Here is a 69,039-nt window from a genome sequence, read left to right on the forward strand (position 1 = left end):
GGTAAACTCCTTGTGGGCAGGAACTGTGCCTACCAACTTCTGCAGTAAGTTCTTAAGGGGGAATCGAACCTCTGGAGAAGAGAAATGAATCAGGGAGGGCTTCCCAGAAAGGGTGTCATTTCAGAAGGCCTTCGACAGGGGAGAGAGAGGGGATCTGGTGGATTTGAACGGGGAGGAGGTCCGGACCAGGGGAAGTGTGTGAGCAGAAGGCTGGAGGTGAGAGAGATGGGAAGGGGACATAGTGAGCAGGTTACCTTGAGAGGAACGAGAGTGCAAGATGGGGTGTGGTGGGAAAAGAGAGAAGAGGGAGCTCCTCTTCTAGAATGTTAGCTCCTTGAGGGAATGTCTACCAGCTCTGTACAAGTGATGGATGCAATACTCTCCACACAGTAAGTACTCAATAAATGCCACTGAATGAGGCATCGAGCTGATGGAGCACTTTAGACCCCCTGTTTGATGCAGAGAGGAACAGGTAAACCTTGGAGGCTTTTAAGGAGAGGGGCAGCCTGCACAATACTGTTTTAGCAAGGGGTTTCAGCAACAAAGTGAGGTTTGGGATGGACCGGTAAATCAGGCCCGTGGCCAACCAGGAGACCATTTGGATGGAGAGAGGAAGGGGAGAATTCTGGAAATGTTAAGGAAAATCCTGCAGGACTTAGCAGCAGACCGAATGTTGGGATGATTGAAAGAGATGAAAGAGTCAAGTATCCTGGAAAATGGAGTGGAGGACAATGCCAAGGTCGCCAATGCCAAGGGGAGGATGGGGGGGGTGTTGTCGACGTGACGGGAAAATCGATTCCCCAGTGTTGGGAGTTCAGGGTGGGGAGAGGGTTCGGGAGGGAAGAAGAGTAGTTCAGGGTTAGGCATGAGGAGTTCGAGGCGGGACATCCATGTCTGGGGAAAAGGAAACATGGAATGGCAGAGGATCAGAGAGGGCGGCCGGAGAGACAACAGCCCCCCAGTTCTCTGATCACAACTCCCCGGCAGCTCTGGGGGAGCCCCATCGATCCCTGCTTCCCCGCTTCGGCGGGCGCCGCGGAGCCATTGCCCATTGGTTAGGGTGGCGGATCAGGGCCACACTCTGCCAGGGAGCAGAGAGAGGGGACGGTAGGAGGCTGGCTCGGCCGGGTCTCAGTTGCTCCCTCCTCTGCTCCTCCCCGCCCCCCGGCCCCTGGGTGCCTCTGCTGTAGGAAGGGTAGGGGGGACGGTTGGGGGCTGGCTCAGTCCCATCCCAGCTGCCCCCTCCCCTCCTGGGGGTTGGCCACTGCTTCCCCAGGGTGCCTCTGTCTGCGCGGGGTGGTGATGGTGGGGGTGGTGATGACAGGGGAAGGGCAGAAGGGTCTCTCGGCCATTCCCCAGGAGCACAAATCAGCTTCCCATCTCGGGGCTCCAGGAGGGGGGGACTGGGGCAGCTTCCCCCCCAACCCTCTCATTCCTCATTTACAACCCAGAGGCGCAAGGATTGGCTTTGCTCCAGGGCTTGCCTCTCAGCTCAGACTCCTGCCCACTGGTCTCAGCTGACCCCTCCAATCCCAGGATCCCCAGTTCCTCCCTGCCTTTCTCCCAGCTCCAAGCTGAAACAGACACAGAAGCCGAGCGTTCTCTCTCTTCTCTGTTATCAATCAATCAATGGTTTTTAGTGAACTCTCACAGTGGGCAGAGCACTGTACCACTAAGAGAGTTGGTAGACATGTTCCATTTCTACTGCTGTCACCATCGACAGCAGAAGCATTTACCGAGATCATTCGTTCCTTCATTCAATCGTATTTACTGAGCACTTACTGTGTGCAGAGGCACTCTACTAAGTGCTTGGGAGAGTACAGTATAATTATAAACGGACACATTCCCTGCCCACAACGAGCCTAGAGTCTAGAGGGGGGTAGACAGACATCAATAGAAAGAAATTATAGCTACATACGTAAGTGCTGTGGGGTTGGGAAGGGAGAAGAATAAAGGGAGCAAGTCAGGATGATACAGAAGGGAGTGGGAGAAGAGGAAAGGGGGCCCTAGTCTGGGAAAGCCTCTTGGAGATAAGGCTTTGAAGGGGAGGGAGAATAATTGTCCGTCAGAGTTGAGGAGGAAGGGCATTCCAGGTTCTCGGGTAGATACGGGACAATCGGTACCCAGTGAGCAGTCAATAGATGCTCTTGATTGATTTACTGATTGTGTAGACACAGTCTCTTGACCCATTTGGGGCTCACAGTCCAAGTCTATCATGGGCAGGGCAGGGCACTGTTCTAGGCGTCTCCTGGATCTAGGGCACTGCATGCTCGGTTTTTCCAGACTGCTCTGGTTTGGGGGCTAGAATATGATCAGGCGATCATCCTCCAGGGATGCAAGCCAGCCTGCTTGGACTTGGCAAAGAAATGGCTTTTACGCATGAGTAGGGTGGGGAATGGGAAGGGTTTTCCTTAAGGCGAGATTTACGGAAAAAGCCAGCCTGAAATTCTGGGAGAAGCGGGTGGACTGTGTGCCTAATAATGATGATGGTATTTGTTAAGTGCTCACTATGTACCAAGCACTGTTCTAAGCTCTGGGGTAGATACAAGGTAATCAGGTTGTCCCACGTGGGGGTCTCAATCGCCGTTTTACAGATAAGGTAACTGAGGCATCGAGAAGTGACCAGCCCAAGGTCACATTGAGGACAAGTGGCGGATCTGGGATTAGAACCCATGACCTTCTGTCTACCGGGCCCATGCTCTATCCTCTACGCCATGCTGCTTCTGGGGGGAGAGCTGGACACTGGGCTTGTTGTGGGTCAAGCACTATGCTGGATACCTACTTGGCACTCTGCACTCAGAGGGATCCCCTGGACACGCCACATATGGAAACTCCCCCGATACAGGCCAGACAGAGGAGGGACAGAGGAAGGACGGAAAGACAGAGGGACAGAGGAGAGATAGAGGAGGACAGAGGAAGGAGAGAAGAAGGACAGAGGAAAGACAGAGGAGGGACAGAAGGAGACAGAGGCGGGACAGAGGAAGGACAGACAGAGAAGGGAAAGAGGAAGGACAGAGAAAGGACAGAGGAGGGACAGATAAGGGACAGAGGAAGGACAGATGGACCAAGGAAAGATAGAGAGACAGAGGAGAGACAGAGGAGGGACAGAGGAAGGACAGAGGAGAGTCAGAGAAGGGAAATAGGAAGGACAGAAGGGAGACAGACAGGAGAAAGAGGAAGGACAGAGGAGGGACAAAGGGGGCAGAGGAGAGACAGAGGAAGGACAGAAGGACAGAGGAAAGACAGAGGAGAGACAGAGAAGGGAAATAGGAAGGACAGAGGAAGGACAGAGGAGGGGCAGAGGAGAGAGGAGGGACAGAGGAGGGACAGTGGAGGGAGAGAGGAAGGACAGAGGAAGAAGGGGGGCAGAAGAGGGGCAGAGGAAGGATAGAGGAGGGACAGAGGATGGAAAGAGACAGAGGAGAGAAAGAGGAGGGACAATGGAGGGAGAGTGGAAGGACAGAGGAAGGAAAGAAGAGGGACAGAGGAGGGACAGAGGAAGGACAGAGGGAGACAGAGGAGGTACAGAGGAAAGACAGAGGAGTTGCCGAAGAGGGAAGCCTCGCTGTTTGGATGGGAGAAGTTTCTGGGGAAGATTGATAGGGTTGAGGGGATCCCGGAGGAAATGAGCCAGGGTTGGGGCCACCTGTGCCAAGCTGTTCAGACAGCCGGGACCGCCCAGCTCCAGCTCAACCTCACCCCAACCCGGCGCCAACTCCAGCCCCCATCCCACCCCAACCCAGGCCCAAGTCCAGGGGCCACTGAGACCTTCTTGAAGGTCACACAAGTGTCACACACATGACATCTGGGAGGTAGTGGAACAAAGTGAGGTCACAGCCACCATTTTGCTCATGTTCGCTGATTCCATGGGCTCCTAGGGCACTTCTCTGGAATCTCTGAGTCCCAACACCCCCCAACCCGATCAGACCCTCTGAGCTCCCCTCCCAGACCAGTGTGACATCACTGGAGGCGTCCACACTACAGGACTCAGCAGCATAAGGAAGCGTGGCCCCCCCAAAAAACAAAACCGGACATCAATGTGCCCACTTCCATACGGGAACCGGACAGGGGACGGATCATCTGAAAACCAGGCTGTCCATCCGGGTCCCAGTTCTGCCCCAGCTCCGCCCCAGTCCCAGTCTACTCTGGCCCAGAGGCATCAGCCCCGTGACCTCCACGGCCCAAGTGAACTCAGGCAGCAGGCCTAATCAAAAGCCAGGCTGCGGGCCCTAAGTTTGGAGTCCTGTCCAAGGGGAGAGACGGCGGCTCTAGGGAAGGCTCAGATTTTTAATCACCTCTGGGCGGTGGGGGCGGGCAGAGGGCGGGGGTCGCTGCTGGACCTACACCAGCTGGGCCACCTTCTGCAGGCTGACGATGTGAGCCTTCGCCACCTGACGGATAAACTCCTCCTCGTCGTGCTGCAGCTTGTAGAATGCTGCAAGGTTTGGGGGGCGGGGGGCTAGTCACGCCCCCTTGAAGGACAAGCCAAACATTCATCACCCTGAGTCCAGCCCCTCAGGTCTTCTCTGCCCACCTCACAGTCTCCTTCCAGCCCCTCCGGCTGCCTCAGCCCCCTGCCTTGACCCCCGACCTGTGCCGGCCTCCCTGTGTCCCTCCATGGGGGAGGGGGTCTGGCCACAGCCCGGATGATCCTGGGATTCAGGGCTTCTGGGGGTGGGGACACTGCTGGTGTGGAGATTCGGGGAGTGAATCAGGCCAGGGCACTGAGGGAGATTCAGGAAAAGAGACAGACCCACCCACCCCCGGAATGTTGGGGGGAAACGGGGCGGGGGGGAGAGACAGACCTACTCTGGTCAGGGATGTCGGGGAGAGACTGAGGCAAGGGGAGAAATAGGCCCGCTCAGAGGAGGGGTGTTGCAGTGGGGGAGACGGATATAATTGGTGGGGGAGATGGGTAGATATAATAATTATTATAATAATAATTATGGTATTTGTTAAACGCTTACTATGTGCAGAGCACTGTTCTAAGCGCTGGGGTAGATACAGGGTAATCAGTTTGTCCCACGTGGGGCTTACATTTTTTAATCCCCATTCTTACAGTTGAGGTAACTGAGGCGCAGAGAAGTTAAGTGACTTGCCCAAGGTCACACAGCTGACCAGCAGTGGAGCTGGTATTAGAACCCACAACCTCTGACTCCCAAGCCCGTACTCTTTCCACTAAGCCACGCCGCTTCTCTGTACGGTATATGTTAGGCGCTTACTTTGTGCCCAGCACCGCTGTAAGTGCTGGGGTAGATACAAGTTAATCAGGTCGGACCAAGTCTGTGTCCCAAATGGGACTCGCACTCATCCCCATTTTGCAGATGGGGGAACTGAGGCACAGAGAAGTGAAGTGACTTGCTCAAGGTCAAACAGCAGATAGGTGGGGGAGCTGGGACTAGAACCCAGGTCCTTCTGACTCCCGAGCCCATGTTCTATTCACCAAGCCGTGCTGCTTCTCCGGGCGGGGGAAGAGACAGACCAGCCCAGGGCCAGGGATGATGGCTGGGTGGGGGCCTGGGGCAGACTGACCGCTCTCGCCTCCTTGGGCGAACCCCCTCATACCTCCCACGCTTGGCTACACGCCCCCTCGCACCCCTACCTGGCCCAACACCACCCCACCCCACCCATGACCCAGGGGCCACCTTACCATGTAAGAGGACCTGGGCCCCTTTTTGGTCCAGAATCTTAGATATGGCCATGGGCAGCAAGTGGACGGTGTGTCCTGGGGAGAGGCAGGGAGTGGTCACTTGGACTGACCAAGATGATGGGAGTGAGGGGAGAGGGAAGGGAATTCATGCCATGGGGAATTCATGGGGGAGTTGGGGAGGGGTTACGGGGTAGGGGAGGGCTCATTTGGCTGCAAGGCCCAGGGTTTCCCCATCTTGGTGGGCCGGGCCCGGGTCCGGACCGGGTCGTGTGTCTGGCGACCGAGGCCCCGGGCGCGCGGGAGCAAAGAGAAAGAGGACAGAGCTCGGTGGGCGGCAGCGGACGCGGGCCGGGGTACCGATGAAGAGGGCGGCGGCCATGCGCAGCGTCCACTGGTTGCTCCAGACATAGCCGAGGGCCTGGGACAGGAAGAGGTCAGTGTTGGCGATCATGTTCTCCATCTGGTGAGGGGGGAGAGGGGAGAACTCAGGAGCCCCGACTGGCTCTGCCCCGCCCTGGGCAGCCAGCTGAAACTCCTGCCCTGCTCAGACCACCCGGGGGCTTGGACCGGCTTCTGGGGACGGAGGGGCTGGGCCTCCGGGGTCCTCGCCACCGACTCAGGAGGAGTGGGAGGGCCAGTGGTGGGAGTCTGTAAGATCGTTGGATGTGTCTGTTCATTGCTATCGATCTCTCCCGAACACTTAGGACAGCGCTCTGCATCCAGTGAGCGCTCTGCTCACTAAATACGATGGAATGAATGAACGTGTCTGGAGCCAGTCCTGCGCCGAGGCAGAGGAATGGCTCCGATGACCGCCCCGCGCCCCCGAGCTGCCCTCCTCTCAGGGCCGATCTTCACCCATTTGGCAGATGGGGAAACCGAGGCCCTAGGCCAAGGCTAAGGTAGTTTCCCCAGGGATGCAATGGAGGAGGAACTGGTGCGAGGCATTGCTTTCTCCTCAGCCCCCAGTCTCAACTCCCAGTCCCAGTCCACAGCCTTCAGCTCCCTGCCCCAGCCCTTCGCCCAGCTCCAGCCTCCTGCCTCTGGCCCCAACCCCGAAGCCCATCCTTCAGCTCCAGCCCAGTCCCTGCCCCAGTCCCTGCCCCACCTCAGTCCCAGCCTCCAGCTCCCAGCCCTGCCCCTGCCCCAGATTCCAGCCCGAGGTTCAGTCCCTGCCCCAGCCCCGGCCCCCAGCCCCCGACGGGCGCCTCACAAAGCACTTCCAGACGCTGTGCAGACCCCGGAGCCCGTCCTCCCAGGCTAGCCGCCGGAACAACTTCCCCAGCTCATCCCACTGCAGGAAGCTGGCGCAGCGGAAGAACGTCAGTTTGGCCTTCTGTGGAGCAACGGTGAAGCTGACGGGCTGGAGACCTTTGGACCCGGTCACCCGGAGGGGCTCCGCTCTCGCCTCACCCAGGCACCCGCCGGGGTCCAGTTTCAGGGGCAGGACCCGGGCGACTCGGGCCTCCGTCGGACCACGTCCTCCCGCGCTGCCGGGGCACACCGGGAAGGCCGGGGACCCTAGGGATGGGCACGGGAGGACTGGACACAACGAGAGGAGGGGCCCCAGGACTGCAGACAGCAGGAGGACCAGGGGGCCCAGGCAGATGGAGGGGCTCACCTTCACCACGGACTTGTCCTCATCCAGGAAGTGGAAGAACAAGGGAATGAGGGTTCGGCAGACCTGATCTTTCAGCACTTCGGGCTCTTTGTCCTCCAGGCTGCCCACCAGGTTGCCGAAGGCTGAGATGGCAGCTCCCCGGACTGCCTGCCTCTCCTGGAAGCAGAGAGCAGAGGTCAGGCCAGAGATATCTGCCTCAGAAGGAGGTGGGGGTGAGGTTTCTGGGTCCCACCTTCCTTCCTTCCTTGACCTTCCTTCCTGACTCTGGCCTGTGGACACATATTCCCCAGCCAGTTCACCCACTCACACCCTCCACTGCCCCCAACGCACTCGCACACACACGCGCAGGCGCCCTCACTCCCCAAACTCCACCCAATAGTGTGCCGACGTGGCCTGCCCACCGGCCCACGTCCCCGCCTCCCCACCCACCCAGCCCCACGTCCCCGGCCCGCAAGCCCCCAGGGGCCCTCACATCATCAAAGAAGGCCTGGAGGTTGAGGGCAATGTCCAGGCTGAGGGCGCCGGGCCCCTGCTTGCCCAGCTTGTACAGCACCTCCGACAGGGCGCATATGGCGCTCACCAACGCCTTCTCGTTAGCATCAAATAGGGCGTCCAGGAATGCGGGAACCTGCGCCCGCAGGAGGTCTCCCTGAGGGAGTCAGGGTCAGCCATGCCTGGGGTGGGGGGTGCGGGGAGGGCAGGGACCCCACATCCCCCTTCCCCCACCCAGGGCCGGCCCTCACCTTCTCAGGGTTGAGGAAGACGATGCTGAAGCCATGCAGACTGGCCACCCTCACCACCAAGTTGGGATCCCGGATGCCCCTGGTCAGGTGTCCGAGGATGACGTGGCGGGCCAGATGGTTGGCCATGGCAGGGCTCCTCAGAAACTGGAAGCGGTTTGGATCGCTGGCCGGCCTCGTCCCACCACCCCACCTCAGCTGCCAGCCGGGCCCTCAGAGACCAGCCTCGCAGGCCACCTCAGGGTCCAACCCCAAAGCCACCTCTGGGATGAGTCTCGCAGAACACCTCATGGTTTAGCCCCCGGGGCCACCTCAGGGCCCGGCCTCAGGGACGGAATCTAGGGACCACCTCAAAGACGAGTCTCCTGTAAGCTTTCTTTTAGATTGCAAGCTACTTGAGTGTGTATCCTTGCTCCCTTGTATTCTTCCCACAAGGCGAGTACAGTGCTCTGCACAGAGTGAGTGCTTAATACTGTTGATGAACGGGACGATGACTCTATGTCTGGGTTGTGTGCATCTAATGTCTGTGTCTCAGCCGTCATTCGGTCCCCTTCACTACACTGTCCCCGCCTTCCTCCCCGTGTCCCTCTTCAGTATATATATATGCGGGAGGCGGGGGAGAGGGACAGAGTGTGTACGTGAGTGTCTGCTTGCGCACACTGTCTCACCAGACTGCAACCTGGGGCTGTGACTTCTTTTTAGGTCCCATCCCCAACCCCCGGGACCGCGGTCAGGGTGAGGGCCGGGGTCCTCTCCGCTGGGTGGTCCCCTGGCCCGGTGCGCACCTCAGTGAAGAAGATCATGGCCACCATTCTCTGCCTGTCCTCCTCCTTCTGGATCATGGTCAGTGCCTGGAGCAGGATGCCGGGAATGCGGGGGGAGTGGAACTCCACCATAGCCCTGAGCGGAGACCCGCCCCCAGGCATCCTGAGCCTCGGGAGCCTCAGGCCCGGGAGCTTGAGCGGGGAGCCGCCCCCAGGCACCCCAAGACCGGCACCCCAGGCCCAGCACCCTGAACCCTGAGCCACGGGAGCCTAAACCCTGGACTCCTGAACCCCCAGGCACCTTGAGTCCGACACCATGAACCCGGCACCCTGAACCCCGGGAGCGGGAGTCCCCGGAGCCTGAGCTGAGGCCTGCCCCCAGTCACCCTGAGCCCCAGGAGCCCGTTCCACTGGAGAAGTTGGCAGGCGGACCAGGCCCTCTCTCTGAGTGCGGCATCTGTGCCAAGCCGCTAGCGAGACCAACCCAGAGCAGCCCATGTGACTGCAGCCTCCTGGGGCCTCAGACTAACGGCTCTCTCCTGCTGCCCCTGGGCCGCGGGGTCCCCAAGGACAGAGGGGACTCTTGTCCTGCAGGCTGGCCTCTGCCCCGCTTCTGTCCTGCACTGTCTGAGCCCTGCCGTTTTATCAGTGGCACCCCCAGCTCTCTGCCTCTCCGTGCCAGGCATAGCCCATCCCACCGGCCCTCATCCCACCCCCGGCCCCCACTCCCCGGGCCAGCTCTGGGCTAAGGCCCTGGCTGTACCTGGCCAGCAGGCAGACTCCGTTGCAGTAGGTCAGCGGTCCAGCAAGCTGGTCCCAGGCCTCCTGCAGCTCCAGGAAGGCAAACTCCTGCCAGAAGCCGTTCTTGGAGAACAGGCTCTTGACAGCTTCCACGGACGTGCTGCGGCCGAGCCGAGCCAGGGCCGGGGCGGAGAGAGGGCGGGAACGCCGTCGGCCCCCACACGCACGGCTCCCGGCCTCCCCGCTCCGGGGCCCCCAGCTTCTTGCCCCCAAGATCCCCATCCCCTGCTCCCCCAACTCCCTACTCCCCCGACTCCTGTTCCTCCCGACTCCCAGTCCTCCCCACCTCCCAGTTCTCCTTGTTCCCAGTCCTCCCCAGCTCCCAGGCTTCCCAGCTCCCAGTCCTCCCTGCCTCCCATTCCCCCCAGCTCCCAGGCCGCCTGACTCCCAGTCCCCCCAGGTCCCCAGTGCCTGACTCCCAGACCCCCAGTTCCCCCAGCTCCCTACCACCCCACCTCCCAGGTCCCCCAGCTCACGGGCCCCCCGAGTCCCTGCCCCACCGGCTCCCAGGTCCCCCAGCTCCCGGCCCTCCCGGCATCCGTACCTCCGGCTCGTGGCCCTCCCAGCCCCCAGATCCTGGCTCCCAGCACTATGGCTCCCGGCTCCTGATTCTCGGCCCCAGGGGCACCTGCATGGGGTCGCCACCAGGGCCCTCTGACCGGAGTGGCCCTTCCAGTACACCTCGTCCTCATCCAGCAAGTCCAGGTCAAAGATGTAATGGATTTGGGTGACCAGTGCAAAGAAGAGGCGGGGGTAGGCGGCGTGCAGGGCCTCCTGGTACTCAGGCACAAACAGCATCTCATACAGTGTGTTCATGGCCTGGGGAGAGGGCGGGGTGGAGGCCGGGCGTGGGCCACCGAGGTCTGGGAGAGGGTGGGATGGGTGCTGGGAGGGTGCTAGCGGGGGCTGGGAGAGAGGGTGGGTTGGAGCAGGGTGAAGGCAGTTGGGAGCTCAGGGAGAGGTGACATGGAAGCTAGGCAGAGACTGGAGGAGGTGGGGGAGAGGAGGCTGGTGGAGGCAGGGGGGGACTGGGTGAGAGGGTGCGATGGAAGCTGGGTGGGGGCTAACAGAGGTTGGGGGAAGAGGGAGGGATGGAGGCCAGGCGAGGGCCAGCAGGAGCTGGGGAGAGGGCAGGATGGTGGATGGGCGGGGGTCAGTTGGGACTGGGAGAGGACAGGATGGTGGCCGAGCGGCGACCAGCCAGGGCTGAGGAGGGGGACGGATGGAGAACCGGTGCCCTGGGCTCTCAAGTTCTCAGAGGGGAAGCCTCCCAGCCACATTCCCGGGGCTGATGCCGTGCCCGCCGGGGGTTCCCCAGGACTCACAGCCAGAGACTCAGGGTACGTCTCTTCCTCGATCTGGCAGATCTGCTCCAGAGAGGGCCGCTCCTCCAGCTTCTCGAGCAGCAGCAGCAGGACCCGCGGGGAGATGTGGGGCTCCGAGCCCACGGCCCGCCACAGTTCTACCACGTGCCTGATGGGGGTGCGGGAAGCCACTCAACCAGGGCTTCCTCTGCTCCCAAGGAGACGGTGATGGGAAGGGGATGCCCTTGCAGACTCCTATGGAGGTGCTGGGGGAGAGAGGGCTTGGAGCACAGACTGGAAGGACCTGGAGCAATGAAGGGTGCTGGGAAGAGTCTGGAGCACTGAAAGGATTGGGGCAGAGTCTGGAGCACTGAGGGGAGAGGGCCTGGAGCACTGAGGGTAGAGGGGCAGGGGTCTTTGTAGTCCCTGTCAATAAATGGGTGTTAGGTGAAACCCATAGCCCCCACGTGGACAGGGATGTGTCCGATATGTTCTGTCCCGGATCAACCCTAGCGCTTATCCCAGTGCTCGGCACGTAGTAAGCACTTGCCCAATACCACAGTGCGGATTCATTCATTCATTCAATCGTATTTATTGAGCCCTTACCGTGTGCAGAGCACTGTACTAAGCGGTTGGAATGTACACTCTGGCAGCAGGTAAAGACAATCCCTCCCCATGAGTTATCGCCAATCTGGGGAGGGGGCCGGGGGCAGGGGCCTGGGGCGGGGGTCAGGACCGTACCTGTCCATGGACACAGAATACTCCAGGAAAGCACCCACCAACTCCCGGGTGTGTTCGCGGACCAGCACGGAGATGGCTCGCAGGGCCTCTTGCTTCACTGCCAACGTGCGGATGAAACACAGCTGCAGGTAAACTCTCTTCCCGATGTTGGACACCTGGGGCAGGGGAGGCTCGGAAGTGGGCCCGGGGGTCGGGGATGGGGGTGCGCGGGGCTTTATGAGATTGTGTGCCCACGCGTGTTTGCTTGTACGTGCGTCCTCCGCTTTTCCACCGTGGGGGCCCCCCAGTCGGGGGGACAGGTAGGGCTTCGTGGGGAGAGGTCAGGTTGGAGACCCTACGGAGGCAGGTGGGGCTGTCGTGGCCCACCATCCGAATTCTGGCTGACAGGACTCCTAAGGTCTCTGACTTCTCCACGCTGGGCCACGCAAAACGCTCAGCACAGAGCGAAGGCTCAGTACACGGTCTCCGCTGATTGACGGATTGACGGATTGGGCTGGGAGGGCCCTGCAGACCCAGCGCAAAGCCAGATGGACCCCTGTTCTGGACGGGTCCCAACCCTCAGCCCCCGGGCCATCTCCCTTCTGGGCCGCGCGGTCTCTCTCTTCTCACCTGGAGCCCCCTCCTCTTTCAGGAAGCCTTCCGGGCTCCTGAGGATGAGCGAGCTCCCCTCTGGCTTGGCCCAGCCCCTCCCGCCCCCAGCCCCTACGGAAAGTTCCCTGATGGTCCTGGCAAGATGGGGTGGAAGCCCCCCTCCCGCAGATTCCCCCGTCCTCCCTCTCCCGCCGCCCCGCTCCCAGCCTCCTGCCTCCTCCAGCTGGTTGCCGAAGATCTCGAAGGTGACGTAGAGCATCTGGGCCGCGGTCTGGGCCCGGAAGTGGATGGGGCCACACAGCCCGTCCAACAGGGTGCCCAGCAGGTCCCTCAGCTGCCATGGTTCAAACTGCTCCCCGAAGGCCTGCAGCGGGGCAACGTGTCGAGCTGTGGCACGGGTCACCTGGGGTCTCCCCAGGCTCTCCCCGGGGCCCCCTACCCCTCTGGGGCCTAGACACTCCACCCAAGGAGCTGGCGAGGGATACAGTCAGAGGCTTGGACCCACGGTCAGATGCCATCCAGCCTCTTGGCAGAGAGGGAGCTGGCTAGGCAGCATCAGGGTGTGGTGACCCAGAATTGGTGACGTGGGGTCCCTAGGAAGGCTGGCACCGGCAGTTCCGACCCAGGCCTTCCGGCGGTGTGGTCTGGGGAGAATCAGATTCTATTCCTGGCATGGGGTCCTGGGGACTGAGGCAAGCGGCGTGGATTAGTGGATAGAGCGTGGGCCTGGGAGGCAGAAGGACCTGGGTTCTAATCTGCCACTTGTCTGCTGTGTGACCTTGGGCTTAACCTCTCTGGGCCTCAGTTACCTCACCAGTAAAATGGGGATTACGAGTGTGAGCCCCTTGTGGGACAGGGACTGTGTCCAACCAGATTAATTTTTATCCACTCCAGCACTTAAAACAGTGCTTGGCATATAGTAAGCGCTTCACAGTACCATAATTATTAGCCTCATGGGCCCAAATGACCACCATGGATCCTTGGAGGATCAAGAGCCCAGGGGCCCACAGAAACGTTTCCTCCTGGGAAGAAAGTGGACAAAAGTCAGGTTCGGGACTTGGAGTTCTCTTGGCTACGGGCTGGGACAGTGTGGTCCTGCAATCGTGCTCAATAAATACGACTGATCGAAGGATTGATTGATTTCCAGCTGCTTCCTCCTAGCCCTTTCCCAATCTCCTGCACAGCTCAAAGTCAACTCCTCAAGGAAGCTTGCACAGTCACTTCCTCCCACTATCCACCCTGCTCAAACCACATTCCTCCCCTTCGACTGCCACTTCGACATGGATGATTCCCAAATCTCTCGTTCCAGCCCTGACCTCTCTCCTTCTCTGCAGTCTCACGTTTCCTCCTGCTTTTAGAACATCTCCGCTTGGATGACCCACCAACACCGCAATCTTAACACATCCAAGTCAGAACTCCTCATCTTCACACCCAAATCCTTTCCCTTCCCTCTTCCTTCCCATCACTGTAGATGACACCACCATCCACCCTGTCTCGAAAGCCCATAACTGTGGAATTATCCTCAACTTTTTTTAAATGTATTTGTTGAACACTTACTAAGTGCCGGGCACTGTACTAGGTGCTGGGCTAGATACAAGTAGACAGGTTGGACACGGTCCATGTCCCACTTAGGGATCACAACCTTAATCTCCATTTTACCATAGGAGGTCATTAAGGCTCATAGAAACAAAGTGATTTGCCCAAGGTTACCCAGCACACAACTGGAGGAGGGAGGATTAGAACCCAGGTCCTTTTGGGTTCTATCTCAAGACTGATCTTCTCCTTTAAACTTCATATTCGATCTTCATATTCTCATGAATCTGCCCTTTCCTCTCCATCCAAACTGCCATATACTTGCCATAGCCCGCCTTGACTACTGCATCAGCCTCCTCGTTGACCTCTCTGCGTCCAGCCTTTCCCATCCCCAATCCTTACTTCACCCTGCTGCCTGAATCATTTTTCTAAAACGAAAAATCAGTTCCTGCTTCCCCAGTCCTTAAAAACTTCCAACGTTGGGGAAACCCCTGACGCGGGTGGTCCTCCTTTCTAAGGGAACCAGTTCCCCAGGATAAGACAGAGGATAACCCTGAGACGATCCTGAGAGAGACCTGCTGTCACCAGTTGGAAATTGAGTAGGCGTTGGGTAGGGACGGAGGCGAGCTGGCGAAGAGGATGACATGGCTAGGGTCTCATTTGAATGGTCCTGCCAAGTGGATGCAACACGTCAGCACATACTAAGACTGGGCCGAGGATAGTGCGGGTGGAGGATGGAGTGTGCCATATCTCTCCATCCTCTGGACGGCTCCCACGGGATAAACACGGAGGAGATAAAATGTGAGCCTGAGGGTGGAGCAGGGGCTCTTACTGCCAGAGTTGGGCCTCCGGGGTCCTCGGTCTCTTGGTTTGAGGGTCTTTCGGCAGAGGGGGTGTGCCCTGCCGAGGGACCGGGGCCTGCGGGGGCCCAAACAATGAATTCAGCTCTAGTCACACAAAGGCACCCGTTTGCCATCAGATAACGCAGAGCAGCTTCGAGCCAGCACTTAAACATCGCTGGTGTCTCCTGAACAAGTGGAGGGGTCGGTGCGGGGATCTGCCTAACAGAAACTTCCGACCACTGGACCGAAGGCACTCAATCAGTTCTCTCTTTCCTACTTCACCTTGCTGATCTGCTACAACTCAGCCAGCTCACTCCGCTCCACTTACGACGACCTGCTCGCCCGCTGTGCCTCAAGCTTGTCCATCACCGCTGACCTCCGCCCAAGTCCTCCCTCCTGCCTGGAAGTCCCTCCCACTTCATATCTGACAGAAGACTACTCTCCTCAAAGCCTTTCTAAAATCACATCTCCTCCAAGGAGCCTTCCCTGATCAGGCCTTCACTTCCCTCATTCTCCTTCCCTTCGGCATCGCCTGTGCACTTCGGTCTCTATCGCTAGGGCACCCTCGCAGCACTTATGGACCTACTTTATGTGTGTCTCTGTTGTATTGGACTCTCCCGAGCGCTTAGTCTTTAGTCCTTAGTCCTTTGAGCACCCAGTAAGTGCTCAGAAATGCCATGCACTGAATGATCGATGTAGTTACTGTGCCTACGTGAAGATATGTGACTGTGGGCAAGTCACTTAACTTCTCTGTGCCTCAGTTACCTCATCTGTAAAATGGGGATTAAGACTGTGAGCCTCACGTGGGACAACCCGATTATCCCGTATCTTCCCCAGCGTTTAGAACAGTGCTCGGCACATAGTAAGCGCTTAACAAATGCCAACATTATTGTATTAAACCTAGTAGAAGCAGCAGAGGACTGGGAGTCAGGAGACCTGGGTTCTAACCCTAGCTCTACCACCTGCCTTCTGTGTGGCCTTGGGCAAGTCACCTAACATCTCTGTGCTGCAGTTTCCTCATCTTCAAAATGGGGATTCAATACCCACCTGTTCTCCCTCTCCTTTAGACCGTGAGCCCCCTGTGGGGTGGAGACTGTGTCTCATTTCCTTAAATTGGATCTCCCCCCGGTGCTTAGTGCTTGGCACATAGTGACCAAACAAATACCAACATTATTAACAAATACCCTGATGCCTAGGATCAAAGTTGGTAGTCCACGCGACTGTTCCAACTCTCCGACTGAGCTGGGGGTTTCCCATGGGTGGGAAGATAGAGGTCCTGCCCCCCACTCCCGGCCCCTCATGGCCTGGGAGCTCTCAGTGAGGTGTACCTGTCCACTGACAGTACCCTAGGGGATTCCTGGAAGCCAGGGACCGGGGCTGGGTGGGCATCTGGCAGCTAGCTGAGCAGTCACCTTCACGATCTGGAAGCTGCTGAGGGAGGAGAAGGACTCCAATCCCAATTCCTGGTCCGGCGAGCAGACCGTCATGGGACAGCGCTTCTTCATTTTCAGATGGGCTTCCGCCTCATCCCTCAGCCCTGTGGGCACACCCAAGCATCTGTTTGCCCCGAAACGGGCCGGAGGGGAGAGAGAGGGCGGGGAGGGCCCTGCAACCCAATCTGTATAGGCAGTCCCTACGCCCCCACCCTCACTCCTGACCCCAGCTAGGGGCTCTTGAGTCTGTGTTCCTTAAGGGGCTATAGCTTAGGTGTTCCAACCGGCGGAAAATTTCCACAACTCCAGGGGCGGGCTCGGCCCATCGATGGCCCGGAGGAGTATGGACTGGATGCCAGAGGAGGTAGGGGGAGAGAGGGAGGGAAGTGGAAAGGAAGGAGAGAAGGAGGGAGGGCGGGCGGGGCTACAAGCACCAGGGAAACCTTCCTGGAGGAGCGGGATTTTTGCTGAGTCCTGCAGGCCAGGAGGGAGGAGGAAGAGCCCCATGGAGGGACCGGGCAGCCCCGGGTATGAAGGGCAAAGGGAGGAAAAGCAGCCTGCCCTCTTGGCCTCCTGCTGCGGCCCCCTTGGCCTCCAGCAGCCCCTGGCCTGCCCAGGCCTTACCCTTCTGGCGCAGCATGACATTGTAGAGGTAGAACACCGCCTCCATGGCCTGGGTCCTCGTGGCCTCTTCAGGGTCCCCACACAGCATGCCCAGCATGCCCACTAGATGCCCCATTCTGCTGAACTGGATGGCCGGCTGTGGAGAGAGAAGGGGGAGACCCCAGCCCCAGCCCAGGGGGACTTCTCAGGGGAGGCAGGGACCCAGTTCCCATCCGTGGGCGTGGGTGAAGAAGGCGGGAGAGGAGGAGGGTGGGGGATGAAGGGTTAGCCATGGAAGGCTTCCTGGAGGAGATGCAATTTTAGGCGGGCTTTGAAGGTGGCTAGAGCGATGGTCTGTCGGACGTGAAGGGGGAGAGAGTCCCAGGCCGAAAGGAGGAGGTGGGTGAGGGGTCGGCGGTGAGATAGATGAGGTCAAGGGATGGGAATAGGTTGGTGTTAGAGGAGCAGAATGTGACCAATCGTAATACTTCTACTGCGACTAGTGCTGTGGCTAATAATGCCACTAATAATTACGATGCTTGTTAAGTGCTTACTATGTGCCAAGTACTGTTCTAAGCGCTGGGGCAGATACAAGTTAATCAGGTTGGACACAGACCCTGTCCCACATGGGGCTCACATGCTTAAAATCTCCATTTTATAGATGAGATAACAGAGGCCCAGAGAAATGAAGTGACTTGCCCAAGGTCACGCAGCAGACGCGTGGCAGAGCCGGGATTAGAACCCAGGTCCTTCTGATTGCCAGACCCGTGCTCTATCCACTAAGCTAATGCTACTATTAGAGCGAAGCCCGATTCTCCCATTCCTCCTCCCCCTTCCACTCCCGCCCCTTCAGGGTGAGGATCTGGGTCTGGTGGGGCAGGGGGATAGGCGACAGAGAGATGCACGGACCTGGGGGCATGGAGGAGAGCGAGGGGACGGACATGAGTAGGGCCGGTGGACTCACTGCGAGGCTGAACCGCTCCACGACAAACTTGAGGAGGATGGTGCTGGTCCTCACCGCTCGCTGACGCTCATGCGATTTTCTTGAATTCATCCAGTGGCTGATTTGCTGCGGGGAGGGGCAGGGGGCGGGGCAGGTGAGCCCGGCCAAGAGACAGAGAGAAATGCCTACAGAGGGAGACGCGAAACAGAGACAGAGAAAGAGAGGTACAGAGAGGGGGATGCAGAGGGATGTGAAGCCGAGACGGGAGAGAAATAGAGATGGAGTGATGCAGAGACAGAAAAAGAGGGGTACAGAGAGGGAGATGCAGAGAGATGTGAAGCGGAGACAGAGAGAGAAACAGAGAAGTGGAGAGATGCAAGACAGAGACAGAGGCAGAGATAGAGACATAGAGAGGGAGATGGAGATCGATGAGAGAGACAGAGAATGGGGGCACAGAAAACTCAACCTAACCCTCTCTCACCAGGCCTGGGTATAGCTTTAAGGGACCACATGTCCCTGACCCCTCCCCTCCGGGCTCCTCCAGAGGCAGCAGGGGAATGTGGGGGTGACCCATGCGAGAGGAGGGTCTCTGTACCCTGAATTTAGGGAAAGCTGAGCCCCCAGGAGCCCCCAAGTCCGTCCACCGCCCCCCCACCGACCCTTCCGGGCCTGATCTTTCTTACCTCCAGGATGTACTGCGCCTCATTCGGGCTGGGATTCTCCCACAGGAGACCCTGCAACATCTGATCCAAGGCCGACATAGTGTCCCTGTACAGGTCCTAGACCAGCGGAATCAACACCCATCAATCGACTGTAGTTATCGATCAGCGACCGAGTGCTGGAACTAATCACTTGGGAGAGGACTGGTAAAATAGAGTTGGTAAACACGATCCCTGGCCTCAAGGAGCTTAGGGTCTAGCTGGGGAGAAAGACGTTAAAAGAGGAAGCGGGAGACGACAAGAATATTGACCGAGAGTGGGGTGAGTCTCTACGTGCTTATTGGGTTAGGGTTTAGGTGCACAGGCGGAGCAGAAGGGATGAAGAAGCAGCATGGCATAGTGGATAGAGCGTGGGCCCGGGGGTCAGAAGTTTGGGCAGGTCACTTTGCTCCTCTATGCCTCAGTTACCTCATCTGTAAAATGGGGATTGAGACTGTGACCCCCCACATGGGACAGGGACTGCGTCCAACCCAATTTGCTCGTATCCACCCGGCGCTTAGTACAGTGACTAAGTAAGTGCTTAACAAATACCATAATTATTATTGTGATTATTAGAATAGGGCAGGGAGATGAGAGGTTATTCAGGGAAGCCTTCCTGGAAGATTATGATTTAAGCAGGATTTGAGAATGGGGAGAGCAGTGGTCTGTCAGATATGGGGTGGGAAGTTAAAGGCAGAGGGAGGGTGTGATCCAGAGGTGGATGAGGAGATCAAGGTACAGTGAATAGGATGGAATTTAGAGGTGTGAAGTGTGCAGGGTGCGTTGGTGTGAGCAGAATAGAGGTGGTAGTTGAAACACAGAAGTGGGAGCAAATAAGTTCTCCAAGGGAGTGGGTGTAGATGGAGAATAGAAGGGGACACCCTTGAGGGACACCCACAGTTAGGGGGTGGGAAACAGAGGAGGAGCCTGTGAAAGAGAATGAAAAGGAGTGACAGAAGGGGAACGACGAGAGGACAGCGTCAGTGAAGCCAAAGGTAGATAAAGTTTGCGGGAGAAGGGGGAGGTCCACAACGTCAAAGGCAGCCGCGAGGTCGAGAAAGCTTAGAATGGAGTAGAGGCTGATGGATTTGGCAAAGAGGCCTGGGGGAGGGCAGTCTCAGCGGAAGGGAAGGGGCAGAGAACAGGGGACCAGCTGGACCCCAGCCGAGGGCCGGAGATGAGGCCACCCAGCCAGCCCGGTCCCCCCTCTAACCCACCCCCCGTGGCAGGCTGAAGGTCTCTGGGTGGTCCCATCCAGATAGGCTGGGGGTGTTTGGTTGCACGTCCAAGGAGTCAGCTCCTCGGGCATCAGCTGTCAATCAAGCTGTCCCTAGGCCATTCAGACAGCCGCACTGTGGCTCCACACCCACCTGCCACTAGCCCCACAGAAGAGGGCCCAGGGATGAACACAGGAGCTCCACTACCCTGCCTGCCAGACTGGGAACTCAATGGAAACCCTCTGCTATTAAAGGCGATCGTAAGATCGAGGCCCGTACTGCTTGCGGGTGGTCAGTCGGTCTTCAGTCGGGGTCAGGGCCAGAGAGATCCGTCGGAGACAGTGGGGGCCGGGGTCGGAGGGGGTGTGGGGCAGTCAGTCAGACCAGATCGGGACGGGCAGAGAGGGCAAGGCCGCGGGGAGTGCCCACCTTGATGCTGGGAGGGTTGACCATGAGGCAGCTGTGCCTCTCCAGGGTCTCTAGCAGGGGCAGAGTGAAGAGGCTCTGGAAGCAGGTGTACAGCAGGTCGGACCTCTCCTTGGGCTGCAGTGGGGGCTTCAGTTTGCTGCCACGGAGACAAGCCGCTGGAGAGGGGGCTCCTGAGCAGGAAACTCCCCTCCCAGGGGGCAGGTACCGCCCCACCCCGGGTACAGGGGAATGGGGGAGCTGGGGAGCGGGGTCGGAGCTTGCCGGCGAGGATACCTGAGTCCCGCCACGGCCACCAGAGCTTTCTGACGGTCCAGGGTACAGAGGGTGTCCCGCGGCTCCTTCTCAATCAGCTTCTGCGGGACCCAAGCCAGAGTCATCCGGCCAGCCGGTGAACAAGTGAGCCGGCCTGCCAAAAAGCCACTGAGAGAGTGGGCCGGCCTGGGGTGGCTGGAGGCAGGGGAATGGACTAGATGACCCCTCTAAGTCTCCTCCCGTGTGAGTCCCGGTCACGGGAGAGAGTCACTCCGAGCCTTCTCCTCTTCTCCCGCCGTGGAGGGCTGAGGTGATTGAGTGCAGGGAGGAAGGAGGACAGGGTTGTTCCAGCCACCTCATCTAGGAGTCCTGAGTAAGGAGACGGAGTGGGAGGCCGCGAGGGAAGCCGAGAGGCAATGCGGGGGAGTAGAAAAGGCATTTCAGGAGGCCTGAAGAACAGCATGGAGGAGAAAGAGGGAGGAGTTGGAATGGAGGGGATTTCTGGAAGACTCTTCTGCATCATCCTTGTGCTTGGATCTGTACCCATTAATTACTTGATATTCACCCCACCCTCAGCCTCACAGCACTTTTGTCCATATCGCTAGGTTATTTCACTGCTTTTCTCCCCAGCTAGACTGTAAGCTTCCTGTGAACAGGGAACGTGACTACCAGTTCTGTTACGGCGTACTTTCCCAAGCGCTTAGTAAAGGGCTCTGTTCACAATTAAAGGCTCGATAAGTGATTAAGGGAGAAGCAGCAGGGCCTAGTGGATAGAGCACAGGACTGGGAGTCAGAGGACCCGGAGAAGCAGCGTGACTCAGTGGAAAGAGCACGGCCTTGGGAGTCAGAGGTCATGGGTTTGAATCCCGGCTCTGCCACTTGTCAGCTGGGTGACTGTGGGCAAGTCACTTAACTTCTCTGGGCCTCAGTTCCCTCATCTGTAAAATGGGGATTGAGACTGTGAGCCTCACAGGACAACCTGATTAGCCTGTATCTACCCCAGTGCTTAGAACAGTGCTCTGCACATAGTAAGCGCTTATACCAACATTATTATTTTTATTATTATTGTTATTAATAATCCTGGCTCTGTTGTTTGCCTGCTGTGTGACCTTGAGCAAGTCATTTCACTTCTCTGCGCCTCAGTTACCTCAACTAAGAGAGTCCCTCGGGGTTCGGTTCTGGATCCCCTTCTGTTGTCCATCTACGCCCACCCACTTGGAGAATGAATTCACTCCCATGGCTTCAACTACCACCTCTATAGGGATGATTCCCAAATTTACATCTCCAGTTCTAATCTCTCTCCCTCTCTGCAGTCCCACGGGGACAGAAAACAAATCGAGGGGGAGGAGGAGGAGAGCCACAAGGCTGCCTCCTCCATCTCTCGTCCCCCCCAGTGACCTTGCCACAATAACCTCATCGGCAAAATTGAAACTATCCGTTAAGTTTGCCCCCCAAAATCTCCCCTTCACCTTTCCGGTCCCTCTCCTAATCTCCCTAATCAATCTCTCGGCCTTCCCACCCATCTCTCAAGAGATCTCCCGACTCCTTTCAAAATCATTTCCCTCCACCTGCACCTCCAGCCCCATCCTTTTACCCCTTATTAAAACACTCACCCCTCCCTGACCGCCATCTTTAACTTCTCCCTCTCCAGTGACTTCTCCCCCTCCGCTTGCAAACAGAGCCCTCCGCCTCCTCCAGCCCATCTCTCCATCTCCCTTCTATCGTTCCCGTCCAAACCCCTAGAGCGAGCCTCCTGTATCTTCACTTGCTCTCCTTTGACGCCCTTTCCAGCTGGCTCCCCTCTCCTCCACCCCATGGAAACTACCCTCTCTTAGGCTGTGAGCTTGATGAGGGACAATTTGTATCTTCTCCCGGAGCTTTGAAAGGTGCTCGACATGCAATAAGCCCGTAACAAACAGCATAATTATTATGAATTATTATTAAGGTTCCCAACGACCTCCTTCCTGCCAGATCCAGTGGTCTCTAGTCCATTCTAATCCTCGACCTCTCTGGTGCCTTCGACACTGTGGGCCACCCCTTTCTCTTGGAAACATTTTCTAATCTCGGCTTCACTGACACCGTCCCCTCCTGATTCTCGAACACAACACTTCACTCTCCTGACACCAACCTTCTCACTGTATCTCGGTCTCATCTCTTTGGACTTTAACCCCCTTGCTCATTCCTTCCTCCCTGCCTGGAACTCCCTCCCCTTTCGTAGCCGACAGACCGCCACACTCTCCCCCTTCAGAGCCCTCTTAAAACGATAGCTCCTCCAGGAAGCCTTCTGTGACTAACTTTTCATTTCCCTTATTAATAGTAATAATACTAATGATAGGAAGTGCTATCTGTGAAATGCTTCCTCTGTGTCAAACACTGAACTAAGAGCTAGGATAAATACATGATAATCAGGTCAGATAATTAGGTCCCTGTCCCTATTCCCCCTCCTTTGTCTGTCATTTGGGCCTGTACTGGGGCTCACAGTCTAAGAAGCGCCATGGCGTAGTGCATAGTCACAGACCTGGGAGTCAGAGGTCCTGGGTTCTAATCCTGACCCTGTCAACTGTCTGCTGTGTGACTTAGGGTGAGTCACTTAACGTCTCTGGGCCTCAGTTCCCTCATCTGCAAAATGGGGATGAAGACTATGAGCCCCACGTGGGACAACCTGATTACGCCGTATCTACCCCGGTGCTCAGAACGGTGCTTGGCGTAAAGTAAGCGCTTAACAAACACCGACATTATTATTATTATAAGGGACTGTGTCTGACACAATTAGCTTGTATCTACCCCAGTGCCTAGAACAGTGCCTGGACCATAGTAAGCGCTTAAATAACACAATTATTATTACTAAGTAGGAGGGAGAGCATGTGTTTAAGCCCCATTTTACTATTGAGGACACTGAGGCACCGAGAAGTGAAGTGACTCGTCCAAGGTCACAGCATTTGAAAAGAGGTTGCGGCAGGATTGGAACCCAGGTCTCGTGACACCCAGTCCGGTGTTCTTTGCCCCGGGCCGCACTGCTCCTCTCCCGAGGAGGTCGGAGGCGGTGGCGGATGCGACCTGATGACCTTCTCCAAGGAAGGCAGAGGAGGGAGGGTTAGAGGTCGGGGGCTGTCAGCTTGCCTGACACACATAAGAGCGATCTTGGCCCACTCTAAGGAAGGTCTGGGAGTTGGGAGACCTGGGTCCTCCTACTGTGGGACCTTGGGCAAGGCAGTTTACTCTTCTATGCCTCAGTTTTCTCATCTCTACAATGGGGATATGATATAATAATAATAATTTTGGTATTTGTTAAGCGCTTACTATGTGAAGAGCACTGTTCTAAGCGCTGGGGGAGATACAGGGTCATCAGGTTGTCCCACGTGAGGCTCACAGTCTTCAACCCATTTGACGGATGGGGGAACTGAGGCCCAGAGAAGTGAAGTGAGTTGCCCACAGTCACACAGCTGCCAAGTGGCAGAGTTGGAATTCGAACCCATGACCTCTGATAAGAATGATGAGGATAATGGCATTTGCCAAGCACCGTCTTCGTTCATTCATTCGATTGTATTTATTGAGCGCTTACTGGGTGCAGAGCACTGTACTATGTGCTTGAGAGAGTACAATATTACGATAAGCAGTCACATTCTCTGCCCACAACAAGTTTACAATCTAGAGGGGGAGACTGTACTAAGCGTTGGGGAGGATATGAGCTCTCACGTGAAACTGAGATCGGGTCTGATCTGAATGTATTGTATCCACCCAGGCACTTAGCACAGTGCTTGGCACATAGTAAGAGTTTATCAAATACCACCCTTGTTATCATTAGGGGCAGCATGGTGTAGTGGACAGAGCATGGGCCTGGGAGTCCTGGGTTCTAATCCCGGCTCTGCCACTTGTCTGCTGGGTGACCTTGGGTGAGTCACACCTTGGGCCCTGGGCCTCAGTTACCTCATCTGGAGAGGAGCAGCGTGGCTCCGTGGAAAGAGCCCGGGTTTGGGGGTCAGAGGTCATGGGTTCGAATCCCGGCTCTGCCACTTGTCAGCTGTGTGACTGCGGGCCAGTCACTTCACCTCTCTTGGCCTCAGCTACCTCCTCTGGAAAATGGGGATGAAGACTGTGAGCCTCAGGTGGGACAATCTGATGACCCTGTATCTCCCCCAGGGCTTAGAACAGTGCTCTGCACAGAGTAAGCATTTAACAAATACCAACGTTATGATTATTAAAATGGGGATTGCGACTGGGAGCCTCACGTGGGACAGGGACTGAGTCTCAACTAATTTGCTTGTATCCACCCCAGCACTTCATACAGCGCCTGGCACATAGTAAGTGCTTCACAAATACCATAATTACGATTATTGTTATTAGGAGGGGTGAATACTTCATTAGCCCAGACCGAGAGTGGGTTTTGACGAGGTGAGCTTAGGGGAATGGAGGCCAAGGATTTCGATTAACCAGGGCAGCTGGGCAGGGGCAGGGGCATCCCAGTGGCACCCCGCCACATGTCCTGCCTGCTTGTCCACCTCTTATGAACCCAGGGCCAGGAAGAGCCCGGTCCTGTAGAGAAAGGGTGGTGACCGAATGCCCACTGGACCTGATCCCAGATGCCGTGTTGCCCACGGAGGAGCTGGAAGAGAAACACTGCTGCTTCTGGGCCTAGGAGGAATCGGTGAATATTCCCGGAGCAAAGGCGCCAGAACCCCAGGTTGGGGAGAGAGAGCGAAGGGCTCCCCACAGAAGGAGGGGCCGGCTCTCATTTTAGGGCTGGCTTTCGGCAGGGACGAGCAGACGGGGGCTGGAAGAGGCCCGCGAGGCCTTGGGCTTGTGGGAGCTGTGCAGTCGGACCCCAGAGTGAGGTTATGGAATCGATCTTTCGTGCACATGCTCTTCTCCCGAGTCAGATCTGGGGGACTTCCAGAAACCTCTGAATGCAACCGTGTCTTTGAGCTCTATGCAGACAAACCTTGTCAGTGATCGTTTCTTTAGACACTTACCATGTGTCAAGCACTAAGTGCCGGGGTAAAAATAATCATGGTATTAGTACAGTGCCTGGCACACAGTAAGCGCTTAACAAAGTGCCGGGGTGCACAAAAGATGATCGGGTCAGGCACGGTCACAGCCTGCATGGGACTCACAGTCTATGTAGGAGGGAGACCAGGTATTGATTCCCCTTTTTACAGATGAGAAACTGAGGCCCAGAGAGGTGAAGTGACCAGTCCGAGGTCACTCAGCAGGCAATCAAAAGAGCCAGGATTGAACTCAAATCCTCTGACTGCCAGGCTCTTTCCCCCAGGCTGTGTTGCTTCAACTAGACATCAGGTTTCTGGAGGTCAGGATGCTTTTTATGGATTCATTTTTATGCATTTTAATGTACAGAGGGGCGGGGAGAGAGGGTGAAGGGGGTGAGGTCTGAAAAGGCCTCTTCCGTCGCTGGGGAGACTGAGGCGCAGAGTGGAGAAGTGAGCTCGGAGGGAGATTCCTCATTCATAATTGGGAAATGGCGGCTCTTCGGGGCAGCCTTGGCATGAAAAGAAAGGATTTAATAACTGTGGTGTCCATTAAGCGCTCACCATGTGCCAGGCCCTGTACTACGCATTGGGGTGGATGCAAGTAAATCGGGTTGGACACAGTCCCTGCCCGCCTTGGGGCTCATGGCCTCAATCCCCATTTTCCAGATGAGATAACTGAGGCACAGAGAAGTCAAGTGACTTGCCTAAGGTCACACAGCGGACTCCCAAGCCTATGTTCTATCAACTGCACCATGCTGCTTCTGCCTCCTAAGAGATCTCAAATAAATGGCAAACATGGACACAGTCAAGGGAGTCAGGGGAAGCACTGGAAAAGCACTGAAAGGTCAGTGATAGAACAAACACGAAGGCAGGAAAGAGGAGCGAGATCTCGCCAAAGAAGAACTTGCCTGCTGTGTGATCTTGGGCAAGTCACTTAACTTCTCTGTGTCTCCGTTTCCTCAGCTGCCAAGTGGGGATTCGCTATCTGTTCTCCCTTCTACTTAGACTGTGAACCTGGGTGGGACGGGGACTGTATCAGACCTGATTAACTGGTTGTATATATATATATATAATAATTTGGCATTTGTTAAGCGCTTACTATGTGCCAAGCACTGTTCTAAGCGCTGGGTAGATACGAGGTAATCGGGTTGTCCCCCGTGTGGCTCACGGTCTTCATCCCCATTTTACAGAGGAGGGAACGGAGGCCCAGAGAAGTGAAGTGACTTGCCCGAAGTCACACAGCTGGCAAGCGGCAGAGCCAGGATTAGAACCCACGACATCTGACTCCCAAGCCCGGGCTCTTTCCACTGAGCCAAGCTCGTTCTCACCCCAGCTGCTAAACAGTGTTTGACTCATAGTAAGCGCCTAATACTGTAAAAAGAAAATGGTGCAGGGTCTGAGGCTTAAGAGATCCTCTTACGCAGATGCCTCCCATTAAGAGACAGTGGAAGGCTGTGGGATGGTGAAGGGTGGACCCGGACCAAAGAACCGAAGGACCTACTCTACAGCGAGAAGCAGCGTGGCATAGTGGTTAGAGCATGGCCTGCAATTCAGAAGGTCATGGGTTCTACTCCCGGCTCCACCACCTGTCCGCAATGTGACCCTGGGCAAGTCACTTCACTTCTCTGGGCCTCGGTTCCCTCATCTGCAAAATGGGGATTGAGAACGTGAGCCCCACATGGGACAGGGACTGTGCCTAGCACAGAATAGGTGCTTAATAGATACCATAATTATCATTATTATTATTGTACTGTATAGTCCTCTCCCAAGAGCTTGGCTCGCAATAAGCGTTCAAAAAATACCACTCATTGGTTGATGGGCTGACCAGAGTTGGGGGTCATTACCTAAAAGGACTCCGCGTATGGCGGCGGCAAGCTGAGGTGAGGGAGCGGTCACCGAACACCTCACTGCCTCGGGGAGCTGGACCCAGGAAGCTTACGGAGGCAAGCCCGAGCCTGCAGCCGAGGGAGGGAAGAAGGCACTGGGAAATTGGATTTGGGGAGTGGAGAAATGGTGCAATTGGGCTTGTGAAGTCATTATGTGTGAATTAATCATTTTTAACGGAGGGATTTTGCAGTCTTCTCCATCTGGATGATCCCACCCACTGCAAAAGTGGCTTGTGCCCCGCTGCCCGGACCCCAGGTATGTGCCGGCTCACCATGAGACAGAGAATCAGCTGCGACTTCTGGAAGAACATGTAGCTGTTGGCGTCCTTGTTGCTTGCTATGGCCCCCACGAGCATCAGGATGGAGGTCAGGAAGCTCTTCTTGAAGGGACCATCCTGAGGCCGCCCGGGGGAAGGGAGCAGAATAATAATAATAATAATAATGTTGGTATTTGTTAAGCGCTTACTATGTGCAGAGCACTCTTCTAAGCGCTGGGGCAGATACAGGGTCATCAGGTTGTCCCACGTGAGGCTCACGGTCTTCATCTCCATTTTCCAGATGAGGGAACTGAGGCCCAGAGAAGTGAAGTGATTTGCCCAAAGTCACCCAGCTGAGAAGCGGCAGAACGGGGGAACCCATAACCTCTGACTCCCAAGCCCGGGCTCTTTCCACCGTGCCCGTCCGTGGGAGTGCCGAGGGCAACGGGGGGCTCTCTCTCTCTCACAGCCCCGCTGCGACATTCCCACCCAGGTTGGGCCAGGCCTGAGAGATGAGCCCCCACTTTAATGGCCTGCCAGCCCTCGCGTCTCTCTCCTGGAGGATTCTGGGGGTGAGCGGCCGGGGCGGTGGTTGGGGGCCTCCCTCCGGATCTTGGGAACCGACCCCGGTGCAGGACGGCCTCTTGAACGCTGACCGGAATCCACCCGCAGGGAGGGAGGTGGGGGCAGAACCCAACAACCGCCGCGGGCCCCTGACCTGGGGCCTGCCTAACATCCCCGTGCCTTCCCCGGCCCCCACGGTAGAAAGGAAACCGGTGCCTCGGAAGAGGCTGGACCGGGAATCCATTCCGAACCGGTCGGACCGGGATGGGAAAGGGGGTGAGTGGTGGGACGGGGGTGGGGGACAGGGTCGGGAGGGTGGAGGGGGGCGCGGGGTCCTCGTACCCAGTGGCTGCACTGGAAGTAGCCCACCATGCGGGAGGCGAAGCCGTCGGCCAGGGCCAGGATGATGTCCTTGCTGCGGCACGCCATGTGCCCATAGCAGAGCAGGACGGTGCTGCTGGCCCACTTCCAGTGGATGTCCTCCAGGCACTGCAGGAGGGGTGACCAGCACTCTCCCCTGGGGGAAGAGACCCCCACCCCCATCCCATCCCGTCCCCAGGTGCTCCGGACACCCCATCCTCCCGGAGGGATTTCGCGACCGTTCCCGCTCCCCTCTACGTCCCGGTGGCCGGAGGCTGGAGGCTACGGAGGATCCCGGGGGGCCTCAGGCGATCCTGGAGGGGCTGGGGTGTGATGAATAATCAGGATCGGCTGACCCAGGGGATGGGGCTGCCCCACCTGGCTCATCTTGGCGACGGGAGTCTTCTCTCCGGTGACCATGGTCTTGCCAAAGTCCTCCAGCACGGCGCAGGTGATGGTGAGGTGGCGGGTGGCCGTTAGCCCGATGGTCAGGGCTATGCCCTAGGTAGGGAGGACCAGGCCCCAAGCTCTGCTCCGCCCTCTCTCCCCGGAAGGGGGGGGGGCACGAAACCAAGGCCGGGAGTCAGCAGGGGACAAGGGACACATCCCAGCTTGGCCACCGTCTACCTCCCCGGCACCGGCCCTGTCTCTCCCACTGACACCACCGGGCTCCCCGAAATGGGTGGGTGGGGTCTCCGCGGCAGCGGGGCAGAGCGGGAGAACACGGGTCTGGAAGGCAGACCCTTCGAGTTGGAGTCCAAGCTCTGCCTCCGGCCCGCTGAGGGACCGAAGACGAGTCACTTAAGCTCTCTGTGCCTCTGTTTACGCATCAGCAAAAGGGGATGATAATATCTGCCACTCTCTCGGAACAGTTGGGTGGGCGACTATGAGATAAGTAACCTGAGAGAGCTACACAAAGACCAAGGTCCCACTATCACCCAATCTGGAGAAGAAGCATGGCCTAGTGGCTACAGCACGGGCCCGGAAGTCAGAAGGACCTGGGTTCTAATCTCTGCTGCTGCGCGACCTTGGTCAAATCACTTAAATTTCTCTGGACCTTAGTTACCTCATCTATAAAATGAGGAATAAGAGTGTGAATCCCACGTGGGACAGGGTTTATGTCCAACCTGATTAACTTGTGTCTACCCCAGTGCTTAGAAAAATGCCTGGCACACACTAAGCACTTTACAAGTACCGTAATTATTATCATTATTCTGGAGGCAGTGCGGGACACTCGCTCTTGGGTTGGGACAGGCCTGGCCCTCGGACCATCCCTCAGAACCGGGGCATCTGAGCTGGGGCTAGGCTGGCCAGGGTGGTCCCTCTGGCCAGAGGGGCCTCGGGCCGACTGGGGTCCCGGGAGCTGCCCGGCCCCGGGCGGCAGGGCAACGGGACGAGGGGAGCCACTCACCTCCCTCTGGAACAGACACTGGTGGGAAGTGCCCAGCAGGGCACTGAGTCGTTCCCTCACCACGTGCCCGTTGTTGGAGGCTCTGAGCATGACCCCGTAGTACGCGTAGAGGGAGGCCTGCACGGACAGAGGACGAGCCATGGGGTGGGAGGCACAGGCGCAGTGGTGTGCCCAGCCAGTGGGCCCGGAGGAAGCACAGGGGGGATACAGGCTCCCGCTCCAGTGGGGCATCCAACGGCCTATCCGAGGCCACGGCATGGCGGTTGCTCTGGGGGGGCGGGGGTCAAAGTCTCCAGACCACAGCCTTCCCAGACATTCTCCCTGCAGGAAATCCTTCGTTGGGTCCAACCTAAATCTCCGCCTGCAGCTCCCACCCCGTTTTCAGTGAACGCAGAGACCAAAAGGCTAGAGGCCTGCAGGTCGCAGTGAAATTGCCCCTTGTCCTTCCCTTCCGCCCACCGGACTCTCTCAGGTCCTTCGGCCTCCAGGACTCCTCCGGAGGGGTTAATCAGGGAAGACCTCTTGGAGAAGGAGGAAGAGGAGGGGAAGGAGAAGGGAGATGAGGAGGATGGGGAAGAGGAGGGGGAGGAGCATGAAAAGAAAGAGGGATTTGGGAAGAGGGAGGAGGAGAAGGAGAAAGCAGCATGGCCCAGTGAGATAAAATACTGGCCCACGAGCCAGAGGTCCTGGGTTCTAATCCCAGTTCTGCCACTTAATAATAATAATAATAATAATGGCATTTGTTAAGCGCTTACTATGAGCCAAGCACTGTTCTAAGTGCTGGGGTAGATACACGTGAGGCTCACGGTCTTCATCCCCATTTTCCAGATGACTGAGGCACCGAGAAATGAATTGACATGCCCAAAGTCACACAGCTGACAAGTAGCAGACCTGGGATTCGAACCCATGACCTCTGACTCCCAAGCCCGGGCTCTTTTCACTCAGCTGCACTGCTTCCCTGCTTACCTGCTGTGTGACCTTGGGCAAGTTACTTAGGTTCTCCGTGCTTCAGTTTCCTCAACTGCAAAATGGGGATTCATTCATTCATTCAATTAATCGTATTTAATGAGCGCTTACTCTGTGCAGAGCACTGTACTAAGCGCTTGGAAATTACAATTCGGCAACTGAGACAATCCCTACCCAACAACGGGTTCACAGTCTAGAAGCAGGGAGGCAGACAACAGAACAAAGCAAAACAAATAGATGGGCATCAATAGCGTCAATATAAATAAATAGAATTATAGATCTATACACATCATTAATAAAATTAAAAAAAAAATATGCACATATATACACAAGTGCTGCGGGGCAGGGAGAGGGGTAGAGCAGAGGGAGGAAGTCGGGGAGATGGGGAGGGGAGGAGGAGCAGAGGAAAAGAGGAGCTCAGTCTGGGAAGGCCTCTTGGAGGAGGTGAGCTCTCAGTAGGGCTTTGAAGGGAAGAAGTGTACTAGTTTGGGGGCTGAGAGGAAGGAGGGTATTCCAGTCCAGAAGTAGGACATGGGCCTGGGGTCGACGGCGAGACAGGCGAGAAGGAGGCCCAGGGAGGAGGTTAGTGGCAGAGGAGCAGAGTGTGTGGGCTGGGCTGGAGAAGGAGAGAAGGGACGTGAGGTTGAAGGGGTCAAGGGGATGGGGAACTCTGACGCCAATAGTGAGGAGTTTTTGCCTGATATGAAAGTTGATAGGCAACTACTGGAGATTTTTGAGGAGGGGGTGACGTGCTCAGAACGTTTCTGTAGAAAGATAAGCCGGGCAGCAGAGTGAAATATAGACTGAAGTGGGGAGAGACAGGAGGTTGGGAGGTCAGAAAGAAGGCTGATGCGGCAGTGCAGTCAGGATGAGTGATTGTACCAACAAGGTAGCAATTTGGATGGAGAGGAAAGGGCGGATCTTGGTGATGTTGTGAAGGTGAGACCGGCAGGTTTTGGTGACGGATGGGATGTGTGGGGTGAATGAGAGAGCAGAGTCAAGGATGACACCAAGGTTGCGGGCCTGTGAGACGGGAAGGATGGTCTTGCCGTCCACGGTGACGGGAAAGTCAGGCAGAGGACAGGGTTTGGGAGGGAAGATAAAGAGCTCAGTCTTAGACATGTTGAGTTTTAGGTGGTGGGCGGACATCCAGGTGGAGACGTCCTGAAGGCAGAAGGAGATACGAGCCTGGAGGGAGGGAGAGAACAGGGGAGGAGATGTAGATTTGGGTGTCATCAGCACAGAGATGATAGTTGAAGCCGTGGGAGCGAATGAGTTCACCAAGGGAGTGAGTGTAGATGGAGAATAGAAGGGGACCAAGAACTGACCCCTGAGGAGCCCCTACAGTTAGGGGATGGGAGTGGGAGGAGGAGCCCACGAAGGAGACTGAGAATGAATGGCTAGAGAGATAAGAGGAGAACCAGGATGGTCGACAGTGTCAAAGGCAGCTGAGAGGTCGAGGAGGATTAGGATGGAGTAGGAGCCGTTGGATTTGTCAAGAAGGAGGTCACTGGCGACCTTTGAGAGAGCAGTCTCGGTAGAGTGGAGGGGACGGAAGCCAGATTGGAGGGGGTCCAGGAGAGCGTTGGAGGAGAAGAATTTGAGGCAGCGAGTGTAGACGACTCGCTCTGTTCTCCCTCCTACTTAGACCGTGATTCCCTAAGTGGGAGAGGGACTGTATTTGGCCTGATTAACTTGTATCTTTTCCAATGCTTTCAACAGTGCCTGACACTTAGCAAGCACTTTAACAATTATCGTAAAACAGTGTGGAAGCAGGGGAGGAAGAGAAGGAGGAGTGGGGAGGAGGAAAAGGGGAAGTGGAGGGGAGAGGAGGAAGGGGTGGAGAGGAGGAGAAGGAGAAGAGGAAGAGGACGAAGAAGAGGAAGAGGAGGAGGAAGAGGAGGAGGAGGAAAAGGAGGAGGAGAAGGTGGTGGTGGCTTTCCTGCTGCAATTTCCCAGAAGGGGAAAGGGCAAGCAGGGTCTGGAAGGCTCAGACGGCACCCACTAGAGACAGGCAAGACCATGGCTCGGGGACAGAAACGGGGTACGTAGGGATGCATGCAGACTCACCTTCTCCAGGGACTGCCCGAGGATGCTCCAGTCACACTTAGTGATGGCTCGGTCCAGCTCGGCCATCCAGGCCTTCTCCGTCAGCAAGTGGACAGACATCTCTCCCACCTGGGAACCGGCCCCGCCCCCCGCCCCAGATGTCGGTCCATCTAGCGGAAAGACCCCGAGCCCAGGAGTCGGAGGGCCTGGGTTCTAATTCCGGCCCCACGACCTGCCTGCAGTGGGACCTGAGCCAAGTTACTTCATTTCTCTGGGCCTCAGTTTCCTCAACTTTAAAATGGAGACCTATATCCGTACCTCTTAGACCGTGAGCCCCCTGAGGGAAAGGGACTGGGTCTGATTTGATCGCATTGTGCCTATCATAGTGCTTGGCACATAGTAAGCGCTTAGTCAGTCAATCGATGTATTTTCTTGAGCATTCACTGGATACACCACACTGCACTATGCACTTGGAAGAGGACAGTCCAACAGAGTTGGTAGACACATTTCCAGCCTCAAGGAGCTTACAGTCTACAGGGGAAGGCAGACATTAAAATAAATGTCAGCCAGGGGAAATCATAGAGCGCAAGGAGATGGACATAAGTGAGGGGAGTATCCACAGTCTTTCTCATCTGTATCTTTCCAATATGCCTGGAGTCGAGGAGGGGCAGGGGACATACTCCCCATTTAGCAGGAGGAGACATTTGAGTCCCAGACAGGTGAAGCGGCTTACCCAAGTCTTCACAGCATGTCCGAGTCACGGCGGGGGTCAGACCCCGCTGGTCCTTCCTGCCCTGTCCTAAGAGGGGGTGGCTCCCCAAGGACAGGGGGAGACAGAGATAGTCTCCTAGCCCCAGCGGATTCCGAGAGAGAGAGAAGGGAACCCTAGAATCCCCTCTGCCCTTTCTCTTGCCGGGAGCTCCCTCTTGCTTCATATCCAACAGGCTCTCGTTTTCCCCAACTTCAAAACCCTCTTAAAATCACCGCTCCTTCAGGAAGCCTTCTCTGACTAAGCTCTCATCTCCCCACCCTAAGAAGAAGGAAGACAAGAAGAAGGAGAAGAAGAAGGAGAAGAAGAAGAAGGTAGAGGAGGAGGGGGAGGAAGAGGAGGAGGAAGAGGAAAAGGTGGAGGAGGAGAAGGAGGAAGAGGAAAATGAGGAGGAGGAAGAGGAAGAAGAGGAGAAGAAGGGGGAGGAGGAGGAAGAGGAAAAGGTGGAGGAGGAGAAGGAGGAAGGGGAAAATGAGGAGGAGGAAGAGGAGGAGGAGGAGAAGAAGGGGGAGGAGGAGGCCGAAGAGGAGGAGAACCTAATCAACTTGTATCTATCTATCTCAGCACTTAGAACAATGTTTGACACAAAGAAAGTGCTTAACAAATACCATTTTAAAAAAAATGGAAATCAATCCATCCAGCGTATTTGGGGAGTGCTCTCTGAGTGACCTCGTGGATAGAGCCCAGGACTGGGAGTCAGGAGACCTGGGTTCCAACCCCCATTCTGCCAGTTGCCTGCTGTCTGGCCTTAGGCATGCCGCTTAACATCTCTGGGCCTCTGTTTCCTCATCTGTAAAGTGGAAGTTAAATACCTCCCCCTTAGGCTGTGAACCCTGGGGTGGGACAGAGATTGTGTCTGCTCCTATTGTAGCTCTCCCAGTGCTTAGCACAGTGCTCAGCACACAGTAAGTGCTTAACAAATATCAAAATCAACCAATCAACCAGTGGTATTTATTGAGGGCTTACTATGTGCAGAGCACTGTTCTAAGCACTTGGGAAAATACAACACAGAGTTGTGCAAGTATTCGAGCAAGTATTACTATTATAATTTATTGCTGGCACAGAGTTTAACTCTTTGGCTATCCCCGGATGGGAGGATGGACAATCAAGCTGAGGAAATTCCAAAGACCTTATTTTCTCCTGAATTCCTCATCTGCAGACTGCCTCTGCCCAAGGCCCATCACGAAGAAATTATCTCTTCCCTCTCTCTCCTCCTTCCTTGCTCTGCAGGAGAGGTGGAAACTCGTGAGAAAGAGCTAGTCTAAAAGCCGGGGACCCAGAAAGAGAGGGAGAAGAAGCCGGGCCTGAATAACCCACATCCTTGTCAGTCAGCTCTCCCTAAGTTTGGTCCCAAACCACAGGGTCCATGGAATTTTTCTGGGTCGCCAGCAACAGGAAGGATCCCAGCCCTTTTTAGACGGAGGGACAGAGGTCATGTCTAATTCCCAGCAGTGCATTCTCTACCGGCCCTCAGTAACGGGGGTCTAAACAAAGTAAGCACCTGATGAATAATACTAATAATAATTATAGTATTTCTCAAGCACTTGCTCTGTCCCAGGCACCGTACTAAGCGCTGGGGTGGATAGAAGCAAATCGAGTTGGACACAGTCCCTGTCCCACATAGAGCTCGCAGTCTCAATCCCCCTTTGACGGATGAGGGAACTGAGGTCCAGAGAAGTGAAGTGACTTGCCCAAGGTCACATAGGAGACGAGTGGCGGGGCGGGGATTAGAACCCACGACCGTCTGACTCCCAGGTCCGGGCTCTATTCGCTACAGCAAATGCTATTCGTACTTCCACTGTAAGCTTGTCTTGGGCAGGGAATGTGTCTGTTATATCGTTATGTACCCACTGCTTAGTACAGGAAGTGCTCAATAAATAGGATAGACCGATTGACTGACTGGCTCACGGTCTAGAGGGCTGGTTATTCATTCATTTAATCGTATTCATTGAGTGCTTACTGTGTGCAGAGCACTGTACTAAGCGCTTGGAAAGTACAATTCAGGTATAGAGACAATCCCTGCCCAAACCGGGCTTACAGTCTAGAAGGGGGAGCATAGACATCAAAACAAGTAAACAGGCATCAATACAAATCAATAGAATTAGAGATATGTACACATCAAAATAAGAAAACAGGCATCCATGTAAATATAGAGAATTATAGATATATACGAACGTGCTCTGGGGCGGGGAGAGAGGGGGAAGAGAAAAGGGAGCGAGTCGAGGTGATGCGGAAGGGAGGGGGAGCTGAGGAAAAGGGGCGCTTAGTCTGGGAAGGCCTCTTGGAGGAGGTGAGCCTTCAGTAGGGCTTTGAAGGGGGGAAGAGTGATATTTTGGCGGATTTAAGGAGGAGGGTATTCCAAGCCAGAGGTTGGACGTGGGCCAGCGGTCGACGGTGGGACAGGAGAGATGGAGGCACAGGGAGAAGGTGAGCACAAGGGGAGCCGAGTTTGAGGACTGGGATGTAAAAGTAGAGAAGGGATGAGAAGTAAGAAGGGGCAGGGTGATGGAGAGCTTTGAAGCCAACAGTGAGGAGTTTCTGTTTGATAGGGAGGTTGGTGGGCAACCACTGGAGATTTTTGAGGAAGGAGGTGACGTGCCCTGAATGTTCTGTAGAAAGACGGAGGCAAATAGGTGCAGATTGATCCCCTCATTTGCTGGGGGGAAGGGGAGGCGAGTTGTACTTCGCAAGTGCTTAGTACAGTGCTCTGCAAACAGTAAGGGCTCAATAAATACCACTGAATGAATGAACAAATGAGGTGGAGAGTGGGAGAATGGGTGAAGTGAGCAGGGGTTGGCTCCCCGGAAGAGGTGGCCTTTCAAGAGTTCATGTGCGGGAGGGGAGGTGGGTGTGGATGAACGAGGAGGTTGTCCTTAGCCGGAGGACTCGGTGGTAGAAGAGGCTGGGAGCGAGGCACGGCCTAAAGAGACTCCCGGGAGATATTCCGACTCTCACCTGGAACAGCTGGCACTCCCACTCTTTATGTTCTGGGGAATCGGGCGCCCAATCTGGGAAGGAAAGCAGATGGCCGCCCTTTATGGCCATGGCTACTGTGACTCCACCCATTCCCCAAGAACGCAGCCCGCGGAAGCCTGGGGACAGTGTGGGCAGCGTGGGCGGTCGCGGAGGACCCCTGGGTGGCTAAGGTGGGGCCTCCTTCCTGCCCCTTCCTCCCACCCCAGAGTGAAGGACAGAGAAGGGGTTAGAAGCAGAGATCCCCCTGCCTCACAACCTCACTCTCTTTTATTACCCTATTTATTTTGTTAATGAGGTGTCTATCCCCTTGATTCTATTTATCGTGATTAAGTTGTTCTGTTTTCATCCGTCTGCCTCCCCCATTTAGACTGTGAGCCCGTCGATGTGCAGGGATTGTCTCTATCTGTTGCTGAATTGTCCATTCCAAGCGCTTAGTCTAGTGCTTGCTCAATAAATACTGTTGAATGAATGAATGAACCTCCACATTCATTTTCTCACCACATCCTGGTGTGGCTCTTCCTCCACCACATTTCCAGAAAATGCGCCCCTCTCCTCTCTCCCAACAGCCACCGTGCTGGTCCAGAACCTGTCACATCCCAACTCAGCTCCTCCAATGGCCTCGTCCTCCCTGCTGCCGGTCTCTCCCCTCTCCGGCCTCTCCCCTCTTCGCTCGGCGTCCCGGATCATTTTTCTAAATCACTGTTCTGCACACATCTTCTCAAAAACTTCCCAGTGATTGCCTATTCTTCTTCACATCAAACAGGAACTCCTGACCAGCGGCTTCAAGTGAGGCCTGCCTGGGACCTGATTACCTTATATCTACCCCGGTGATTAGAATAGTGTTCGATATATAGTACGCGCTTAACCAATACCATAATTATTAGTCAGGTACTCAGTCAGCTGCCTTCCTCCTACTTATCCACTCTCTTCTCCCACGCCACTCCAGCTCTCAATCTTCACTCCTCTACTCCTTGTGTCTCATTTCCATCTCTCTCTCTCTTTCATTGCATTTGTTACTTATCTTCCCACCCAAACCCCGTCCTCCCCCTCACTTTTTCATCAATGTAGATGACACCACCAGCCTTCCTGTCTCACAAGCCCCCTTCCCTTGCCGTTATCCCTGACTTCTCTCTTTCATTCAACCCACATATTCAATCCATCACTAAATCCTGTACGTTCCACCTTCACAACGTCACTAAAATCCACCCCTTCCTCTCCATCCAAACCGTTACCACATTAATACAATCACTTATCTTATCCCCGCTTAATTACTGCATCAGGTTCCTGGCCTACCTTCCTACTTTCTGTCTCTCCCAACTCCAGTCCATACTTCACTGGGCTGCCCAAGTCATTTTCCTACAGAAACATTCAGACCAAGTTTCCCCCCTCCTCAAAAACCTCCAGTGGATGCCCATCCTCATCAAACAGAAACTCCTCACCGTTGGCTTTAAAGCACTCAGTCACCTTGCCCCCTCCTACCTCACCTCACTACTGTCCTATAACGACTCAGCCCAAACACTCCGCTCCCCTAATGGTAAACTCACTGTACCTCGATCTCGTCTACTTCACCACCAACCACTCACCCGTGTCCTGCCTCTGGCCTGGAACGCCCTCCATCCTCATATCTGACAATTACTCTCCCCCATATCAAAGCACATCTCCTGAAAAAGGCCTTGTCTGACTAAACCCTCCTTTCCTCTTCTCCCACTCCCTTCTGTATTGCCCTGACTCGCCCCAAAGCTCTTATTCATCCCGCCTCCCAGCCCCAAAAGCACTTATGTATATATCTGCAACTTCTTTATTCATTTATTTTATATTAATGTCTGTCTCCTCCTCTAGACTGTATGCTCACTGTGGGCAGGGAATGTGTCAGTTTATTGTTATACTGTACTCTCCCAAGCACTTCATACAGTGCTTTGCATGTAGTAAGTGCTCAATAGATACGATTGAATGAATGAATGAATGAATGGGAATGGGGTGAATATCAAATGGCGAAAGGTCACAGAAAGTAGAGTGAGTCAGGTAAAGAGGGCTTAATCAGTGAAGGCCCCTTGGAGAAGATATTTGTTAAGCACTTACTATGTGCCGGCCACTGTTCTAAGTGCTGGGGTAGATACAAGGTGTCCCACATGGGTCTCGCAGTCTTAATCCCCATTTTACAGATGAGGTAACTGAGGCCCGGAGAAGCTAGGTGACTTGGCCAAGATCAGACAGCTGACCAGTGGCAGAACTGGGATTAGAATCCAGGTCCCTTGCTCTATCTACCAGGACTCCCAGGCCCTTGCTCTATCTACTAGGCCACGCTGCTTCTTACTGCCCAACTGGGGGACGGGGACAGGGAGAGCAAGAGAGCAGGGGCCGCCCAGGGGCTTTGGAGAGAAGGAGACAGGAAGAGCCCCTGTGCTGTGTGGGTCTCCTGGCATGTCCCCGCACCTCTAAAGCTCTTCTTCCCCTTCACATCACCCAGGGAAGGAATGGCGACAGTAATGGAGATGCGGCTCGGCCCTGCCTGGCCCTGACCAGCATAAGGCGCAGGCAAATCACTGCAGGAGGAGACAAGAGACAACCAACACGGAAGGCCTCCTAGCAACTGACTAGTAGACCGACTAGTAGAGCGCTCTGCTCAGAGTAAGTGCTTAATAAATACCACTGATAGACTGATTGATTGATGTGTCAAGGATAATGACAAGTTTGAGGGCTGCGAGACAGGGAGGATTGTGGTGTTGTATACGGGGATGGGAAAGTTAGGAGGAGTGTGCTAGGGTGGGAAGATGAGGAGTTCTGTTTCCAAAATGCTAAATTTGAGGTGCCGGCAGAATATCCAAGAGAGATGTCCTGAAGATTGTAGGGAAAGGAAGAGATCAGGGCTGGAGCCTTAGATTTGCATAGATAGAGAGGGTAGTTGAAAGCTCGCGAGGGAATAAGTTCCCCGAGGGAGTGGGTGTAGAGGGAGAATAGAAGGGGACCCAGAAATGAGCCTTGAGAGCCCCCCAGTGTCAGAGAGGAGGAGCCCGTGAAAGAGGCTGCGGGAAGAGTCCGTGGGATTGGAAGAGGAGAGAATTGGAGGAGAGGAAGAGGAGTGGACGCAGTGGGTGTAGACGACGTGCTCTAGGAGTTTGGAGAGGAATGGTAGGAGGGAGAAGGGGGCTGACTGGAGGGAGCCAGGGAGTCAGGGAAAGGGTTTTGGGGGATAGGGGAGACATAAGTATGTTTGAAAGCAGTGGGGAAAAAGCCACTGGAGAGTGAACAGTTGAAGATGTTGGGAAGGGAAGGGATGTGTGTTTTGATATAGGTGTGAAGGGGGAGAGGCCAGAGGTCAGAGACGCAGGGGGAGGGAGTGGAATTTGAAAGAAGGAGAGAGAGAGATCTCTTCTTGAGATACTACTGAGAAGGATTGGGAGAGTGGAAGAGGGTCAGGAGGAGGGTGGGACTGGAGAGAAGAAGAGGAGATTTTAGGGACTTCATGCCTTCCGAAAATCACATCTTGTCATTCATGTATTCATTCATTAATTATCCATTCATTCATTCGTATTTATTGAGCGCTTACTATGTGCAGAGCACTGTACTAAGCGCTTGGAATGGACAATCCAAGAGTCCTTCTCTGACTGAACCTTCGCTTCCTCATCATAGCCCTCCCTTCTGCATCAATCAATCGATCAACGGTATTTATTGAGTACTTCATATGTGCAGAGGACTGTTGTAAGCACTTGGGACTGTACAGTCCAACAGAATTAACATATGAGTTTATTGCCTTTCTACTGGGCTCTGCTCCCCGCTATCCCTTTGATAATCATTCATTCAATAGTATTTATTGAGCGCTCACTAGGTGCAGAACACTGTATTAAGCATTTGGAATGGACAATTTGGCAACAGATAGAGAACATCCCTGCCCAGTGACGGGCTGACAATCTAATCGGGGGAGACAGACGGATAAAAACAAGACAACGTAATCACAATAAATAGAATCAAGGGGATGTACACCTCATTAACAGAATAATCACCCCTCCCCACCCCCACAGCGCTTACGTACATATCTGTCTGTAATTTCTTTTCACCACTGCCTCTCCCTCTAGACTCTAGGTTGCTTGGGGGCAGGGATCATCTAAATCTACTCCACTGTCTTGTACTCTCCCAAGCGCTTAGTACAGTGCTCTGCATACGGTAAGCACTCAATAAATATCATGGATTGACTGATGGGCTTGATAAACTAGCCGGCAAGGTCATCGGGGCAAGAGATGCAAGCCCTGGGGAGACCGGAGGTTTAAGGTGAGGGTTCAGAGTCATAACCCACTGGCCAAGGCAGTGAAGTTAGTACAGTCACTCATCGTATCCCGACTGGATTACTGCATCAGCATTCTTTCTGATCTCCCAACGTCCAGTCTCTCCCCACTTCAGTCCTTACTTCACTCTGCTGCCCTGATTATCTTTCTGCAGAAGCGCTCAATAAATACGACTGAATGAATGAACCCCTTCCCTGACTTCCTCCCATCCAGGCCCCGCTGTTCGTTCGAAATGGCGTTCGTGAAGCTTTGAGTACCTGCCGGGCACTGTACTAAGCACCGGTGTAGATACAAGGCGATCAGGTTGGACCCTGTCCATCCCACGTGGGGCACACAGTCTTTATCCCCATTTTCCAGATGAAGGAACTGAGGCCCAGAGAAGTGAAGTGTTTTGTCCAAGGTCACACAGTAGGCAAGCAGAAGAGAAGCTGCGTGGCTTAGTGGAAAGAGCCCGGGCTTGGGAGTCAGAGGTCGTGGGTTCTAATCCCGGTTCCCCCACTTCTCAGCTGTGTGCCTCAGTTACCTCATCTGGAAAATGGGGATTAAGACTGTGAGCCCCATGTGGGACAACCTAGTTACCTTACATCTACCCCAGTGCTTAGAACAGTGCTTGGCACACAGTAAGTGCTTAACAAATACCATTATTATTATTATTATCAAGTGGCAGAGTTGGGATTAGAGCCCGTGTCCTATATATATATTAGTGAGGATGAAAGGAATCCAAATTTGATGCCGAGCCTTTCTCCTATTTACGGTACACGCTAAGCGCTTACTGTTAGCCCTGGGTGGGCCAGACAGGGATCAGTACTTTGTATCAATCAATCAATTGTATCTATTGAGCACTCACTGTGTGCAGAGCACTGTACTAAGTGCTTGGGAGAGGACAACACAACAGTATAAAGGACACGTTCCCCATCCACGACAGTCTAGTACTGTGCTTTCCGACAAATATCACAACAAGCACGCAGCAAACTTCGGCAGGTCCCAGCCCCTTTCAAAATGCGCAGCTCAGACAGCGTCCCAAGGCCGGCGGATAGCCCGGAACCTCCCCCGGAGCTGTGTAAGGATCGGATCACATCTACCCGTTTTATTGTGGTGCATTCTCTCGGGGCAAACTGCATGTGGTAAACGCTCAATAAATAAATAAGGAAATACTAGTGGGACATGGGAACGGGAGAGCACGAGGCCTCTCCCCGTGAGGGCCGCAACTCTCCCGTCCGCCGGTCCCCCTGGGATCCTGCTCGCCAGCCCTCTGGCCCTCCCACTTGGCCGGGGCCCCTCACCTTTGGAGATGATCTTGCCTAAGGTGTAAAAGGCGCTGCGGTGAGGAAACTCTTTGTCCCAGAACATCTTGAGCAGCTGAGGCGTGACGTGCTTCGAAGCGTGACTCCACACGGCCACCAGCAGGTCGCTGGCTGCGTTCTGGTAGACTTCCTCCAGGTCCTGGCCCGGGATCCAAGGCCAGTGGGGATGGGCCTGGTCCACCCGGAGTCCGGGAGCAGCACCTCCCCAACCCCGTGCCCTCCAGGGATTTGGCCCAGGGGGCTGGGACCTCCGGGGAGCCAACCGGGGTGGGGGGCCGGGGACCAGAGAGTGAGAGGGGGATTTGGGGCACCAGGAGCTGAGCAGAACGAGATGGCAGTGAGATACAAATGAGATGCGGGTGAGATTCAGCCCTTGGCCCCGCCTACCGTGATGAGGACCATGTTCTCCAGGGCCAGGCGGGTGCAGGCCTGGGCCCATTGCTGGCTCAGGAAGCTGTGCTTGGTGACGATTATCTCGAGCACCTGGAGGATGCGGAACCGGTGGCGGACGGCCAGCTGTGGCGGGAGGGAAGGACAGAGGGCTGGGCCAAGGGGAAGGACAGAGATCTGGGGGAGAGGGAAGGACAGAGAGTGGAGAGAGAGGGAAGATAGAGAGCTGCAGCAGGAGGGAAGACAGAGAGCTCCAGGACACCCGCTTACTACGTGCTGAAGGCCCAGTGTCACCGCTGAGACTGTAAATCCTCGCTCTTCCCTCTCCATCCCATAGTCTCTCTCCAGTGACCAGCCTGGACCATTTAATCCCCCTCGTCCTCCCCCTCCATCACTCACTCATTCATTCGATCCTCTTTATTGAGTGCTTACTGTGCGCAGAGCATGGTGCTGAGCGCTTGGCAGGAGAAGAGGTGTAGCGAAGCAGCGGGGCGCCGGCCTAGAAGCCGGAGGACCCGCCTTCGAGTCCAAGTTGGGCTGTTTGCCTGCCGGGTGACCGTGGGTCAGTCACTGAACTTCCCTGTGCCTAGGTTTCTCCATCTGTAAAATGGGGATAATAATACCTGCCTTGCGTCCCTACCTCACAGGGTCCTTATGAGGGTTGAAATGCACTAACCGATGTGAGAGCGCTTCGTTAGAAGCAGCATGGCGTATGGAGAGCACGGGCTCGGGAGTCAGAAGGTCATGGGTTCTAATCCCGGCTCTGCTGCTCTGCTGTGTGACCCGGGGCAAGTCACTTCTCTGGGCCTCAGTTACCTCATCTGTAAAACGGGGATGGAGACTGTGGAGCCCCATATGGGACAGGGACTGCGTCCAACTGGATTTGCTTGCATCCATCCCAGCGCTTAGTACGGTCCCTGGCACGTACCTGGCAAACGCCATCATCATCATTATTATTATTCTTATTGGGAGAGTACAATTCAGTAATAAATACACACAACAAGCTTGAAGTCTAGAGGCGGGGAGGCAGATATTAATCTAAATAAATAAATTACATTTGCGTGCAGAAGTGCTGTGGGGCTGGGAGAAGAGGAAAGGGGGGGGCGGCTCAGTCAGGGAAGGGCTCTTGGAGGAGATGGGCCTCAAATAAGGCTTTGAAGGGGAGGAGAACAATATTGTGTTGGATTTGAGGAGGGAGGGCATTCCAGGCCAGAGGTGGGACGTGGGCGAGGGGTCAGTGAGATGGAGGCACAGTGAGAAGGTTAGCATTAAAGGAGCAAAATATGGGGGCTGGGTTGTAGTAAGAGAGTAATAAGGTGAGGTAGGAGGGTGGCTAGGCGATTGAGTGCTTTAAAAGCCGATGGTGAAGAGTTTTTGTTCGATGCGGAGGTAGATGCGCAACCACTAGAGTTTTTTGAGGAGTGGGGAGACGTGGTCTGAACGTTTCTGTAGAAAAATGATCCAGGCAGCAGAGTGAAATCTGGACTGGAGTCAGGAGAGACAGGAGGCTAGGAGGTCAGCAAGGAGGCTGTTGCAATAATCCAGGCGGGGTAGGATGAGTGATCGTATGAATGGGGTCGCCGTTCGGATGGAGAGGAAAGGGCAGGTTTTAGCCATATGGTGAAGGTGGGACCCATAGGATATAGTGATGAATTGAATATGGGGGGTGAATGAGAGAGAAGAGACAAAGATAAAGCCAAGATGGAGGGCTTGGGAGACAGGAAGGAGGGTGGTGCTGTCTACGGTGATGGGAAAGGGAAGGGGAGGGCAAGGGTGGGAAGATAAGGATTTCTGCTTTGGACAGGTTAAGCTTGAGACGACAGGAGGACAACCAAGTAGAGGAGTCTTGAAGACAGGAGGAAATGCGAGACTGGACAGAGGGAGAGTCCATCCCTGACACTCCCCCGGTGACCCAGCGCGGATCATCCGACCCCCTTTACCCCCAACTCTCCTCTCAGTGACCCAACATGGACCATCCAACCCCTCTCACTCTCCCCTCCTCATTCCAATGACCCAGAACAGATGCTTGACCATGGATCTTCCCAAATCCCCGTGGCACCGGCCATTTTTTCCAGCTGCACCGCTTCCTGAGGAACAGGACCCACGTGTCACTCCCCTCCAAACCCCAATCCCGGTGGGGCAAAGACTTGTTTCCTGGAAATCCTTCACCACTTCCTGCTCCAGTGGGGGCCCCTTGTCTTGGTAGGGTGAGATGTGGGGAACGACAATTTCCTGCTTATCCTGGTCACCCCCTCCTATTCTGTAAACTGCCTCTCAGCTGGTATAATAATAATTGTTATTATGGTACTTATTAAGCACTTCCTATGTACTTACTATGTGCCAGGCACTGTATCAAGCTCTGGGTTTGGACCCAGTCCCTGTCCCACGTGGGACTTATGGTCTCAATTCTCATCTTACAGACGAGGTAACCGAGGCCCCGAGAAGTTAAGTAACTTGCCTAAGGTCACACAGCAGACGGGGGGTGGCGCCAGGATTAGAACCCAGGTCCTGTGATTCCCAGATCCGTGCTCTATCCACTAGGCCACACTGCTATCTGTCCACACCGCTGAATCTTGGGCCTTCAACTGCTCTATCGCCCTGAACATCCTGGTTGCCCTTTTCTTCTACAATTTCCACCCACACCAGACTCTACTGGGCCCAAGAAGAGTTGAAACTGGCTTGTTGAATGCACCGCACCCCCTTTCCTCCCCCTTCTCGTTGGGCTCCTTCTGCTGGAACGCTCTCGGTTCTTCCCTAGTGGTACAGCATTCATGTCTAGGCCCATAATTTATTTATTGATATCATCGTCTGTCACCCGCCTTAGCCCGAAAGCTCCTTGTGGGCAGGAAATGAGTCTCCCAAGACCGTTCTATTGTACTCTCGGAGCTTAGTACAGTGCTTTGCACACAGTTAGTGTTCAGTGAAGACCGAGGATGGATCGATCGATTGAGCGATGGGTTGATTTTGATGATCCCAGCCTGCTTGCTCTCTCTGCAATATCCAACTCGCTTCCGTGGCCTGGTGGAAAGTGCCCAGGCCTGGAATTCGGAGGACTTCGATTCCTATCCCGGTTCCACCACGCGCCTGCCGCGGGACCCCGGACAAGTCGCTTCACCTCTCTGTGCTCCAGTTTCCTCATCTATAAAATGGGGATTAGGTATCCGTTCTCCCACCTACTTAGATGTGGCACGGGGACCGGGTCCAACCTGATAAACTTCTATCTACCCCGGCGCTTAGAACGGCGCTGGGCACATCGTGAGCACCTAACGAATACCATTTAAAGAAAGGGAGAGAGAGAGAATTGAGAAGACCGGGAAGCTGTGGTGGGTGGGAGAGAGCAAGATGTGGAGTCCCGAGCTGTGAGTACCTGGGTATTCTCCCTGAAGTATTTCAGGATGGTCTCCAACACCACCTCTTGGTGTTTCTTGGCGATGTCTCCCAACTTCTTGGCCGCCAGGGCTACCTGGGGCAAGTCTTCCATCCCGAGGGATTTGATGATCTTGATGCATATGGCTGCGGGCCGGAGAAGAGGTGACAGGTTGTCGGGTGGGGCAAGGAGGGCCTGGAACCCGACTGCCCTTTGCCCTCCCTCCCAGTCAGGCTTCCTATGAGAAAAGGGTGGGACCTCCCAGCCCACCGCGGCAACCCCAGCCAGCCCATTCCTCCTGGCTCCGGGGCTGGGGCTCTGGGCTGCTGTCGCCGCTTGCCAGGTGGGTCTCACGCAGCCCGGGAGCGAGGCCACAGGAAGCCAGAGGAGGGCACGGCCTGGCCCCGTGGCAAGAACCCCGGGCCTGGCAGTGGGAGGTCCTGGCTTGGAATTCTGAATCTGCCGCTGGCCTGCTGTGCGGGAATTTAGGCGAGTCACTTCACTTCTCCTCCTCGTTTGCAAAAAGGGGATGAAGCATCCATCCTCCCTCACCCTTAGACTGTGAGCCCCGTGGGGGACCGGGGCTGAGTCTGACCAGATTATCTTTACCGGCCTCAAGGGTGGGCAGATAGCGTGTAACAAAAGCCGCCATTAATGAGAGACACCGGAAGAGGGTGGGAAGAGAGAGACGAGCGGTGACGGTGTCTCTAGACGCCCGATTTTGGAGCGCAGGCCCTAGTCTCCCCTCTCCCTGCACCGGCCAGGCGCGGAGGAGTTCCCTCACCGGGCCCCCCTCGGCAGAGCGTCCCCCTGGCCGGCTTCCAGCTCCTCACCCGTGTTCCGGGCCACATCGGTGAAGACCCTCTCCTTCTTCCTTCTCGGGCTGTCCGGGGTGACCTTTGACTTGGGAGGCAGGAGGTTCCAGGAGTGAGCGCCTCTGGATTGGTTCCGCTCTCTCCGCCTCAGCTTCTTCACGCTATTCCTCTTCCAGAACGGGAAGTTCCAGGAGAGCCAGGCCGGGGAGGAGGCTGGTTGCCTGGAGGCCGGAGCCCATTCTATCTCCTCATCCGGGTGGGCCCCCCCGATCCTCTCCGGCCTCTCCAGCCCCTCGGCTGCCTCCGCCCTCTTGGCAGCCAGTCCTCTGGGGGGCTTCTGGGAACTGAGAAGGGGCTTCTGGAAAACTGAGGACCACCTGCGACAAAGCCCGGGGGCAGAGGGGAGCGGGGAAGAATCGGCCTGGATTCATTCATTCATTCATTCAATAGTATTTATTGAGCGCTTACTATGTGCACAGCACTGGACTAAGTGCTTGGAATGGACAATTCGGCAACGGATAGACAATCCCTGCCCATCGACGGGCTCACGGTCTAATCCGGGGAGACAGACGGACAAAAGCAAGGCAACTTAATCACGATAAATAGAATCGGGGTATGTACGGATCTGCCTGGCCCGCTGAACTCAAGCTCCTCCCCAACCTCAGAGGTGACGGGGGCTCTGGAGACCAGGGGGGAACATAACAGCGTGACTCAGTGGAAAGACCCCGGGCTTGGGAGTCAGAGGTCATGGGTTCGAATCCCGGCTCCGCCGCTTGGCAGCTGTGTGACCGTGGGCGAGTCACTTCACTTCTCTGGGCCTCGGTTCCCTCCTCTGTCAAATGGGGATGAAGACTGTGAGCCTCACGTGGGACCACCTGATGACCCTGTATCTCCCCCAGCGCTTAGAACAGTGCTCTGCACATAGTAAGCGCTTAACAAATACCAATATTATTATTATTATAAGTCCAGCACTTAGAACAGTGCTTGGCACATAGTAAGCGCTTAACAAATAACATCTTTATTCTAAGTCGGCGGCGGCCCCCCAACTCTGGGCTCATTCCCAACTCAGCTGGGGCTCTCAGGTAGCATCAGAGGATGCGGACAACTGGGATTCTGGGGTCCGGGCCTGCTCCGTCCTTTCCCTAAAGGTTCTTCCCAGTGGAGTCAGAGCATCGGGAACCCACCCCCGGGTCTCTGACGGCACCCGGGGAGGGGAAGGAGGGACTCATCTCTTCACATTCCAAGTGGGAAGTCGGAAGGCCAGAGGACCTAGGTGACTTCCTCCAGTTCACCCATCAAGGCGGAATAGAACCCAGGGCGAGACTAGAACTCAGGTCTCCTGGCTCCCAGCCCCTGCCCGCTGCTGCCAAGAGAACCAGCCTGTCTGCAGAGGGGTAGGCCCGCAGGACTGCTCTGCAATAATAATAATAATGTTGGTATTTGTTAAGCACTTCCTATGTGCAGAGCACTGTTCTAAGCGCTGGGGGAGATACAGGGTCATCGGGTTGTCCCACGGGAGGCTCACAGTCTTCATCCCCATTTTTACAGATGAGGGTAACTGAGGCCGAGAGAAATGAAGTGACTTACCCTCAGTCACACAGCTGCCAAGCGGCAGAGCCGAGCTTTGAACCCAAGATCCCTGACTCCCAAGCCCGGGCTCTTTCCACTGAGCCACGCTGCTTCTCTCTTAGTACAGTGCTTGGCATGTAGCGAGCATTTAACAAATGCCTCAATTGCGCTTCTTTGTAGCGCTAGTAACACTGATTGAACACCTCCTAGGTGCAACACACTGTACTAATCATTTGGAAAAGGAGAAAAGAAGCCTAAGTCACATTCCCTGCCCACAAGGAGCGCACACTCTAGAAGGGGAGACAGGCATAGAACAGTTCACAAGAACACTCACAATGGAATCAGAATCAATAATTGACTGCCCAGTCGAAGATGATAATAATAATAACGTTGGTATTTGTTAAGCGCTTACTATGTGCAGAGCACTGTTCTAAGCGCTGGGGGAGATACAGGGTCATCGGGTTGTCCCACGGGAGGCTCACAGTCTTCATCCCCATTTTCCAGATGAGGTCACTGAAGCCCCGAGAAGTGAAGTGACTTGGCCACAGCCACACAGCTGCCAAGCGGCGGAGCTGGGATTCGAACCCATGACCCCTGGCTCCCAAGCCCGGGCTCTTTCCACTGAGCCACGCTGCTGTCCAAGTACTACTAAGGAAGTGTATAAATCACCACCTCTCCCCACTGCCGCCTGGAAACGCCTCCTGGGCAGGAAATGTGTCTCCCAACTCCGTTGTGCCCTCCCAGGAGTTCAGTACAGTGCTTGGCACACGGTGAGCGCTCCATAAATACCGCCGGTAGGTTTGATCGTCCTAGGTAAAGAAAACCCCAGATTTGGGGAAAGAAACTCATCTGGGAAGGCTTCAAGGAGGAGGTGGGATTTCAGGCTGGGGAAATGGGTCGACTGGCAGGGTGGAGAGGCAAGCTGGGGTGCATCAGGAGGGGAGGGGATGGAGGCAAGAGGGTCAAGAGTGAACTAGAGAGCAAGTTTGGGACGGCGGAGGGAGGATTAGAACCCAGGTCCTCTGCCTTCTGGCCCTGTGCTCTTTCCACTAGGTCCATCCCACTTGTTAACTGCGTGACTGTGGGCAAGTCACTTCACTTCTCTGGGCCTCAGTTCCCTCATCTGGAAAATGGGGATGAAGACTGGGAGCCTCATATGGGACAACCTGTATCTCCTCCAGCGCTTAGAACAGCGCTCTGCATCTAGTAAGCATGATGTTGCTAGTGTTGATCTTTCCCTGAGAAGGGTCATCAGACCAGGCCTCCGTGCTGCCCGGTGGGGACTGTCGGAGCGGCCCAGGTGATTTCGGAATTGGCTAAGGGGCCCCCGAGATAAAAGGAGCGGGGATCGCTCCCTCGCTCTGGGGGGACGGGCCCGGGAGCCACGGAGGGGGACGCCTCGGGGTTCTCGGGCGAAGGGGCGAGAGCCACCTCTCCCCGGGGGACGCACCAGTTGTGATGAGCCATGCGGGCGCCCAGTCCAGCCTCTTCGGACGGAGCAAGGGACGGGGACGCCTTGGAGCCGCCGAACCCTCCCTCTTCCCGTCCCTAGTTGGGCGCCTTGATTCTTACTTCACCTGTGAGGTCACAATTGTTCCCGCGGAGGCTTGGAGGGGTCAGAGGGCAAGGGGGACCGGAGCCTCGGGGGTGGGATGCCACGTGGCTGGTCACCCCTTCAGGTCTGGCTTGGTTCTCCGATCACCAGTCGACCGGTCGATCGATCAACGGCGTCCCGCAGGCACGCCACTGAGGGACAGTGCGCCCACCTAATCGGTCGTTGGTATTTATTAAACGCTGGTTATGGGCGTAGCGTTGCACCGAGGGCTTGGAAAGGAAAACGTAACAGTGGGTAGAGACGACCCCTGCTCACAAGCGCTTAAGGTCTAGAAGAGGAGTCCGAAGTTAACATAAATTTCAGCTCTGGACATGTGGACTCGGGCGTTGAGGGTGGGGTGAATATCGAGGGCTTAAAGGGGACGAATCCACCGGTACAGGTGACGCCAGAAGGGAGCCGAAGGCCTCCTGGAGGAGATGTGATTTTAGGAGCGTTTGGAAAGTGGGGAGAGTGATCATCTGTTGGATGTGAAGCGGGAGGGGGTTCCAGGCCAGAGGAAGGACGCGGGCGAGGGGTTGGGGGTGACGTAGATGAGACCGAGGTACGGTGAGTAGGCCGGCGTTAGAGGAGAGAAGTGTGTGGGCTCGGTTGTGGTAGAAAATCAGCGAGGTACGGGAGGAAGGGCCGGCCGATCGGATGCCTTAAAACCGAGGGTGAGGAGTTCCCGTCTGATGCGGAGATGGATGGGCAACCCCTGGAAAGTGTGATGGAGCGGGGAGGCGAGGCCTGAACATTTTATAGAAAAATGATCCAGCAGCAGAGTGAAGTGTGGCCTGGAGTGGAGAGAGACAGGAGACAGGAGGCTATGTACTTAGCGCTTGGAACGTACAAATCGGTAACAGATAGAGACAGTCCCTGCCCTCTGATGGGCTTACAGTCTAATCGGGGACTGAGGTTGACTGAGAGAGATGAGTTGAGGGCAGTGCCAAGGTGAGACAGGCTCGTGAGGCGGGGAGGGAGGTCGAGCTGTCTACGTGTGATGGGAGAGTCAGGTGAAGACAGAGTTCGGGGCAGGAAGATGAGTCTTTTAGACAGTCAAATCTGAGGTGTCAGTGGGCCATTCATTCATTCATTCAATAGTATTCATTGAGCGCTTACTATGTGCAGAGCACTGTACTAAGCGCTTGGAATGGACAATTCGGCAACAGATAGAGACGATCTCTGCCCGTTGATGGGCTTACAGTCTAATCATGGGCTTACAGTCTGATCAAGTCTACATTCAGGTAGAGCTGTTCGGAAGGCCGGAGGAAATGGGAGAATGCCGAGAAAGAGAGGGGACAGGACTGGAGTTGGAGATTTGGGAATTGTCCGCCCAGAGATGGCCATGGAACCAGGCTCTGACTGGTGTCCAGTCTTCCCAAGGGTGAGGACCTTCCCTCTCCACCCCAGAAGGACCTGAGAGATTGGAAGCGTTTATTCCTCATCCCGGGAAGTCAGAGGGGAGCTGGCCGGCAACCGCCCCTGACTCACTCCCCCGCAAAAATGAGCCTGGCAGAAAGAGTGGAAAGAGCCTAGGCCTGGGAGTCGGGAAGACCTATGTTCTAATGCTGGCTTTGCCCCTGGCCTGCAAGGTAACCTTGGGCAAGTCGCTTAAACCTCCGGTGCCTCGGTTTCCTCATCTTTAAAATTCGGATAAGGTACCTGCTCTCTCTTCCTTTGAGATGTGAGTCCTGTGTGGGACAGGGACCGTTTCCAATCTGTCGGCTCTCTTTCCCAGTGCTCGGCACATTGCTCGGCCCAGAGTACGTATACATATTTCATACCCAGTCCATGCTTCCCCCTACTGCCCAGACCACTCTTCCATGATGTCATCAGCTTCTCAACACCTCTGGACCTCTGGCAGCTGTCTGTGGGGAAGGCGCAGGGGTGATCCGCCCCAGGGAAGGGGCAAGTGTGTCTGTTCACCCATCTCCCAGGCTCCCAAGGAGACAGAATCCTCCCTCCCCTCGCAGATGGTCCTTTGGCTGGATTCTTCCTTCCTCTGGACTGTGAACTCATTACGGGCAGCACACGTGTCTGCTAATTCTGTTGTTCTGTACTCTCCCAAGAGCTCAGCACGCAGGAAGCGCTCAGTAAGCGCCACTGATCGGCCGCCAGTGTGGTCATCGGTCAGCGTGTCCCACGGGCAGAAACCAGCTGCCAGGGTAGCATACTGCTTCCTCCAAAATCACATCTCTCCTCCAGGAAGCCTCTGATTATGCTCTCACCCTCCTCCCCGCCCCCCGCCACACACACATTCTGCACACATCTGGTTCATACCCGAGGTGCATTTTGATACCACCCCTAGCCCCACAACACCAATATTCATATCCTTGGACTCTATTGTTCCTCCCTACCTGTAATTTATTTTAACGCCTGTCTCCCTCACTAGATTGTAAGCTCCCTGAAGGCAGGGATCGTGTCTATTAAGTCTATCGCACCCTCCCCAGCGCTTAGTACAGTGCTCTGCACACAATGCGCGCTCGAAAGATTCTCTTCATCGATGGATCGATCGGCGAGCTTCATCGACGCTATATCCAACAAACGAGCCCTGACCAGTGACAATAATAATAATTAAGGTATTTGGTAAGTGCTTACTATGTGCCAAGCGCTGTACTGAATCTTGGTGAGGATACAAGCAAAAGGGGTTGGGCACAGTTCCTTCTCCCCCGTGGGGCTCACGGTCTCGATCCCCATTTTACAGATGAGGTAACCGAGGCCCAGAGAAGTGACCCGCCCAGCGTCACTCAGCAGAAGGGTGGAGGAGTCAGGATTAGAACCCATGACCTTCCGACTCATTCACTCATTCATTCAATAGTATTGATTGAGCGCTTACTATATGCAGAGCACCATACTGAGCACTTGGAATGAACAATTCGGCACCAGATAGAGACCATCCCTGCCCAGTGCCGGGCTCACAGTCTAAACGGGGGGGAAGGACGGCAAAGCAAAACAGAACAAAACAAAACAAGATCATCACGATAAATAGAATCAAGGGGATGTACACCTCATTAAGAAAATAAATAGTGTAATAAATAATATATACAAATTGAGCACAGTGCTGAGGGGAGGGGAAGGGGGAAGAGCTGGGGCGGGGCAGCTAGAGAGATTCTTTCCTCACTGCATTGATCCCTGCCGCTCTGCCTTCCACTGGGCCTCTGGGCCCTCTGCTTGGCCTGAGCTCCGCAAGAAGCAGCAGTAACATGCTAGTAGAAGCATGAATAATAATCATAATTATAATATCTGTTCAGCATCTACTATGTGCAAAGCACTGTACTAAATCCTAAACTGGGCAAGAAATACCTAGATGAGGCATAGACGAGGTCCCTGGACCAAGGGGCTCGTGGTCTAAGAGGGGGCGGTCGGGGCTAGCAGTTAACAGAAAGGCAAAGAAAAATGTTAATCATAATACTTATATCTGTGAAACGCTTGTCTGCTGCGTGACCTTGGGCAAGTCACTTTGCTTCTCTGGGCCTCAGTTACTTCATCTGGAAAATGGGGATTAAGATCGAGAGTCCCATGAGGGACATGGACTGCTTCCAACCCCCAGGCCTTGGCAGTGCCTGGCACATAGCAGTGCTTAACAAACACCATTAAAAAAAAAAAAAGTGCTCAGTGCCCAGTTCTGTACTAAACGCCGGAAATAATTCAAGATTCAAGGTATTCTATCCCCATTTTACACCGTAGTCATCGTTTGGGAAAGTACAAAAGACCAGGAAACTGAGGCCCAGAGAAGCGAAGTGACTTGCCCACGGGCAAATCACGGGGACTAGAATTAGAACCCGGGTCCAGTGATTCCCAAGCTAAGGTTCTCCCTGGGAAATCGTGCGGGGGCACCCGTGTGCCTGGAGGAAGAGGGGAAAACGCTGGCACGGACCAGTTTCGGGGCTGGCCCGAGGCCGGGGACACTCACGTCATCTCGTGCCAGCCGGCCGGTGTCCCTGGCCAGCAGTGGAGTCCCTCCTGGTTCCGAGCATGCCAGGGCACTTAATCAATCGATCTGTCAATCAGAGGTATTTATTGAGTGCTTACTGTCTGCTGAGCACTGTACTAAGCACTTGGGAAAGTTCGATAGAGCAGAATCGGTAGGAGGAGCTTACAGGAGGAGCTTACAGGTTACGGGGGCGGAGGGAGGGACCAACATTAAAAGAAAATACAGATAGGATAAAATAGTAGGGTGAAGGATATGCACGTAAGTACTGTGGGTCTGGGGAAAGTATCAAAGTGCTTAAGAGGTTCACGGCCAAACGCGTCGTCGACGCAGAGGGGCGAGAAGATGGGGAAATGAGGGCTTTCACAGGGAAGGCCTCCTGGACGAGATAAAGTCTTTGGAGAAGTTATGAAGACGGAGAGAATGGTAGGCCGTCAGCCATGAGGGGGGGGAGTTCCGGCTTACGGGGGGAGGACGCGATCAAGGGGTCGGTGGCAAGAGTGACGAGATCGAGGTACCGAGAGTAGGTGGACGTTGGAGGAGAGGAGCGTGCGGGTTGGGTTGTAGTATAGCAGGGAGGTGAAATAGAAGGGGGAGAACTGATTAAAACCGGTGGCAAGGAATTTCTGTTTCAGGTGGAACGGCCTGGACAACCTCGGGAGGCTCTCGAGCAACGGGGAGACATGGACTGAACTTTGTGTTAGAAAAACGATGCGGGTTTACGCACCGGAGAGAGGAGAGACGGGAAGCAGTGAGGTCGGAGAGGAGGCTGCTAGAGTAAGAAGAACAACAGTTATAATAATAATATTTACAGAGTCGTTACTACGGGTTAAGCACTGTACCGAGCACCGCGGCAGATAGAAGATAATCAGATTCCTTCATTTATTCATTCGATCGTATTTATTGAGCGTTTACTGTGTGCAGAGCACTGTACTAAGCGCTTGGGAGAGGGCAGTACAACAACAGACGGACACATCCCCTTCCCACCACGAGTTTAGAGTCTACAGTGGGGGAGAGAGACGTCAGTACAAATTAATAGATTACAGAGACGCGGGGGGGGGGGAGGGGGAGAGCTAAGGGAGCAAATCAGGGCAACGCAGAAGGGAGTGGGAGAAGGGGGAGAGGGAGGCGCCTAGTCTGGAAGTCCTCTCGGAGGAGATGCGTCTTCGATAAGGCTTTGAAGGGGGGACCGTAAGCCGTCTGTCGGATCTGAGGCGGAAGGATGTTCCAGGCCAGCGGCAGGACACGGGAGAGGGGTCAGCTGCCAGATAGATTAGATCGCGGCACAGTGAAAAGGTTAGCATTCGAGGAGTGAAGCGCGGGGAGGGGGTGGAAGCCAGATCTCCGGGGGTTGAGAATTGAAGGCGAGGAAGGGGAGGCAATGGATGAAGATGACTCCCTCCAGGAGTTCGAAGAGGAACAGTAATAATGATGTGGGTATCTGTGAAGCGCTTACCATGGGCAGAGCACCGTTCTAAGCACTGGGGGGAGATACAGGGTCATCGGGTTGTCCCACGTGAGGCTCACAGTTAATCCCCATTTTCCAGAAGAGGTCACTGAGGCCCAGAGAAGTGAAGCGACTGGCCCACAGTCACACAGCTGCCAAGCGGCAGAGCCGGGATGCGAACCCACGACCTCTGACTCCCAGGCCAGTGGCTCTTCCCACTGAGCCACGCTGGAAGGAGGGAGAGGAGGGGAGAATTGGAGGGAGCCAAGGGGCCAAGGGAGGCTTTTTTTTTAGGATAGGGAGAACACGGGCAGGCTTGAAAGCAGCGGAGAAAGAGCCACTGGATAATGAACTGTAGAAGATGGCAGTCAGAGAGGGAATCAATCAATCAGTGGTATTTACTGAGCGCATATTATGTGCAGAGAGCAATACAACAGAATTGGGGACGCGATCCCTATCGGTAAATTCACTCCTCAACTCCGCTGACCTCCCGCTCCACCCCACCTGGCCCGTTCCCCAACTTGGGCACACACTCGATCTCGTCCTCTCTAGCCATTGTACGGTATCGACCCTTCCAAACTCTGAAATCCCTCTATCTGGCCACAATCCTCTCACCTACCTCCCCTCCCGAACACCTCCTCTCCGAAATTCTGTACTATTCCCCCACGGAGACCTCCAATCTTTGAGCCCCATCCAATTTTCTCAACTCCTCATGACCCACTTAGCCTCCAGACCCAAACTAATAATAATAATAATTAGGGCATGTGAGGCACCTACTACATGCCAGGCACTGTACTAAGCGCTGGGGTGGTTAGAAGCAGAGCGGATTGGAAACAGTCCCAGTCCCACACGGGGCTCCCGGTCTCGATCCCCATTTTCCCGACGAGGTAACTGAGGCCCAGAGAAGTGAAGTGACGTGCCCCAGCTCACCCAGCAGACGAGGGGCAGAGTCGGGATTAGAACTCATAATAAAATTAGACCGTGAGCCCGTCATGGGCCCTATCTGTTGCCGAATTGTCCATTCCAAGCGCTTAGTACAGTGCTCGGCACACAGCGAGCGCTCACTAAATACTGTTGAATGAATAATAACGTCGGTTTAAGCGCTCACTGTGTGCCGAGCACCGTCCTAAGCGCCGGGAGGGATACCAGGTGATCAGGTTGTCCCACTTTGGGTTCACAGTCTTCGTCCCCATTTTACAGATGAGGCGACTGAGGCCCCGAGAAGTGAAGTGACTGGAGTTGACAGGTGGCGGAGCCGGGATTAGAACCCATGACCTCTGACTCCTAAGCCTGTCCTCTTTCCACTGAGCCACGCTGCTGCTTCCCATGACTTTCTGCTTTGCAGGCCCGGGCTCTTTCTACTGCACCGTGCCGCTTCCCTTGACGACCAAACTGTCGCTCTCAACACCACCCTCTCTACTGAACTCGACTCTCTCGCTCTCCGTCCCTTTTCTCGAACTCAGACCTCTAACCCCCAGCCCGGGATCACCCGCACGGGTCTGCCTCTTCGGCTCTCGCTGCCGGCAGAAATCTAAGCATCAGGTCGACTCTGTCCGCTTCAACTTTATCCTTTCATCCATTCATTCAATCGCATTTATTGAGCGCTTACTATGGGCAGGGCACCGTACTGAGCGCTCGGAATGGACAATTCGGCAACAGATAGAGACCATCCCTGCCCAGTGACGGGCTCACAGTCTAATCGACTCTGCCCTCTCCTCTGTCCGGCAAAATTATTTCCCCACCATTACCGACGCCCTCGCCCAACGGCCCTCACCGGATGTTCCAGGCATTTAACTCTCTCCTCGGGCCCCCCGTCCCCCGGCCTCCCCCTTCCCTTGCCACCAACGACCTGGCCGCCTACTTTATGAAGAAAATTAACATTATCGTTCATTCATTCATTTGATAGTATTTATTGAGCGCTTCCTATGTGCAGAGCACTGTACAAAGCTCTTGGAAGGGACAATTCGGCAACAGATAGAGACGATCCCTGCCCACTGACGGGCTCTAATCGGGGGAGACGGTCGGACAAGAGCAATAGCAATAAATAGAAGCGAGGGGACGGACACCTCATTGACAAAATAAATAGGGTAATAAAGATATATACAAATGAGCACAGTGTTGAGGGGAGGGGAAGGGAGAGGGGGAGGAGCAGAGGGAAAGGGGGGAAGAGCTCCCTAAAATCTCCCCTGCCCTGTCTTCAACTCTCCTATCTTTCCCAGCGGTGACTCTGGAGATTTCCTGCCTCCTCTGAAAATCCATCCCTTCCAACTGAACACCCTATCCCGCTCCCTCACATCTCGTCAAAACACTTGCCCCGTCCCTTCTTCTCTCCTTAACAACTGTTCGCTCTGCAGCGGCTTCTTCCCCGCTGCTTTCAGACACGTCCCTACCCTAAAAAACCCTCCCTTGACCCCTCAACCCCATCTCCCCCCAACCGTTCCTCTCCGAACTCCACGAACGAGCCGTCTACGCCCGCCGTCCCCCGTCTCTCCCCACTCCAGTCCGTGCTTCGCTCCGCTGCCTGGATCGATTCGCCGCAGAAACGTTCAGGACGTGACTCTTCGCTCCTCGGAAAACTTCGGCGGGTTGCATTTCCACCTCCGCGTGAACAGAAACGGGGCCGGGCCGGGGGGACAGGCGAGAACGGGGGAGAGCGGACTCTGCGGGGTGGGTTGGAGGAGAGAAGGGAGGTGAAGTAGGAGGGGGCGAGGGGATGGACAGATTTGAAGACGAGAGTGAGGAGGTGATATTAATGTCGCGGCCGCTCAGGTAAGCTGGTTGCCGGCAGGGAATGTGTCTATTTTGTACCACACTCTCCCAAGCGCTTAGTACAGTGCTCTGCCCACAGTAAGTCTTCAATAAATGAGGCTGACCGGCTGAATGAATGAGCTGACGGCCTAGCGAAGGAAGGATAGGGTGGCGTTCCGATCAGGTGCGAAGGGATGCGCGGGTGGAGGGGTGGGTTTTGCGAGAAGGCAGGAGATCGCCTCTTGGGAAAGACGGGAGAGTCGAAGAAGGCTCAGGGGGCCTGGAGAGGAGCAGGGCAGGTTTTCAATTTTAGCAATAAAACACGGGGCCATCAGGGATGGGGGCGTTGGAGGGCGGGGGGTACGAGAGGGAAGCTAAGAATCTGGAACAGCGGGCGTGGGCGGGAGAGTCAATAAATAATAATAAATAATGGCATTTGTCAAGCGCTTACTATGTGCCACGAGCGCCGGGGAGGATGCAAGGTGATCAGGTGGGCCCACGTGGGGCTCCCGGTCTTCATCCCCATTTAACAGATGAGGGAGCCGAGGCCCAGAGAAGTGAAGTGATCTGTCCAAGGTCACACTGCTGCCAAGGGGCCGAGCCGGGATTCGAACCCATGATCTCCGACTCCCCAGCCCGGGCTCTTTCCGCTGAGCCACGCCGCTTCTCTTAGTCGATAGAATGTGGTCCCGGGAGTCAGAAGGACCTGGGTTGTAATCCCGGTGCCGCTGCATGGCTGCCGTGTGACCTTGGGAGAGTCACTTAACCGCTCTGGGCCTCGGTCTCCTGATCCGTAAAATGGGAATTACGAGTGCGAGCCCCATGAGAGTAATGACGGTATTTGTTAAGCGCTTACTAAACAGAAGCAGCGGGGCTCGGGAGTCCGAGGTCATGGGTTCGAATTCCGGCTCCGTCACTTGGCAGCTGTGTGACTGTGGGCGGGTCACTGCAATTCTCTGTGTCTCAGTGACCTCATCTGGAAAGTGGGGATTAAGGCCGTGAGCCTCACGTGGGACAACCTGATGTCCCTGTATCTCCCCCGGCGCTTAGAACAGTGCTCCGCACAGAGTAAACGCTCAACAGATACCAACGTTATTATTATCACCAAGCGCTGTTCTAAGCACGGGGGGAGGATCGGGTCAGATACAGTCCCTGTCCCACATGGGGCTCACAGGCTTAATCATAACGATAGTATTTGTTAAGCCCTTACTATGTGCCGAGCCCTGTTCTAAGCGCTGGGGGAGATGCAAGGTGATCAGGGCCCACGTGGGGCTCGCAGTCTTAATCCCCATTTTACAGACGAGGGAGGGAAACTGAGGCCCAGAGAAGTGAAGCGACTTACCCAAAGTCACACGGCTGACAAGCGGCGGAGCAGGGATTAGAAACCCATGACCTCTGACTCCCAAGCCCGGGCTCTTTCCACTGAGCCGCGCTGCTTCTTAATCCCCATTTGATAATAATAACAATGATAACTGCGGTATTTGTTAAGCGCTTACTACGGGCGGAGCGCTGTTCTAAGCGCTGGGGGAGATACGGGGTCATCAGGTTGTCCCACGTGGGGCTCCCTGTCTCCATCCCCATTTTCCAGATGAGGTCACTGAGGCCCAGAGAACAATAATAATAATAATAATAATAATAACAACAACAGTAATGTTGGTGTTTGTTAAGCGCTTACTATGTGCAGAGCACCGTTCAAAGCGCTGGGGGAGATACAGGGTCATCGGGTTGCCCCATGTGAGGCTCCCAGTCTCCATCCCCATTTTCCAGAGGAGGTCACTGAGGCCCAGAGAAGTCAAGTGACTGGCCCACGGTCACCCAGGCGGGATTTGAACCCACCACCTCTGGCTCCCCAGCCCGGGCTCTTTCCCCTGGATCCTGCAGAGTTAGTGCTTAGCAAACACCAACATCATCATCGTTATTGTTATCAATAGGGAAGCAGTGTGTCTCAGTGGCAAGAGCCCGGGCTGGGGAGTCAGAGGTCATGGGTTCGAATCCCGGCTCCGCCACTTATCAGCTGTGTCACCGGGGGCCAGTCACTTCACTTCTCTGGGCCTCGGTTCCCTCTTCTGTAAAATGGGGATGAAGACTGGGAGCCCCACGCGGGACCACCCGATGACCCCGTATCTCCCCCAGCGCTTAGAACAGCGCTCGGCACATAGTAAGCGCTTAACAAACACCAATATCATTATTATCATTAGAGAAGCAGCGTGTCTCAGTGGCAAGACCCGGGCTGGGGAGTCAGAGGTCACGGGTTCGAATCCCGGCTCCGCCTCGTGTCTGCTGTGTGACCTTGAGCCAGTCCCTTGACTCCTCTGGGCCTCAGCGACCTCATCTGTCAAATGGGGATGAAGACGGTGAGCCTCACGGGGGACCACCCGATGGCCCCGTATCTCCCCCAGCGCTTAGAGCGGTGCTCTGCACGGGCTGGGCGCTTAACAAATCGCGACGTCATGCTCCTCCTCCCTCCCGGGGGGCGGAACCAAAGTCCGCGTCCTCGGGGCTCCGGCGGAGCCGATTTCCCGGCGCGCCCGGGCCCCGGCCGCGCACGTGCGGGCGCCCGCTGGCCTCCCATTGGCCGTCCGGGCGGGAGGGGCCGGCTCCGGCGGCGGGCGAGCGCTCCCATTGGCCGGCGGCGGCGCGGCGCGCGGAGGCGGCGCGCGGGGCGGCGCGCGCGCGCGCGCCTGCGTGTCCCGTTGGGGCCATGGGGCGGCGGCGGCGGCGATGGCGCTGGGCCCAGGAGCGCGCGCTGTTGGGCTGCTGCAGCGTGGTGGCCTGGCTCAGCAAGGCCGAGTGGGACCAGGTCATGGTCTACCTCTTCTGCCCCGACCCCAACCTGCAGCAGTACGCGCTGCACCGCGTCTCCGCCTGGAAGAGCAGGTCGGGGCGGGGGGCGGGGGGCGAGGGGAGGGGAGGGGAGGGGAGGCCCCCGGGGGGAGGAGGGAACCCCCAGGGCGACGGGGGGGGTGGGAGTAGGGGGCAGGGCGGGAGGCCCCCCGAGCCCTGGAGGAAGGAGGGACCCCGAGGGGGTCGGGCCCATCGTTGCCTCGGGGGCGGGAGGGGGGGCCGAGGGCGCAGGGCAGGAGGTCCCCTGAGCCCTGGAGGAAAGAGGGAGGCGGGCCAGCGGATGCTCGGGGGTCAGGGGTGGGCGCAGGGTGCGGGGTGAGATGCCCCCTGAACGCTGGCGGAGGCGGGGACCCGGAGGGGGTCGTGCCGACGGCTGCCCCGGGGTCAGGGGTGGGGGTAGGGCACGAGGTGAGACGCCCTGAGCGTTGCAGAAAGGAGGGACCCGGAGGGAGTCGGGCCAACGGATGCTCTGGGGTCGGGGGGGGGGGGGGGGCCCCTGAGCGTCGGAGGAAGGAGGGACCCCCCCGAGGGAATCGGGCCCACCGTTGCCCCGGGGTCAGGGGTCAGGGGTCAGGGGGGGCCCGAGGGCGCGGGGCAGGAGGCCCCCGAGCACCGGAGGAGGCGGGGGCCCGGAGGGAGTCGCGCCCAGGGACCCAACCTACTCCCGCCTTGGCCCCGGCGCACCCTGCCGGCCCCCCCCCCCCCGACCCCGAGTCTGCGGCGAACCCCGCGTTTCCCGTCCCTTCCGCCAGATCCAGCAACAACCTCCCCCTGGCCGTGGCCTGCACCGCCGACCTGGTTCTCTGCACCATCCTCGACGTGACCGGAGACCTGGGCCCCGACGCGCTCCTCTACCTCTACGGGATGGCCCTGGTCAGGTGAGGCCCGCGGGCCCCGGCCGGCGGCCCGCTAGCTCGGCGGGCCGGTGGGTGCCGGGGGAGGGGGGGGAGACCGTCGGAGGAGAAGACACGGCCCCCGCCCTTAAGGTGCCGCCAGTCAGACGGGGAAGACCCCTCCACCCTCCCCGACCCACCCACACGCTGTTCTAGACGCTAGAGGAGGGAGTCGGAGTCACGATTCCCGTCCTCAGAGAGACCGCCAGTCCGACGGGCGAGTCGCAGTCGCACTCTACTGAGAGATGGAGGAGGACGCACACACCCAGAGAAAACATAAGGGACGAGAGAGTCGGGTAGCCCCCACGCGAGCCGCCCAGACAGCTCCCTCTGCTCCTCCTCCCCTTCCCGTCGCCCCGTCTCCCTCCCTCTGCTCTACCCCCTTCCCTGCCCCGCGGCACTGGCGTATATTTGTTGGTCTGTTTACGTTATTAACGGTGGGTACGTATCTACAATTCTCTTTATTTCGACGCCTGTCCACCCGTTCTGTTTCGTTGTCCGTCTCCCCCTTCTAGCCCGTGAGCCCGTTGTCGGGTAGGGATCGTCTCTCTCTTATGCCGAATTGTCCTTTCCGGGCGCTGACTACAGTGCTGTGCACGCAGGAGGCGCTCAGTGAATACGACTGAATGCCGAATGAATGAGCCAGAGGGCGGCCGGAGTACGGGGCCGCGCGCGACCGACCGGTCTGGCGTGAGAGACCCCGGCCCTCCCCGACTCCAGTGGGAGAGACCTCGGAGCGGCAGGCCGTGTGAGCGGGTGGCCGGGTCCGAGGACGACAGCGAGCTGGATCGGTCCTGCGCCCCCCCCCCCCCCCCCCGCCCGCCCCGCCCCCGCCTACTAGCCGTCCGCTTCCTCTTCCCCAGGTTCATCAATCTGATCACCGAGAGGAAGAAGACGTACTGCCCTGCTTCCCTGAGACAGCTGGCCTCCGAGGTGCGGGAGCCGGGCGGAGAGGGGTGGCCCCCGGATTCTTCCCCCGACGCCGGCTGGACGGGCCGCGCTGGGGTTGCCCCAGATCTCCTCCGTGCCGGAAAGGGGGAGGGCTAGGGCAGGGTGGGGAAGACGAGGAACAGATTCTCAATAGGCCTCCCCGGGAGCAGCCTCTCCCCGCGGACTGCCTCCCACCTTTACCGGGCGAGGCTGGGCCAGGTGGGGTCCCGGGGGGCGTTGGGCGGCTACCGGCGGAGACCGGGAGGTCTTCTGCCCCGAGACCCTTCCCTCCCTCTTCCCTGCCCCCATCCCAGTTGAACATTCCGGATTGGATCGTCAGTCTCCGCCACGACCTGACCCACGGGAAGCTGCCCCAGCTGAGCACCTGTCGCAAAGGTAATGCGTCCCCCCGTACTGAGGGACTCGGCGGGGAGAACGGCGCGTGTCGGGGCGATCCGGGGGCCCCCGGAGGCCTGATGCCTCCGCGTCCCCCTCCGAAGTAGTCCCCGGCAGCCTGGGCCAGGGAGGGCCCCCCACCCCCCGGTCTGCCCCCTGCCCTTCCTTCGCTCCGCGGCCTCCTTCCCTCTCCCAGTTTCGAAGGTTTCGTCGGGCCTGCTTCTGTCCGAGCGGCCTCTCTGGGGTCCACCCCACGGCCGGCCCTCCCCATCACCCTCCCGGCTGCTCCGCGGCCTCCTTCCCCCGCCCAGCTACGGGGGCTTCGCCAGGTCCGCTTCTTTTGGGACAGCCCCTCCGCCCCGGTCAGAAGCGGGAGCGTCGTCTTCCGCACGCACGCATACGTCCGCTTTCTGTAGGGCACGGTAGTGAGGGGTGGGAATTAGACGTGGTCTTCCCTCCCCTTCAGACCGTGATGATCCTGAATCTCAACCCCAGCACAGACAGGGCTTGGCCCATAGTGCCCACTCAGCTACTAATCAGTTGTATTCATTGAGTGTTTACTGTGAGCAGAGTACACAGATACATTATATATGTGTATTTTTTTAAGTGTCTTTGTAAGTGTGTATATGTGTGTGTGTGTGTATATGTGTATGTGTATATATATAAATGTATACATTTAAAAGTTTAGGTATAAGTGTTTGTGTGTATGCTTAACCCACGTCATAGTTCATACCGTAGTTCCCCGTATCGTTATTATTAGTTCCTCTCGTCGTTATTCCCAACCGCTTAGTACAGTGCTCTGCACACAGTAAGCGCTCAACAAATACGATCGAATGAATGAGTTACTGTCGTTACGGCCCCTGGCCCTCGAGAGGCTGGCAATCTAAGGATAAAGGCGGGGAGGACAGACTGGAGTCCAGCACTTAGGGGGGATGAAACAGAATGTGACCCCGTCATGGGGCCCGTTACGGGGCAGGGACGGTCTCTATCTGTTGCCGAATTGTCCATTCCAAGCGCTCAGCCCAGTGCTCTGCACATAGTAAGTGCTCAATGAATACTATTGAATGAATAAAACGACACCAAGGATAAGAACAAACAGAGCAGTGAGCCCCGGCTAGAGGAACAGGGTTTCGGGCTCCTCCCAGCTCAGTGGCCACCGTGTTTGCCTCCGCCGCCATCCCGGCGTTCTCGATTTAGCGGCGACCCCGCGCTGTGGCTGGGAGCCAGGCTCCCCGTACCCTGACGGTCCCTGCCTTCATCCCGGGGAGGGAGGTCCGGCCCGGACGGCCTCGGCCTTGGCTGCGGGGAGCTGGGGACGGACAGTTCCAGCCTTCGTGGCGTCTGGGGGTTCCGGGCGATCGGGGCGGCGGGGGGAGGTCTGGCCCGAACAGTCGCTGCCTTCACCGTGGGACGCCGGGGAGCCGGGGCACCGGAGGGTGAGTCCTGACCCAGCTCTCCCCAGGCAGCAAAGCTGCCCTGGACTGGCTGCGGCGAACCTATTGGTGTCGCCAGCTGGGGAACAACCTCGTGGAGTCCTGGGACTCGGAGCTGGACGAGAAGGTGGCGGCGGCAGCGGCGGCGGCAGAGGATGACGACAACGAAGAGGAGGAGGACGTCGACGACGAGGAGGAGGATAGCGGGGCCGACCTCTCGACCGGCAACCAGCAGAGCCCTCCGTCGGCAAAAGAACTGAGACACAAGGAGCTGTACGGTGAGCCGAGTGGCGCGGCGGGAGGGAGGGTCTGTGGAGCGGGGGCCGGGCCCCGAGGGCTTGGGGGTCCACCGGGAGCGTCCGGCTCGGGCGAGGTGGCTGACTGGGTGGCGCAGCTGGAGCCGGGGCCCCGTTCTCGGCGCCAGGCAGGGCCGATCCCGACCGCTGTGGTGTGGGCCTGAGCCTGGGCCGCCCCCTCCGGAGTTATGCCCCGTGATCCTCGGTCCTCGCCTCGGGGGGGGGGGGGGGCGGGTCAGCGGAGTTGGCACGTGCGCATACGGCGGACACGCGCTCCTTGTGTCTGTTCAGTAGCTCCTCTGTCCGTGTGCAGCCAACACCGCGAAGGGTGGAGGCCTGAGCTCCACCAAGGCCCAAAAGGTCTGAGCTGGGGGCGGCGCCTGCCTGCGCGCCCAAAGCCAGGGGCGGTGGTCCAGCCCGAGGCCCCGGGGACTTCAGTAGTATTTATTAAGCGCTTACGATTTGCGGAGCACTGTACTAAGCCCTTGGAACGTACAGTCCGGCGACAGACCATCCCTGCCCCGTGACGGGCTCCCAGTCTAAACGGACCTCTCAAGCCCCGTGCTTCCTCCTTCCTCAGCTGGGGAAGGCTAGTGTTGGGTCCCTGCCGGCTAGCCAGAGAGTGCCCCCTGCCCCCCTCCGGGGGCCCTCGGGGGCCAGGTGCGTGGTCGGGGGTAGCCCCACGCCGCAGGGCCCGGGAGCCACCGGCGCATTTGTGTTGGCAGAGAAAGTCCGCGATATCCTGGTGTCCTACGAGGAGCAGCTCTATGGGGTGAGTGTTCTCGGGGCCGGGGCCCGGGGAGGTCCCCGGGGAGGTCATCGAGCCTCTTCCGGGCCGACCGCCATCCCACCCCGCCGGTCAGCCGGGTTTGGGCCGGTTTGGATCGGGGGCCAGGGTCCGCCACTCGGTGCCTTGCGGCCTGCCGTGCCCGGGCCCGTCGTCCCGGCGGCGTGTACGCCCGCCCGCCCGCCCACGGAGGCCCGGGCGGGTGGGCCGGGAACAGGTTCGCGGCCCGGCTGGGCCCCTTGGACCCCACAGCCTTCCAGACCACCTTCCTTTCTGTCCCGGGGAGCGGAGTTTTCTCACGCCCCTCCCAGGTGGCTTCCCGGACTTCCTCGCCTGACTTCTTCGCTACCTCGTCTGGTTTTATTCATCGCCTTGCCCGTTCTCTTAGTGGCCCCACGGGAGCCGGACCGAGCCCCGCCTCGTCTCTGATGCCAAGACTAGCTCCCAGCAGCCGCCCTCCTCAAATCCCCTCGGCCTCCATTTCCCTCTTTTTGTAGTAGGGAGATAGGTCTCCCCAGGCGATGGGAATCGGGGGGGAGGACCATCCCCGGGGGGCCGGGGAAACGGGTGTCCGTCTGGTCACCGAGGCGACCCCGCTCCCTCTTACCCGTGGCAGAAGCTGAGGGAGAATCGGAAGCGTTTCAAGGACATCCGGGCGAGGTACACCCTGTCCGAGAAGGTGAAGTGGATCGTGGTCCAGTTGAAGAACGTGGTCCAGGAGAACAGGTGAGGCCGGGGGTGCCCGGACCTAGGAGCCACTCGGCGTCGGCCACCGATCCTGCCTGGGGCGAGCCGAGAAGTCGCAGCCGGAGGAGATCGGCCGGGGTCGGAGGGTGTGCCCCGGTTAGGAGGGACAGAGAACGAATCCGTACGCGATAGATCACCGCACGCCGACCGAGGGAGTGAAAGCTGGGGGGAGGGTGGGGGACGGCATCCCGGAGGAATTTCGGGGGCCGAGGGGGAACGCTTCTGGAAGCCCGGGGCTGAGAGGTCCTTTGGGGACTCCGGCCCCCTTCCCGCTGGAGCTCCTGGGAGCGACCGGCAAGGGGTGTCGTAAGACACCCGCCCCGAGGCCCGAAAGCCGCCACCGTGCCGGTCCGTAGCCATCCCTTCTGGCGGGGAGGGGGCTGGGCCCCTCAGCTCCGGGCCGATCGTGCCCCCTGCCCTGTGCCGGCCCTTCCGCAGGGGCGTGGTGCTGGATGCCCTGCTGGACGAGGGATTCCTCATTCCCACCAAGGAGCAGCTGGCGGCGCTGCGGATCCCGAAGAAAGGTGGGGCCGAGGGGGGGCGGCGGGGGCGGGAGGGGGCCGGGCCCCTCCTTCCACGGCCTGTCCGAGGGGCTGCGGGGGGCGGGCCCCGGGCCGGTCAGGGCGGGCCCCGCCGCGGCGCCGAGTCTCTCGGGCCCGTCGGCGCCGGCCACCCCGGGCCCCCCCGAGCCGGCGTCGCCCACCGCGCCCTCCGGCCCCGCAGACTCCGCGGACCTGGAACGCCTGCTGCTGCTGCCCCGGCCCGTCTCCCACTTCTGGCAGCCGCTCCTGAGCCAGTTGGACTCCTCCCAGCACTTCACCCAGGCCCTGCTGGAGCGCATGCTGACCACCCTGCCCCACTGCGCCAACGAGCCCCCCGGCCTCCGCCCCTCCTACCTGCTGGGCTGGATCGCCGAGCTGCTGGTGGCCCACACCAAGTCCCGTGAGTGCCGGGGAGGGGCTCGGGGCGTGGGGGGACCCTTCCGGGTTCCCGGCGGGGTTGGGGGTCGAGGCCCCAGTGCCGGACCCCTTCCGACTCGGAACCCGCCCCGGTCCCGAGCCCTTCCCGTCTCCTTCCGGCTCTGACCCGGCCCCGGCTCCCCTCCGGGCCCGTCTGGGTCTGTGCAGCCAGCCAGCGGGCGCCTCCCCAAAGCCGGCGGGGTTTGGGGCAAGAGGGAGGCTCCGAACTGCGGGCAGAGACGGGGAGTTCCCCACCCCAAACCCCCGCTGGCGCCGGGTCTCCCCAGGGCAGACCGCCCGGCACCTCACCTCCGCCCAGTGGGACGTGCGGAAGTCGTGGATGATGCTGGGCCCCATCACTCCCCTGCAGTGGCCTCAGCTGGTCCAGACCTGCCTGGCCGCTCCCTGCTGGGCCAGCCCCCACCTGCTGCAGCTGTAAGATGGACCCCCTGCCCGGACGGGGGGTGGGGAGGGCGGGCCTGGGTCACACTGTGCACCCCCCCCCCCCCCATGAACGGGGCCCGATCCGGATCCCCTCACATCCACTTGACCCCACTCGGAGGGTGGGTTCAGGCGAGGACCCTCCGGACCCTCCCCACCCACAACACACACACACACCCCCTCCTCCCACCTCCGGTCGGGTCGGCCGGGGCCAAGGGGACGGAGCCCCCCCTCGGCCCACCTTTGGGCCCTGCTGCCCCCCTGCTCTTCCCACCTAGAATTCTGAAGGCCTCGGAGCAGCCCCTGCCCCTGACCACCCAGGAGAAGCTGCTGCACCTCTGTACCGTGTACACCCAGGGGGGGTCCTCCCTGCCCGGCTCCGACACCGGGCCCGCCTCCTCCGGACAGCCCATCTACACCCTGGAGAGCCTGCGGGGCCAGGCCTGGGGCCGGGGGCCCGAGGGCCAGGGGCGGGAGCCTGGCAAGGAGGATGAGGACGAGGATGAGGACGAGGAAAAGGAGGAGGAAGAGGAGGAGGAAGAGGAGGAGGAAGAGATGGAGCTGGAGGGCGCAGAAAGGGAGGAGGAGGAGGACGACGACAGCGGGACGGAGCGGGCGGCCACCCTGGACCTGGCAAACGTGCCGCCCGCGCCTCTGGCCGTACCCAAGAACCCTGAGGCGCTGGCAGAGAAGCAGGCGGTGCTGCAGGGGTCTGCCTGGCAGCTCAGTGCAGGTGAGGCAGCCTCCCCCACCTCAGGGACTTCTCCACTCTGGGGGCTAGTGTCCGGGGAGACTGAGGCTCAGAGGTGGCCAGGCCGCGAAGCCCGGGTTAGGCCCTCTGGCCCGATTGTCCCGGGGTGGAGGAGGAGCACCGGGAAAGCCCCCGACCCGCCTGCCCCAGCGTGGGTGCCCCCTGGCCCGACGGGACTCCACCCCCTCCCCCAAATAGAGGCGAATATGGCAGGGCGGGCTTAGCCAGGGGCCTGACCCCGACCTGGGCCCCGCAGATGACGTGCAGTGGGGCCTGTACCCTCTGGGGAGGCTCCCGGGCCAGACGGAGGACCCCGGCTACCTGCTGCTGGGCAGCTACACGGTCCTGGACCAGCCGGCCACAGAAGGGCGGCCGAGTCCCACATCTTCCGGGAATTGGTGAGTACCCTCTCCTGTGCCGGCTCTGTTCATTTCTTTTCCAAGTCCCCCTTCTCCCCTCCCGGGAGCCCAAGAACCAGCCCGAGCCGCTCCTCCCGGGGTCTCCCATCTGGATTCCACCTCGGGTCCCTTCGCGAGTCGTCCGCCACCGGCCGGCCCCCGGCCAAGGAGACCCCCTCCCTGCCCCTTCCCCCTGGGGGCCGGGGCGGGCCGGGGCCAGAGTGGGGGCGGGCCTTGCCCTGGCTTGGAACAGCTGGACCGCTGGGAGAACCCCCTCGCCCCGCGTGCAGGCCCCCCTCCCGGCTTCAGGTCTTGGATGGGAGCACAGGAACGCACG

At 57.1% G+C, this 69,039-nt stretch overlaps 2 protein-coding genes across 3 annotated transcripts in view; one reads left to right on the forward strand and one right to left on the reverse strand.

Moving 5' to 3' along the window:
• Nucleotides 1–4,267: 4,267 nt before the first annotated feature.
• Nucleotides 4,268–49,641, reverse strand: LOC103165498 (maestro heat-like repeat family member 5). Its single transcript, XM_039912452.1, has 30 exons — nucleotides 49,558–49,641; nucleotides 46,557–46,915; nucleotides 45,724–45,869; nucleotides 42,354–42,482; nucleotides 41,946–42,105; nucleotides 36,362–36,414; nucleotides 32,659–32,766; nucleotides 29,623–29,739; nucleotides 28,590–28,712; nucleotides 28,194–28,340; nucleotides 27,303–27,425; nucleotides 20,181–20,260; nucleotides 19,908–20,043; nucleotides 18,247–18,342; nucleotides 17,585–17,689; nucleotides 16,642–16,777; nucleotides 15,997–16,121; nucleotides 12,424–12,573; nucleotides 11,619–11,773; nucleotides 10,899–11,046; nucleotides 10,118–10,392; nucleotides 9,536–9,673; nucleotides 8,794–8,908; nucleotides 8,012–8,155; nucleotides 7,741–7,917; nucleotides 7,269–7,424; nucleotides 6,861–6,983; nucleotides 6,008–6,110; nucleotides 5,651–5,725; nucleotides 4,268–4,435 (listed from the first exon to the last, which is right to left on the reverse strand). The coding sequence occupies exons 1-30, from the start codon at nucleotides 49,572–49,574 to the stop codon at nucleotides 4,341–4,343; spliced, it is 4,014 nt and encodes a 1,337-aa protein (XP_039768386.1). The 5' UTR covers nucleotides 49,575–49,641; the 3' UTR covers nucleotides 4,268–4,340.
• Nucleotides 49,642–60,504: 10,863 nt separating this feature from the next.
• Nucleotides 60,505–69,039, forward strand: part of LAS1L (LAS1 like ribosome biogenesis factor) — a 9,570-nt gene continuing 1,035 nt past the window's right edge. Inside the window, exons 1-12 of one of the 2 annotated variants that reach the window (XM_029067938.2) lie at nucleotides 60,505–60,704; nucleotides 61,424–61,549; nucleotides 62,428–62,497; nucleotides 62,809–62,890; nucleotides 64,353–64,601; nucleotides 65,345–65,391; nucleotides 66,023–66,132; nucleotides 66,592–66,677; nucleotides 66,877–67,095; nucleotides 67,400–67,547; nucleotides 67,832–68,286; nucleotides 68,561–68,702. In XM_029067938.2, the coding sequence (XP_028923771.1) occupies nucleotides 60,529–60,704; nucleotides 61,424–61,549; nucleotides 62,428–62,497; nucleotides 62,809–62,890; nucleotides 64,353–64,601; nucleotides 65,345–65,391; nucleotides 66,023–66,132; nucleotides 66,592–66,677; nucleotides 66,877–67,095; nucleotides 67,400–67,547; nucleotides 67,832–68,286; nucleotides 68,561–68,702 (1,910 nt within the window). In that variant the 5' untranslated portion in view covers nucleotides 60,505–60,528. The remainder of the gene's footprint in view (nucleotides 60,705–61,423; nucleotides 61,550–62,427; nucleotides 62,498–62,808; nucleotides 62,891–64,352; nucleotides 64,602–65,344; nucleotides 65,392–66,022; nucleotides 66,133–66,591; nucleotides 66,678–66,876; nucleotides 67,096–67,399; nucleotides 67,548–67,831; nucleotides 68,287–68,560; nucleotides 68,703–69,039) is intronic. The other variant, XM_029067939.2, reaches the window with a different exon arrangement.

This window comes from Ornithorhynchus anatinus, chromosome 6, assembly GCF_004115215.2.
Source record: "Ornithorhynchus anatinus isolate Pmale09 chromosome 6, mOrnAna1.pri.v4, whole genome shotgun sequence".
In the NCBI taxonomy this organism is placed as follows: Eukaryota; Metazoa; Chordata; class Mammalia; order Monotremata; family Ornithorhynchidae; genus Ornithorhynchus; species Ornithorhynchus anatinus.

Excerpts from the sequence above, each read along its gene's own strand:
- LOC103165498 (XM_039912452.1), bottom strand. Across the intron at positions 36,415-41,945 it reads AGGCAAGATCATCTCCAAAG|ATTGGGCGCCCGATTCCCCA; the intron begins GTGAGGGGCCCC and ends TTTCCTTCCCAG. Across the intron at positions 10,393-10,898 it reads CGTACCCTGAGTCTCTGGCT|GCCATGAACACACTGTATGA; the intron begins GTGAGTCCTGGG and ends CCCTCTCCCCAG.